The 71,586-nt window shown below is 45.6% G+C and overlaps 3 protein-coding genes across 3 annotated transcripts; 1 reads left to right on the forward strand and 2 right to left on the reverse strand.

Moving 5' to 3' along the window:
* Window positions 1–19,408: 19,408 nt before the first annotated feature.
* Window positions 19,409–24,344, forward strand: LOC144095246 (uncharacterized). The gene is made up of 3 exons (XM_077629027.1): window positions 19,409–19,528; window positions 22,477–22,645; window positions 24,208–24,344. Exons 1-3 carry the CDS (start codon window positions 19,409–19,411, stop codon window positions 24,342–24,344), a joined length of 426 nt encoding a protein of 141 aa, XP_077485153.1.
* Window positions 24,345–31,492: 7,148 nt separating this feature from the next.
* On the reverse strand, window positions 31,493–48,990 carry LOC144094698 (acetylcholinesterase-1-like). Its single transcript, XM_077628615.1, has 4 exons — window positions 48,629–48,990; window positions 35,316–35,652; window positions 32,893–33,962; window positions 31,493–31,823 (listed from the first exon to the last, which is right to left on the reverse strand). Exons 1-4 carry the CDS (start codon window positions 48,964–48,966, stop codon window positions 31,685–31,687), a joined length of 1,884 nt encoding a protein of 627 aa, XP_077484741.1. The 5' UTR covers window positions 48,967–48,990; the 3' UTR covers window positions 31,493–31,684.
* Window positions 42,502–46,955, reverse strand: LOC144094696 (uncharacterized). Its single transcript, XM_077628614.1, has 3 exons — window positions 46,715–46,955; window positions 45,343–45,969; window positions 42,502–44,545 (listed from the first exon to the last, which is right to left on the reverse strand). The coding sequence occupies exons 1-3, from the start codon at window positions 46,809–46,811 to the stop codon at window positions 43,926–43,928; spliced, it is 1,344 nt and encodes a 447-aa protein (XP_077484740.1). The 5' UTR covers window positions 46,812–46,955; the 3' UTR covers window positions 42,502–43,925.
* Window positions 48,991–71,586: the final 22,596 nt, after the last annotated feature.

A 71,586-nucleotide genomic window follows, 5' to 3' on the forward strand; every position in this document is an offset into this window, starting at 1 on the left:
CTCGCCGGCCGCTAAAAGCACAAAGAGCATTCGCAGAAGTATGCCCATTCACTGACCGCATAACACAATGGCGGCAAAGTGTCCACAGTTACCTCATTTCGCCTCTACCTAAACGCTTGAATATAACTGCGTAGGGTGTCCTGAGCCGAAAAGCAAAACAGATTTCACGGGAGCAGAAATAAACACAGGCGTTCTTGCCTCGGCACTGTTGTTCAAGATCTATCAACCCAAAGGGATGCCCTTTTCCTCTAAACTACTGCCAGGGATGTTTTTGTGGTGTTCATTTTCCTTTTCTCTGTTCGCTTAAATGCGCCGAGTGCCGAAGTATCAGCTGCATGCCTTAATTATCACAAATCGGCCTCCTTATATCATGTTTTCAACCTTTCATAATGGCGTCGGAACGAATTCAGCGTATTCTGCTTCGTTAGTTGCACTGTAGTACTGTATTTATATTTCTCAGTCCTCTAATAAATAAAGTAGCAGATATCTATATGCACTCACTGCAGTCTACGACTGCCGCTAGGGGGCCCGAGTGAGCGGACGCGTCTCGTATCGACTCCGCCAATTTCTGGCTCCTGTGCCCAATTAAATCTTCCCGAGGACCCATCAAGACCCTCAACGGATCCTAACCGTTACCACCTTTTGGATTTGCCCGATTATTCACAAGAACTGACCAGTGAAAACTTCTGCGTCAGCTGCGCCGCTGCGCTAAGCCTCGCCTCATCGAGGCGAGCCTCGCCGGCGCGCTGCGTTCTGCTCTCACCGGCAGCGCACCTACCACCAACAGCCATGGAGGTGCAAGCGCAGGACGAAGACCTCCGACCCAGTGAGTGGACCCCGATACTCCGCGCGCACAAGGGTGGAATCTCAAGCGCGGAAACGCTGGCCATATCCGATCAAGCAGCGTCGGTTCCATCTAAGCCCACGGCGTCCACGTCCGCCTCCGCTACCCCTCCGACTTTCAAGCCTACATATAGGCCTCAACAGGGTCGCCGCGGTGGCTGAGTGGTTATGGTGCTCGGCTGCTGGCCTGAAAGACGCGGGCTCGATCCCGGCCGCGGCGGTAGAATTTCGATGGAGGCGAAATTCTAGAGGCCCGTGTGCTGTGCGATATTAGTGCACGTTAAAGAACCCCATGTGGTCGAAATTTCCGGAGCCCTTCATTACGGCGTCTCTCATAGCCTGAGTCGCTTTGGGACGTTAAACCCCCATAAACCATGAACCATATAGGCCTCAACAAGAACAGCTGCGTGTGACGCACGCAGTCACACTCCGAAGCAAACAAATTGCTTCACTTCCTCTCGGCACTATACGGGTCGTTTACCGACCATGAGGAGGCCTCGCTTTGAAAGTCAGCGCCCTGCAAAACAGCCCCACTGGCCGTGACCTCGGGGATATTCACCTGAGGATCTACCCTTCACGGTCGCTACCCCGCACGAAACAACCGCTCTTCACCTCGTCCAGCTAAAGGAAGTGGTCCTCCAAGAGACCGCTTACCCTGTCGCTGCCTACATTGCACCACCAGGGGCTGCCGTGCACGGAGTAATCTCGCAAGCCTACTGGGAGGAGACGCCGGAGCAGATGCTACGGGCCCTCCAGACCCGTAACCCATGCGCTCATGTCATCGCAGCCCGCAGAATGGCTAGGACTCATTCCATACTGGTCACCTTTCCGCACAGAGCAGCCCCCATTCCATACGCAACATGAGTGTAGTGTACAGATGCACGCCGTACAAGGGAAGTCCAGACGCGTGCACTAACTATCGTAGGCGGGGCCATAGGTATGATGTGTGTCTGCAACCCAAGACTGGTCTCTGCTCGCGGTGCGGAGACAAGCATGAACCGCAAGATGTGCCCTCCTGCATCCCGACCTGCATTCTCTGTGGAGGCCAGCACCTCACGGGCACCGGCTCGTGCAAGGCAAGAAATCACACCTCAAAACCACGCAACGAATCGCCCCAGAAGGCAATGTCCCCTAAGAAGAGCGACTTTTTTCCACTGCAAACGACCCCCCCCCCCCCCCCTCTACTTCAACATGGGCCTCCAAGGCTGCCGGGACGAACACTAGGACCTCCCAAGACCCGGACGTGAAGGCTCTGCGGGAAGAGGTAAAGCAGTTGGAAACGAGGCTGCCGATAAATTGGCCCTAGGTTTGATTTGCCCGGCTCAGGACAGTCTTGATCTAAGATTCTCGAGGGAGCAGGCGGACACCTTCGCGGAGCGCACGCAAATACCCCGTTTGGAACGTAGGACTTACCCCTCCCCACCCCTCTCTTACGCACTCCCAATAGATCCTCTTCAGACACCTCCAGACACGCTCTCTGATAACCCCTCAGCAGTTATCCCACTATTGTGGCACATCCCCTGCATGCTCTCTATGCGGTGACCCTCATGCTACACTCTCCCACATCATTTTCGGCTGCCCTGCTGACTCTGCCCCGCAGGGACAGCTCGCCATCTCCAGCTGGGAGGACTGGGAGGTCCTGCTCACGTCTGCAGACCCGACATTGCAGCTTGCTGCGGTGACTCGGGCTGCCGACGTCATGTCCCGACATGACCTACTTGATGCAGTGCGGGACCGAGCAGTGGCCCAGGGACTCAGCAGGGCCTAAAACTGACTCGCGAAATAAATTTTTTTCTACCCGCCGGCCCGCCCGCCCGCCCGCCCGCCCGTTTGTCCGTCCGCCCGCCCGTCTGTCTGTCTGTCTGTCTGTCTGTCTGTCTGTCTGTCTGTCTGTCTGTCTGTCTGTCTGTCTGTCTGTCTGTCTGTCTGTCCGTCTGTCCGTCTGTCCGTCCGTCCGTCCGTCCGTCCGTCCGTCCGTCCGTCCGTCCGTCTGTCTGTCTGTCTGTCTGTCTGTCTGTCTGTCTGTCTGTCTGTCTGTCTGTCTGTCTGTCTGTCTGTCTGTCCGTCCGTCCGTCCGTCCGTCCGTCCGTCCGTCCGTCCGTCCGTCCGTCCGTCTGTCTGTCTGTCTGTCTGTCTGTCTGTCTGTCTGTCTGTCTGTCTGTCTGTCTGTCTGTCTGTCTGTCTGTCTGTCCGTCCGTCCGTCCGTCCGTCCGTCCGTCCGTCCGTCCGTCCGTCCGTCCGTCCGTCCGTCCGTCCGTCCGTCCGTCTGTCTGTCTGTCTGTCTGTCTGTCTGTCTGTCTGTCTGTCTGTCTGTCTGTCTGTCTGTCTGTCTGTCTGTCCGTCCGTCCGTCCGTCCGTCCGTCCGTCCGTCCGTCCGTCCGTCCGCCCGCCCGCCCGTCCGTCCGTCCGTCCGTCCGTCCGTCCGTCTGTCTGTCTGTCTGTCTGTCTGTCTGTCTGTCCGTCCGTCCGTCCATCCTTCCGTCCGTCCATCCGTCCGTCCGTCCGTCTGCCTGTCTGTCTGTCTGTCCGTCCGTCCGTCCGTCCGTCCGTCCGTCCGTCCGTCCGTCCGTCTGTCTGTCTGTCTGTCTGTCCGTCCGTCCGTCCGTCCGTCTGTCTGTCTGTCTGTAGTTGCATTCGTTTCACCAGGGCACCTGCCCTGGGGCTGTCACAAGCATTACCAAGTTGGCCCCTCGAAAAATAATGCACAAAAAAATAGGAAAGTGGTCTTCGCGCCCGATAGAACACATATGTCATATAATGATTGTTACCGACAGTATGCGTGGGACTGATGGCCGATTTTGCATATCTTCGTCTATCTGTACGAAACTACGTCTAAGTATCGTATGTGGCTCTTGGAATCAAATGAGATGCTGTGTCTGCAGCACTGCCATTTTTTCAACGCCGACTTCTTTATATGCAGAATATCTCTATTGTTACATCGTTTTATAGCGTACAGTATAAACAGGCAAGATAATTGGCAAAAGGAAAATTTTCGGCGATTATAAATCGCTTGCGTTAACCATCTTAGTCCGCCGTTGAAAAACTAAAACTTTCACTTGGAGGAAAAGGAAGCAGGACTGCGGTGAAAAGTCCTATCTTTCATCGCTGACGAGCAGTGCTTCCTAAGTCAACGGAAGTTTGCCGGGCCTATGAGCTCAGTGGCGGCAGCAAAGTGCGCGGTGACTCCTTTGTCTTCACGGTCGAGAAGCTGAGAATAATGAGCTCTCGGAGAATTGATGGGAACTTCGCCACCCGACATGCTTCAAAGGAGGTTGTAAGCCTGGTGAATGAAAAGTAGCATGAAAAACGAGTGCAGGCTAAGAAACTTTTGAGGTGACGTTTCTGTGTTTCCTTTTTTGCGGGAACTCAGTGAGCTTGATTTATTTACAGAAAATCTTTCATCCAAACTCTCACTCGTGGCGGCGTTTTTGTCTCTATTGCGGACCAATAAAAGTTCTTGTTCTCGCAAAAATACCTGTTTTTTATCTCATCAACATCACCGTGCTTAAAAGCTACTTTGTAGTTCTTGTTTGATGCTTTAAATTTATAGGGTCAAAATGACGAGAGTATAAGGGAGAAAACGCACAGTTGCTAAACGTGAAGCTGAGAAAAATCACGCTGAATGATTTTGTTCGATATCCGTTTCACTGTGATTATGTTGGTATTGCTGAGTTTGATATCGTCGAATGGCTCACATTTTTCTGGACGATCTGCGTTGAGCAGGTTTGCTCACCTAGCTGCCTGTAGGATCATTGTTGCCCGATGAAGTTGGTAACATATTATCCGCTAGCATGTGTGCCTTTTTAACTGAGGCCCAAATGTAGTAGTCCCCAACTTCGGCTCTGATTTTGGAGAGAGTCTCCTCTTAGAACTTTTTCACATATCACCGCGGAGCTTTGATTCATGTGGAATATGTTGCTTTGCGTACTTGTCCAGGAAGTTCTGTATGTGAGTTTTCACAACGAGACTTATGCGCCCAGAAATGCTCGACAAAATTTCATGGCAAATGACGATTCGTTTGCTGACGAGCAGCGGTCGAAAGCCTCTACCAGGAGAAACTACAATTGCCCGTTCTTCCTAATCTTCAGGTTTGAAATAGGCTTTGTTGGTAGCGACCTGTTATGCTGCATGGCACCCGTCTTCACTTTATTCAGAAATTTCGCATGCTTCGCAGAAAAGCCCAGTTCCATCAGTTAAAAAGGTTACCTCTCATCTAAAAACTCCTCACGTAACACTTCAACATGCTGCATTAGAGGTTTCAATAAATAAATAAAAAAATTTAAATTCAGATCATGAGATAAGTAAGCATAGACTTAGCTCACAATTGCGCTACCACGGTTCAAAAGAAAAGGGGCGGCGGTTTCATAACATTTCAGTTATGCAACAAATTTTCAATCTTTAGTGACTATAACTTCAACTCTCGGTTTCGTGAATTATTTTAAATGCTGTGAAGCCCTCGCATTTCTGAGGCAAAGTCCAACACAGATTAGGATGCTGCGGCAAAAACCGATGTGCATCCCTGTCACTTCTGGCATTAGGTAACGCCCACCAAACGCATGAAAAAGAAAAAAGTTGCTAATATAATATTGCGGCTACCCCTTCGACATCGATTCGAAACCACAACATAACGAAAAAGGAACTAAAATTGTAAGGTTCGTTAAGAAATAACATTACAACTGTTTATTTCTTATTGTTCATGGAAATGGATAAGATAGCCCCGGAACAGAAATTGAGATTCTGACTTCCTTTAAAAGTCAATGTTTCCCACGGCTTGGAAGCGTAACTTTCGTATGAGGCAACCCAGACCTACCGCCGTCTTTTTACAAAACAGAGGAGAAAAAATTTATATCCGATAGCTCTGTCCTTACGTGTTTGAACGTTTAATTATAGGGCTGATATATTCCAAGCATTATCAGGCGCATAATTATGGCGTGTTCAATTTTGATATGGTGTGTAGTTTGTTGGTCTTTTTCTATGCAACTCCATCTAGTACTTTAACCAACCCTTGGGACATGAAGGAAGAAATCCGGTTATACATTTAACTATTGGCATCACTTGTAGACGGACTCGAGACATGTACATACGTTGAAGTGCTTTCAATACTTTTTTAGTTTTGAACATTTCATTAAAACATGGTTCACCATAATCAAACCCAGAGGTGATCACTTCAATAAGTTACAAAAACATTGTATTAAGAACATTTTCATTTCGGATTCTAGTTCATGTCTAATTAGAATGTTTGCATATTTTTCTTTCTTCACCCAAGTTGAAAGTAATTCTTGTTCGTCGCAAAGAACAGAATAAGTTAAGTTGAAGGTAATAAAAGTAAGTGTAACCCAGATCAAAAGTCGACAGACGAAAAATGAAGTGAGGCAATGTGAAAATATGAGCGGAATATGTTTGAAGAGGTAAGATAGAGAGGAATACGTTGAGATAAAGTCGGTTCTTTAACCGAAACTGCCTTCAAACCTTCCTCGTCTTCTGTTTTCACACATATATTTTTCCATTCGTGTTTTGCCTTTTACGACGGCGACTGATCTTTTTGCCCCCCCCCCCCCCCCTCCTCCCCCTCCACGGAATGCGCCACACGGCATTTGAGTGGGAAATTGTTTTCAAGCAGTTTCTGGGCAGGCAGCTGTCCGCACTTGAGCAACCATTAGCGAAAAGTTTAAGAAAGTAAAGTGTTTCTGTTGGATGTTGTTCTCTTCGTAATTCGTAATGAGTTTTACGCGAATGCGTGGTGAAACCTCACTTCCAGTGATGTTTGCTACCAAGAAACTTTATCTCACTCTGACATTTGTAGAAACAACAGTGCTGTAAGCCGCAGTTGCATGAAAGGTCCTAATTGATGCCGTGGCTTGTGTCAACTTTCGTAATCGCAGCTGCTGTGCATGAACCGAACTTTTTCCGGAGCCCCTGTTTTCACAAGCGTGCTTCTACGTTCGATTAGTCGGAAGGATGAAGAAACAGGGTGTGCCTTGAAGAGCTTCTGAGAGCAAGTGTTTACCTCCGCACGCCGTCCTTAATTACGGCCACGTGGCGTACGCGGCGCAGTGTAGTTTTCTCCTTTCTAATTTAGGTAATAAAAAAATACTGTCCTTGAGTCCTCGTCAATAGGACGGCGAAGGTTGCATTGATTAGAGTACGCCTTTTTGATTACCAAGACTCCTTTTCGGATATATCACAGCCACTTAGAAATTAAAGCCTATACTTCTTTAGGCTCATGTCATGGATGCTGCTTTTCGCGTAATGTTTGGAAAAGCTGAAGAATCTGGGTCGACCAAAGAGCGCTTGCTTGCTAATGTGGTCTGTCTGGCCATCTGATATAGGTGGGCCTAAAATCTCGGTTGCCTCACGTCAAGGACGCCAACGGTGTGGCACATAATTTCCTACATTATCTTTAACGCACAAGGGGCCACCATTAGGCGGCACCTCCCGTCTGAGGTTTTGTTAACCTTTCAGCTTCTTGTGTACTTTCGCCTGTCTATTACCGTGTACAACGAACTGACTGAAATTTGTATTTTGAATTAGAATTTGAACAATTTTGAACCATTTTCATTACTTTAGCCGAAAGAGGCGGAAAAGTTTGGAAACTTTTTTCTACCTATCCAAAAAAAAAAGCGAAAAGTAGTTTAGTGAGTGTTAAGACTGATAACATCTACCAGCTATGAGTTTCCTCTTGCCTGAACGATCCTAGCTCAATATCACAAAATGTGAGCGCGACCAGTAATTGATTAGCGCTGTTTCTGCGGTGAAGCAGTGACGCAAGTTTACCATACTTACTACTCCAGGGGTATCCCATGCCAGTACAGTTTTGGTGTGGTAATATTGGACCGCGAATCATAATCCCGAAGTCTGAACGCCAAAAGACAAGCCCAAAACCGAGCTGCTAACTTTGCCATCATGGAACGGTGCGATGTCTTTCAGAAGCTCAAGGGCTCCATTGACGATGGAGTTGCTTATCCTCACGTAGGGAAGGTCATCAGCGCTCCACCAACCGACGACAGAAGAAAAGAGATCGACCATCGACCACTCAAAAGCAAGAGTGAAAAAGAATCACACCCCTCACCGTCTTTAACTGAGAAGTACTGGAGCTATACGCGGATTGCTGTTTTCTTCGCCTATCGCTCGACACCGATCAATCGCGGCCACGGTGTTCTCCGTTATTGGCGACTTTCTATCTGCCTTTCAGTCACTGCGTATGGTGACACTACCTTGTTCGATTTTTTGCGCTTTGATTTGTGAATGAAATGAACTACGGTGGAGATAAGGAAGAAAATAGCAAAGAGTTAAATGGAAAAACGCTCGGCAGCTTCGAAATGCCGAATGGACGTTGGGAACGCGCCTAAAGGCGGGGGCGGGTTCTCCTTTGCTTCAAGGCCTCTTATCTTCCTTGAGCCTGCGTAGTTGTTGCAACTGGGCGAGTGGGCGTTTCGTGGAGAGATCGAACGAGAATAGAGTCTTTCATTGCTGTACGCGTCGTATAGATTTCGTTCAATAACAGCTCACGGGAACGTCTTGAATAGAGCGCTGCTCGAGCGACAATTAAGGTTGGTTGCGGTACGGAACCAACTAAGGATCTTCGGTATTCTTAGCATCTTCTTTTTCTTGATTATTTCGCGGCCTCTCGAAACAAAAATGCATTTTATGCACGGCACACGTTGGTCTCCATTGTGCTGTGCAATTTGTCATCCGAATCTTATGCAATTACTCTCGCACTGGTTGCAACGTCCTGCCAATTTTTCTCGCATTTTATCTCCTCCTTGCCTACCTCATTTATTATTCTCGCTGCAGAGCTACATGGACGAAAATGTGGCTTTGTGTGTGCAAGTATATTCTTCCGGATCATTTGGCATTCGGAATGAACGTAGAATTCAATCCTTGTGCTTCGTAGCCTTGTGGTTTCAATGCTACGAACAGCCGGTCTGTCAATAAGAAAACGGTAAATAAAGAAGAGCGAAGTTTGTGCAACCACTTGACCCGTAAAAAATAGCAAGTGATAACTTCATATAATCACTCGCTCTTCCTGGGATACAGAAGAAGAAATAAGGAGGAAATCTACTTCCAGCTGCTTTTTACTTAATCCTTTAAAAACAAAATGGAGCCCTATAATTTGTCTATAGACAATAAGTAGAGAAGCCGCACTAGCTATCTTTAGACCCAAACAATTCACATAGATTCTGCAAGGCAAAATGAACAGAAAGTAAATACACTTATAAACACAACCTACCTGAAAAAAAAAAGCTTAAAAGAATAGTTGGTGGCTATTGTTATATCTAATTCCGTTTCGGTGAGGGCCTATGTTCCATCATTGAAAAACACGATTGTGAAATTTTTCTCCGCCATTCTGCGTATCACTTTCTTCTGGAACAAATGAGAGCCAGTATTAAAACAAACAAATAAAATGACGCTTTTGCTGTTTAGCTCCGCAGTTGTGAAAGCGCTGCTTGAAATGAAGAAACGCTGCTTAAACGATGCTCTGGGAAGGAGTTTCCTCTAAATGTTCTCTTACACTGCACATAAATATCGCCGAAAGGAGAAGACTGGACCGCCGTTGCCGTAGCTCAGTTGATAGAGCACCGGAGGCAGAATTCGGATTTCGCGGGTTCGGATCCCCACTAGCGACAGGCGGTTTTTTTCTGCTTTTATTAATCTCCCATTAATAAAACTACAAATACAAAAAGACATCCCCTATGCTCCTTGGTTTCGGTGGCTGTTGGCTTCCGTCATTTCTTTTAAAAAGTTAGACAATGGATGGGAGAAATCGGGAGGCCCCCGCTTGCCGCATTTACATGAGCGTGATTTTTGTCGCTAGAATTGTTATCCGGCAGTTCTCACTATTTTATGAGTGCACCTGCCTTACAGCCTTTTGCTAGGGTGACTACGATCACTTCCTTAATAAGTACCGGAGAGTTGTACAACTGCACTCGCACGGTGTGCATAACGTACTAATAAAATGAGAAACGCTCAGACTTAACATTCAAGATTTTCGACAAGGATGTAGTGCGTGTCCGCCAAACTTATTGAAGGCCGTGACTTCAAGAATTTGTACGAGGTACGGCGTGGACGTAAGTAATGGAGGTAAAAAAAATAATTCTATTTCTACTACGACATTTTAGGCAAGCCGTAAACCTTTATTTGCAACCGTACACCTGCGCTTCGGCGGATTTCAATACGTAATCACTCCCCAACCACAAATCTTTTACCATTTGGAGGTACCCTCCACGCTTCGCACTAATACTGTTTCCGCTCATAGGTTTGGAGCAATTAGCCCTCACAGTCTGATCTGCGACCCGTCCTTTTTAGCTAAGTTGGCAGAGCGACTGCCACGGATGGCAGCTGTACTGGGTTCGATCCCTGGACGACGACGAATTCAACTATGAAGCTTTTGTGAAAATTGCGTAGTTTTTCTTCGTAGGCATATGGCTGCGTTTCGGATTGCTAATAAGTAATTACTCTCTTATTCACAGCTGAGATTTGCACATCTTTATCATACTTTGCACGCAGGGCTTTGGAGGCCTAAAAGAAATTCATTGTTTTTCTTTCTAAATAAACCTCTATAATCTCTCTTAGAACGTCAGCAACGTGAGATTCACTAATGTAAAATTTCCGGGGCCCTGCTTCGTCGTCCTTGCGCTGTATTTTGTGAATCTTAGTTAAGGTTAACCACGGGAACCGCTAATAAAAAAGTAGCTCTACCTTGGTGATTCATTGCGAAACGAAGTAAAAATTTCAAGACTTAAATTTCTATTACGAAATTTGCTATTAGGAACATGACCATCAAAGCTTATTTAAATTACAAATTTGGTTTCAACAACTTGTTAAAGAACTTCAAACTTTTATGCGATTAAAAATTTGCTTTGTTATTGTTTATTTTATTTCTGAATAATCCTCCGTAAAACTGCAGTAATCGCTTTAGCTACTCATTGTAAAGTTAGCTTATATCGCAGGTGATACAACGCGATTTTAATGTACATTTTTTTTAAAATAACCATTAGCAGTGAACCATCCATGGTTATAGACGCTCCTTGCTCCCATTCCTGTCGTTTTCGTGCAATATTCCTATGCTCTAACAAAGCGAACTGCGGTCACCGTATTCAGACCCAGGCATTGCGTTTGTGCCCCGGAGCAAAGGGTTTACTTTAGTAGTGCTGCACGGACGTGAGAACGAGACTGAGGTTAAAACCTTTTCGCCGGAAAGCCTGACATCTATCCTCGAACTGGGTCCGCCTCCTTCTGAAAGCAAGCAAGGTCGCGCGTTTCGCTTCTACTTCTGCCAAGTATTCCGATGGGATTCTCTCAACACAGGGCCACCGGCCTCGTGTTGGCAGGAGACAGCATCGCGTGAGACCATAAATTCCTCCGCTTTCAGTATAAACAACGGCTCTTAGTTGCGCCACGTTTTATGGCAGCAAGGGCAAGAGCCCAGACGGGTTGCACAAACACCGGCAGGGTACGGCACGAAGCGTGTGTGATCCCGTTTGATCCCTCAATTTATTGCGTAGTGTTTCGCGTCACTGTAGCGAACAAAACTGAAAAACAAACATGAACAAAATAGAAAATGTCAAACATTTTGCACATAAAGCCAAGCAAGAACCAAGGAAGAAAATTTTTAGCACACGAAATCATAAATGATGTGGCAGTATCGTCTCGCCTACATTGCGATGCTGCTGCCTTGACGTTTTGCCATTCTTTAAAACTTACCTCAGATAAGCCGCGCCGTCGTTATTTTTGTGCAGAGGCAAGTGGCAGTAAACAGCTGCTCTCGGCGAGGCATTGACAAGAGGCATTATTCTTGTCCGGTATGAAAGCATTAACAACAATGATTTTATCAGTGCACTTGCGCAATGACAACGCTTAGACGTTTGTTTAGCGTAATGCAATAAATTATTACCCAAGATAATTCTTATAGTGTAGAAGGAGTGCTCCAGTTTTAGCGTTATAATAATAAATTAGGAACGTCTAAAGAAGCCAGAGGTTATGAATGGCTCTAGCCAAGTTGCGACGTTATATATGTCCATTTTGTGTACCCTTCATGTATACTTTCGCTGGGTGTAAAGTGTCTTTTTCATCCTAATGCTATGAAAATAAATGGGCGCACTTTTATCCCACATTCAGAATAAGTGATGGACGAAACAGCGGCCCAAGAGTATTGATATCTGATCGCAGAGAAGAAATATTGAATATTTTTTTCTGTAAGGAGACAAGGAAAAAAAAACTGAGAAAAATATCAGCCACTCACTCTCAGGGTATGACGACTGATCAGCGCAAGCTGGTTCATTGAAATGATTGCAACGGTGATGACGTCCTGCATGGATGCCACTGCCACAGGGCTGCCAGTCAACAAATACAAACAGCCGCAGTAGCCTATGAATTAATCGGTGGGCTCGCGGCTGAGAGAAGCATACTTTGCATCATGGTCCGCATAAATATAGCTGTTACTGCCTTGTCATGCCCTACCCCCCCCCCCCCTCCGAGGTAGCAAAACAAGTGAACAAAAGCGCTCTCCCTCCCTCGTGCTAACGTTACAAAAAAGCTAAGAGAATCATTAGGCAACTTTCAAAAATATATTTATTTCACCTACCACTTACCTGTCTTCACTGTGTTGTTATTGATAAATTGTGTTGTTCAGCATTCAAATACCAATGAAACCCTGTCGCAGATAGAACACGCAAAGTTTAAGATGCAACCGCCTACTTGACGCTCGTACTCCCCGGGTGGAACAACAGTTTTTCGCTTCTCTCCCGCGTCTCCAATCTGCGGCTTTGAGGCAGCGCAATTCCTTCCCAATTCTGGCGTCGCTATCACAACTTCTCGGAGGCGCAAGTTGCCACTTCGAGACATCCTCGCAGTTGACGCTACGGATCCGTTTGATATGTGCGCGACGTTGGGGGACAAGCACTTTTCTGTCCAATAATGACAACTTGCGTACATATGTTTTTGTTTGTTGCGCAATTAAACTACTTGCATGTCACTACATTTCAGCGCAGCATGCCCCCGGATGTACTATCGATGAAAGGGGACGCTTGGGCAAGATGATCTGAAGTTACCAAAACGGCTCGAGAAAAAGGAGGAGCGCCCTGCCTTTGTACTCTTTATTTTCTTGCCCTGCGCTTGTCCCTGCACTTTTACGTCGCTGATAATATCACACCGTGTGCTCTAAGAGCTATGCTTCTCTTGAAACTGAAAGCCATTATGATTATTATATTCAGTGGAAAACGGCGGGAAAACCCAGAGCAGAAAAAGACCGCAAGAGCAGCACGAAGGCGGAAGCAAATAACGGGAGCCAACAATCAGCCAATAGTGCTGATGAAGCAGCAACAAAATGAATTGATTATAGCTGATAGATTCTTGGAGTTTCGCATGTAAACTTCAAAATGATGAACTGGGTTCTACACGAGTTGAAACGTGTAATCTCAAAAGTGCCGAGAAAAAATTTAGAAGCAGTCAATTGGATCGATGTGGAGGATATTCGATAGCACTCTTGTTTCACTCGCTCTTCTATTCCAGTTCTGTTTTTGAAATTCTGATTTTTTTCGAATTTTCAGCCCATTGTATTTAACTTTCTAATCTATTCCAATTCTGATCCTGTTCCAGTTCCGACTACGCGACTATTTAAAATGTGTCACGTTGACAGATTGCGATGATTTTCAGGTGCGCCAGGCACTCTAATGGGAGACTGATAAGGCTCGTGAGGCCTAGTTTGCTCTTCCCGAGAAGTTCGAAAATAAATGGCGCCCACAAGCCTTATTTTTGCCATTGAGGTGATCCCAAGGGCGTCAATCTTTCGAGCAGGACTTGCCTTGCTCGAGTCAATTTCTTCTCAGTTATATTCATTTTTGCTCAGTTATTGCTCACGCGACGTCTCCCCTCCAAGTTCCTACAAATGGAGAGGGGAGGAAAGAGGAGCGGAGAGAGGGAAATGGTCGACAGGTAGCAGGTGAAGGGAGGGAAATTTTCTTAAACATCACCTCACAAGCGGAGGGTTCACACAGGCGCCCATGCATCTTCTGTAGCACAGAAGCCAGTGAAAACTTCTTCATGCGCTGTCATTATAATATAACGAGTACTCGCATGAAGAATTTTGTTAACACCGCCGCTAACGCGAGTGGTAGCGAAGACTACGTGACATCCAAAATAGCACTTAACTGGCTCAAGAAAAAACGAAATCTTTAACAGTGAGAGGGAGCTGACGAGCGAGTTTGTTATGCCGAGATGAGACGACAGCGCCACGGTGCAGAAGTGGGTGCCTGCGAAGGCGAAACCTCCGGGCACATGAGAGGAAGGGTGACCACGATGGTGTCATATGGGCAGTTGGGCGTCAGTACAGCGTCAAGCCGTTCGTCTTTACGCTTTCGAAGAGCAACAGGTCCTCAAAGATTCTGCGAATTTCTGCTGTAGCTCTAGAGGTACCCACAAATGATTTCGGAACACGGAAGTTATAGAAAACCTTAACTGCGTGGCAGGCTAAGCAAGTAGCCTTACATTAAAGGGTGTGTTTTGAGCTTCCTGACGCAACCTGCGCAATGCACCCTTTGAAGTGGCCTGGCGACTATGCAAGCAGCAAGGAATTCAGCTTTTTTGTGGTTTTGGCGTTCCGGTAACTTAAGGGAGCACGTGTACACTTAACCGTGTCATTCATTAGGGGCGCCATAGAGAAACGGGGCTAAGTGCATAGTTAGCCGTGAAAGTTGCTCCATATTGCTGCATCGCAATGTGCAGCGATGTATGTTTGTACCACTCCTGCCATGGCTATTATCAGGTGGCTGACCGTATAGGAAATGAAAACAAAAAAATTTTCTGGCGGCCGCGGAGTAAATTTTTGGTTTCTCCATTTTCTCATGTTGTATTAAGATTTGCGTGTGATCCTTCCTGGCAACGCCGGGTTTATTGCAAATTTCATCAGTGAATATTTTCTATTAAAAACGTTGCACAAGTTGTGCCTTTAGTCGCGTATTAAGTTCTTTTGCCAAGAACCCAGTGATATAACGTAGTCAATAGTTTGTCTTCTGTGGCGCTACGGATGCGTTCAGTAACTATAAGCAACCGATGTCTGTTTAGTTGAAGCTTAAGATTCTTATGCGCCTTTCAGTCAACTAATTAATGTGCCTGTTTTTGTTTTCAATGCAATGCGCAGTATTGAGTGTTTCCTGGAACATTCTGCAATCTTTTGTCGTGCTGTCCGGATCGACGTTTTTTTAACAATCTGCCTTAAACAATGAAGAAATATTTACTACAGTTCTGTGGCGCCAATTCACTTGCTTTTAATGCATGCTATCCTTCTAAGAAATAGCGTCCCTCATAGCCTGAGGTCGCTTTGGGACGTTAAACCCCCATAAATCATAAACCATAAAACCTTCTACGAAATAGACGCCCTACACAAATTCTTATAGATGGCAGCTCTCAGAAAGGGAAGAATGTAATAGTTACAGCACAGAGTGGTTCACAGTGAAGCAACCCTTTAAGTTTTATGAGTGCCTCTATGCAGTAACCCGTGCCAATAAAGGTATGTAATGGAGATAAGTGGCTTATTTAAAATGAAAAATTCTTTTCTTGGAGCACAAGCTTTTCAGGACTCCAATACCAATTTTCGCTCAACGTGTAATATAATGGTTGGCAGATGACCCAAATACAAAACCAGGCGAAATATGAAACCAGATCAACTTGCGAAGCTCTAAGTGCATATGTGTTTATGAGAACGTCATTGGCTATTTGCTAGGCCAGACACGTGTCCAATCCGTTACACACGTTTAGATGCAGCCAGTACTGCCTAACTTCAGAGGAAACGGCCCAAGCGATAAGGTATCCTTACTCGTTATCTGTCTATATGAGAATCTACTTCTGCTAGTAACGAAAAATACAAATAAGTAGTGCCTGCCACATACATTAAAATTCGGTTTCCTCTATTTTCTGGAACTTTGCGGGAGAAATATACATTCACTTGTTTTGTTAAAAGAAAAACTTCCTAAAGAAATTAATTTCGCATTTATTTCTCTTTGCAAAGCGCCGAATGGGGCCTTTAATTAAGCCATGTAAGCTTCTTCGCCCTCCAGCTGAGAAAGGCATATCCACGAATACAGGAACAGAGGTGACAGCAAGTCAAGCCACAGCCCATCGGAGAGCCGTGGCATATATCGAACATGTTCAGAAATTTTCACTGTTTCTTAATTATTTCAGTTGGTTAATCACTTCGGGCATGTAACAACGTGCCCACGTGGGTATAAAAACGATGAGTGAAAAGCACGCAAAAGTTTGATAGAACCTATACATTGGCGCATACACGGCAGTATAAATACCTGCCCTGGAATAGAACGCCATTTTCCTTATTTTTAGATACACACATACAAATAGTCACAACGCGCAGATAATATCGCAATGTTAGTGGGTACCATCCTAAGCTTTCGTTTCAGTCTCACGGCAGTTTATAAGCTGGCAGGACGGGCGATCAGGTTTTAGATTGTCCCCTTGTAACTAGGAAATTACTCTATCAATGTTGCATCAATCATTGCTCTTTAGGCTTCTGCCTGCCCCTCACGCTTCACTTGCACTCTCCCTGCTCGGCCATCACACAAGCTGCGACCCAAAGAGAATACTGGTGTTCTGTCTCATTTCTGGCAAATCATTTGAAATTAATTTCTTCAGATATTCTCTACTGCCGTACGAAGTGGGGGAGAGGCGATAGATATAATTATTCCTTGAAGGTTTCAAGCATAGGCCGCAAAATGCTCGTCATAACTAAGAGAGCTGGTCCGACCAACATAAAAAGTTTAATTTTCTTGCTTCCGTTTTCAATAACGTTACGAAAAGTTTACTTATTCACTCATTCAGCAAACACAACGCACTACTGTCTGGTCATCATATGTCTTGCGTAAGAAGCCTTTAAGCTCCGGTCATCCAATTTCTGGAATACCAGAAATTAATTTTATTTCATCAACCTTCTTTCGCATACATCATAGTCTTCAAATCACTAGAGTCGTTTTCACAAATCACCGCTAATCAGAAAATGGTTTCTCAACAATGCACAGCAAATTTTATGCAAACGCTGCTTCGCAAGCACAATACTCCGAAGAAATGGTGCGTTACGCGGAACTGTCTGGCAGAAGGTGAGGTTGATAGCTGGGAACGGTTACATTCATCGCTGTTTGCTCAACGTAAGACGAACAAAGTGGTGTGTCTTGAATCTTGACAGGTTTTCTTTTGTATTACTCCAATTTTTTTTTTGATACTGTAAGTCCCATCAAGGACTGTAACAGGAAGGGCTCTGAATGATACAGTTGTAGTGCACATGTTGGTAAGTAAACAATTTGAACAATAACATAGGCAAAAATAGTTACAAAATCGGTTAGAGAATTCAAGTTGAGGTACAAATAATAGGCGGCAAACATGATGACAAGCATACCAAAAAAGGAAGTCGGCTGCAGTTAGTGTTGTATTTTCAATCTAGGCACAAACAAAACGGTAAAAATAAACAGGGCAGAAAAGTGTGGAAAATGAGAATAACTACTGGGAAACAAACAGGTGATCTATAACCAGGGCACTGAACGCATCTAATGATGAGCTGTTAGCAATATCTATGTCTAGATTGTTCCATTCTCGTGTAGCTCGAGGAAAAAATGAGTATTTGAATATGTCAGTACGGAATGGAAACTCGTTTAATTTGTGTGTGAGGTTGTGGCGGGTCCATCTAGTTTTTGTGGTCGTTCTGTATTTTGTAGCGAGAACTTGTAGTTGGTTGTGTATTAGCTGATATTAGTTGTTGCTACCGCGGAGGAACTGCTAGCAGCAATTGCAACATTATTCCATCTAGCAGCCAGAACCAACCCTCAACAACAATTGCGGCAAATGAAATAGACTGAATCCGATGCACGAAAAAACTTCAGAAAGTGTTTATGGAAGGCTCTAAGTATTAATTGTGTCATTTTGTGGACACTGGCACAACAGCACAACAGTGGTGATGCAGTGCGAAGTTGCTCGTTCTATCTAAAGTGGCGGTTCTTCCAGAAACATCGCGCTAGTGCTCGTTACTCAATAGTCACCACTTACAAATTGGCTCACGCTTGCCTCTCGGATATAGAAAGATAGCGTGACCGCAAACTAGAAACGTTACTGAGTTATTTTTTATGAGAGAAATGACCACATACTGCGCATATTTGGTCACAAAGTCATATAAGCGGCAAATCCTAAACAATAAATCCAACACATTAGTTTGTGCTTAAGCAAACACCCACAGTGATGACGGTAGACTAATCCAGAAACTTCTTAAAATTCAAACTCAACAAGAAAGGAGCACGCAACGAATAAGGTCCTAGACCACTAGTCTGAAAAAAAAATCATGCAAGAGAGGAGGTTTCAAGTGAAAGATCATCTATTTATTCACCTAATCTAGTGTTCATGTCGACACACGAACTAACGTAACCATCTGTTTTGTAGCCGCAAATATAAAGAGCTGCCAGATTTTTCATGTGTCACATACGAGGAATCTTTGTGGCCGTAGCCAATTACAGCTTCACAATGTACCAAAATTGTGCCGTTCTTTCGCTCTGTAGTCGCTTTTTGCGAACTCCATTTTTAAGCTCAGCTAAATGTCCATCTCCCTTGCGTCACGACGCTGACACTCTCCGTCACTCTCCAAGGTTGTCACCGGGCACAACATGATATGACACCCTAACGTTTGTAACTGTGAGGGAAAAAAACATTTTGCAGAAGAGATATAAAAAATAAAGAAGCGAACTTTTTCAGTCCTACACCCGACAGGTCCTGGCAGTTTTTAATTTCTCATGACCAGTTGGTTCAAAGCTTAGGCGCTTTTTGCGGTATTGTATCAAGATGTAAGGATACTGTGTCTAAAAGAAGAGAAAATGTGGCCAAAAATCACCAAAAGTACGGATTCGGCATGTATGGATAAACCTTGACCTATAGGAAGCTTACAGTTTCGATGCAGAGATTCATGAGCTTTTGTAATGCTTAAGCATTGCTAATGCAACAAAGTTGCAAAATTACGAAGTACCGGGTCAAAACTAAGACCGTTTATGTACCTCCAAGAGCTTGAAGAGTAGTTTTTGAATGGCTGTTAGCATGTGCCCCATTCCCGTGCCACATCAAAACAGTTCAATCATTTAGGCCCATCTACGTTCCATGCCATCATTCGCGACCTGACCTCCTTGTTTTTTTCTGTTTTTTTTTAATTGTAGCGAAGATTCCCACACCATGCTATCGCGGCGGAAGCTTAAAAAAAAAACTGGATGATAGAATTTCGTGCCTTGTCTTTTTCAGTGCATCTCAGAGCTATTTTGACGATACAAATGAATAAAAAACTGATTACACGTCAACTCTGCGGATGTCACTGTGCGGGAGAGAGATATTAGCTTGCAGTTACAAATACACGAAACCTTCATCTAGCCCAGGCCTCAGTGTGATTGAAAAGTGCTTATGTAAAATAAATTGCGAAAAAAATTCCACAATCTCCAGAATTTCTCAGCCCCCATAAAGCCTCCCTATCAGAGTATAAAAGCAGTGCCATTCTATGAGCTCTTTCGCCGTCTGTCTACCATAGCACAGCTGCACTATGTACAGTCCTATCGCACTCAGTCTGCTAGTGGTCTGCACGAGTACGATCGTCCTGGCCAAGCTCGGTTCACCGGGAGGGCCACAGAAACTGCACCGCGACGTTGCAGACAGCTTCAAGGTACACTGTGCGCCACTTCCTCGCGGCTCGGGCTGAGAGGGTGCTTTTCTTGTACCGACCATCTCGAGAGCAACGCTAGGTGCTCTGTGCCCATGTGTCGCTGAACGTAAATGCGGACGTTTGCAATACTCGTATTACAAGGAACATCCTTCAACACGGTAATATATGTCCTTGCGATAAGCGGCAATTCTCTTTGCCGATGGTGTCAACAGACTCTCAAGGAGGTCACTGCGTAGTGCTATGAGACCCGGATTCTTGCAGTAATGGCATGTCAGCTTTAAAACATTTGTTTGTTACGAACTGTTACCTTAATTTATCAATGTAACTGAAGCTTACAATTAATGACGAAAAAATTGCACCTTCTCCAGTATTTCTCAGCGCTCATAAGGCGTTGAACCAAAATGCCCAGAAGACTGCCTCGCTCGCATAGTTTCTAGACGTTATATATATTTCGTTAAGTGCGAAGAGCAGTACCTTTTTGCTACAGTCATAGCTTAAATCAGTGCTTGTTTTCACTAAACAATTCCCCACTTGTGAAGGACTGCTACTTTTGAAATCCTTCCCACGGGTTCGAATTGCACTCACATGAGGCAGCTGTTAAAACAAAGTTGAACCAATTCCTTAAGAATTGCTTCGTCAAGACTTTGATTTCAGCTAGTTCGTTGTAGCATCACATGGTTTACGCAAAAGGCGTACAGGCGCTAAAAGACTGAGACAGCACACCAGTCGCCAGGCGCCGGTCCTGTCTTGTGTGTGCTGTCTCCGTCTTTTAGTGCCTGCACGCTTTTTGCGTAAACCATATAACGCTTCGTCAACGGTGCATCTCACCCACGGCTTTGATGATTCGTTCTCAACTGCGTAATGAGTGAAACACACCGAATTTCGTGTGCCTGTCTCGGATTACAAGCTTTGAATCCCCCCTGCTTTAATCAGTCAGGTAAGCACTGCGAACTCCTCGCCTTTCAAGCTTAACACCTCACGAGTTAGCGTGGTAATACTGTGTGGTCGCCAGTTTAAAAGAAAATATAGGGATGGCGTCAGCAGTAGTGGCCGCTCACACACGAAGCCGACTGAGAGATTAAACGGCCAGGCAACCCACGAAGTGGCATCCCAGGACCCTACCGACCGGCGACGCTTCTTGTGATCAACGTGCCTTCATTCCACCGAAGCTGGTGATGATACACTTTTTAGTGCGGCATAGCCCATTGCTTCACACGCGCTGCCGGCGATGTTTATCAGCGTTAGCATCAGCAAGTTCCCGTTCTGGCATGCCGTACAATTTAGGCTAGTACTTAAGAGATAGCACTGCTGGTACTACAGCTGCTAGTCCGCGCTCGGATCGATTTTGCACTGCAGGAGAGCTTAAGTTAGAAGAGCCCGACAAAAAATACTCGCACTTGCTGGCAATGTGTTCGGCGGTCAACATGGTAACTAATCTCAGGGAAGCTCTAGCGGCACCTGAGGCGAGGTCGAGGTGATTAGCACTGATATTTAGGCAGAAGGTAACTGCATACCGCACTTGTGAACATCAGTGTTTGGCATCTTCCTGAGAGGGTGGTCACTTGAAGTGTTCCTCACCCTTTAGAGCCGTGGAAAACGCAAGCACAAGTGACTGCCGGGCTAGGCTCACGATGGTTTGTAGGTCCGCGTGTTGTTAGGTTTATAGATACATTACGACGACCTAGAATTGTCGGCAAAATCTGAACCTGTCTCCAGAGAGGCCGGCTGGTTTGTCCTTTGAACAGGACTATTTAACGACCGCCACTGCCGCCCAAACATTCCCACAGACGTTGAGGTCCGAGTCGTCCCGCTAGAAGAGCTCTGTCCTTAGGAACATTCATGACGTCAGCTGCGCCTTTGCACCTATTATCGAGGTTCGATAGTTACCGCTCAAAAATAGTGTTTTCTATTTGTGAGCTAGTTTCTCAGAAGATTGTCCCTGGAGTTCATGGCCATGGCTGTTACGTCTATCAATCTCAGGGACGGATTAATCGGTCATCATTAGCGGGTAATGGGAGGAACGGCGGTCTCATTTGAACCATACATTTCCAACTTTTTTCGCCTACAAAAGGCCCATCCTCCTCCATAAACCGATGCCTGCATATTTATTGCCTTTTCGAATTTCTTTCCTAATGCCTTTATGGAGGTTCACACAATGTGAGACGTTGCAACGTCTGATTAAAGCAAGACACCTCTACAAAAGAAAGAAAACATGTTCAGCTCCCGTGTGAAGAATTGTGCGTGTCGCCACTTACCTTGCTGTGTTGCAAGCTCGTGATGCTTAATTTACAAGTTCCAAATTAGTGATATTTTGGAAGCTCAGTGAACCAATTTTTAACTCTAAATTCTCTGGTTCCTCAGAAACCTTGCATCGTGCAGATCATTATTACAGACTGACAATGCACAGCTAATCATCCGCTCTGATGCGAAAAATTCGTGTTAGCAAGATTTATAGTTCGCTTTTATATTGATCGCCTTCCTATTATGTGTTTAAAGTTGTCTCCACAGTCGCTTTTTTCGCGGTGCTTGTATGCGCTCCTCGTAGGGGGCGGCTTCTGAATGGCGGCGTGGGTGGAGTCTTCTGGAGGACTGCGGTCATTGGAGGCTCGTATGTGAGAGATACATTTACGGCAAGCCTCCGCCATCGAGAGGGTGATGACTCCAAACCTATCTGCCCAAACACACACATACGCGCACCACACATGAAGAGGAGTTTTACCCAAAGAGACGAAAGAGAAAAAAAAGGTTGAAGGATGTACACTGAAGTTTACAGAAGGGTGTGTTACACATTGACAGCATACATAAAGGGGACATTTTCTTTCTCGTCACCCCATCCATGTCCCCAATTGAGGACTGGACGCATTTGAGACCGTCCTCCCCCCCTACAAAGGAAAATAAACTTGGGGATTTTGCTCTGTTTGCTCTCATGTGCATAAATTTTACCGCAGGTTATCTCAAGTTATCCTTACTCCGTGGCGATTTCGGACTCCGACAACGATGGCACATTAGAATGCCTTGCAGCGAACCGCACGGCCATCGACGAAGAAGCACAAACAGCGACTATGACCTGGATTCTTCCGGAGACGGAGTTCTCGCCTAAGTATGAATCATCGTTTAGTAACCATTTAAAGCGACAGCTGTTAAAGGCGTGTTACCGGGTTCTGTGGCGTTAGCGTAACATCGCGCTACGCTGATTAGTCAGCATGCAGTGACGTCACGCATGATTTCATTGCAACGCAACATGACAACAGAAGTGTACCGAACAGTAACGTCACGCGCACTCTACGTGAGAAGAGCAGAAATAATAATGAGTAATCTCGCGTTGAAGAACGCTAAGTAACCAGTGAGAGCTTTACCAGAAATTCGCGACAAACGCTTCTAATTTCCCTGGCGGCTACCACGTGTTGCATGGTTTTAAACATTTAAAAATAGCGCGTTGACCTCATCCTTGACGTTAGGAAGAAATCGGATAACCTAGCGCCTCTCATTGAAGCGCTATAGGTCGCAAGGCTTAGCGGCACTGGCTGAGTGCTGCCGGGAATTCCTGGAAAAGTGGAGTTTCTTTTTCTGTCACTTTCTGTGTATAATAAGCTTGCGTTTCACTTTACGAAAAGGACAGCTCTCTGTCGACTCAACGATGCTGCTCCTGCCGTGGTACTACCTGCTCTTTTTTTCCCAAAACCTCTGCAAACAAGGCATTTATTTCAGAATCGTGTGAAATTTGTGAATTGGTAGTACATCTTTCTCTGATAGCCTCAATATAACTCGGCCGGGGCATGTGACGGGAAAAAGTTAAATACTACAGAAAAGTCGGGAAATGCCAATGCGAAGCTATGTTTTTACTGGCATTAATTCCAGCATCCATGACAAACAGTCCGAGAGAAACGCAATCTGAGGCGAGTGTATCTGCGGCATATTGAAGTCGTTTGAACGTCGAAGGTCTGAGGGAAATTCTTCACCCCATCAAATACATAGCGTGGCAATACATCGGAACCGCATGTGATATTGTGATAATAATAATAATTGGTTTTGGGGGAAAGGAAATGGCGCAGTGTCTGTCTCATATATCGTTGGACACCTGAACCGCGCCGTAAGGGAAGGGTAAAGGAGGGAGTGAAAGAAGAAAGGAAGAGAGAGGTGCCGTAGTGAAGGGCTCCGGAATAATTTCGACCACTTGGGGATCTTTAACGTGCACTGACATCGCACAGCACATGGGGGCCTTCCCTTTTTTCCTCCATTAAAACGCAGCCTCCGCGGTCGGGTTCGAACCCGGGAACTCCGGATCAGTAGTCGAGCGCCCTAACCACTGAAGAACGGAGTGCTAAAACACAATTTTTGTACTGGCTCGGTTCAAATGTTTTTTATAGTCATGAAATGCTTCGTTGCGGTAAACCGATAAACGGCTATTTCCTATGTAACCGATACAAGCATCGGGCCGATAAAAATGTCCTGTAGTAAAAGAACCTATAACCACCATCGTTGTAGAGGGACATTCAAGAGGTATAGATTTAAAGTTCTACCACACACGCCCGAAAGAATACATTTCGTTGAGCTACTCAAAAACCATTGAAAGATGAATAGGGGCGTTGTCATGATAAACACGTAGGTGCTGCTTTTCTTGTGAATATGAGTCAATTCCGGCATTTTTTAAATTTCGCGCTCATGCTTTAAACTTTCAGAGTGCATTCTATGGACTCGTCGTGAAGTGAAGGACTCGGTCCCTCAGGTCTGCATCGACCACTTCGTGGACACATGTGGTGTCGCCGTACCCGAACACAGCAGAGATCTCTGCATCGATGGCGAGGGGGATTATTAGTTCTACGGACCTTATCTAAAAGAAACAGAGGTGCGTCATTCCTGGAGGGATAGAAACTTAAGGGATGAATATTAAAATGTATAACTATTTGAGTCCTGTCAGTGTTGTGTTCATTGTACAAAAAATACGGTAGACATTTTTATTCGATGCATACCCGGAATGCGCGTGCAAGTATTAAGAGGAATATAGTTTTATGCCTAAAAATTCTTAAAACTTTCTTTATTATAGTAACGTTATCATTCCACCCCTCTATACACCTCCCTTCGTCCAATTTAAGCGAGACTGCACCATTTAGTGAGCTGTCACAAAAAAAAATTAACGATTTTTAAGATAGCCTTCTTGACGCCTCGTCTCGTGCACAGCACCTATCGCCATTCTTCACTCCTTGCATTTTCCCGAAGTGTAGTTTCATCTTATTAACGGCAGAGTACCTCAATTTTCAGTCCTGTTTCCTGGCTTGCCTGTTTTGAAAGTCATTTTTTAGAGATTTTTAAACAGCGATATTGGCTGAAAAGCTAAAAATACCTAGAAAACGGTAACACGCACTCAGGGTAGGCGCTAAAGGATGTGTGACTGTTAGCGTGTAAAAAAAAAACGAGAAAAGCTTGTTTTGCGGAAGGGCATGCTAACTGCTGCCGTACTTGTTCCAAAACGTAGCACTAATTCATATTGAGACAGAAGCAACAGAAATGGCCGCTCTTCATTGCGCTCGAAAGCGCTTTCATGAGATTTCTGCTATTTGCTGCCAGGTGGCGCTTCTTAACCGGAAGTGGATAAATAACAGTGTTGAGTATCTGACAGAGCATGAAAAATATGTAATGAATAAAGCTAGTAGGAATGCAGCTGTCATGAAAAATAGGGCACTGTGGAATTACAATAGGTATGAGGTGGTAAGAGGGATCTGGAAAGGGGTGATGGTCCCTAGCCTGACCTTCGGGAATGCGGTCCTGTGTATGAGGCCAGATGTTCAAGCAAGGCTGGAAATTAGGCAACGGGGAGTAGGGAGGTTAGCTTTGGGAGCACATGGCAATACACCAAATCAGGGGGTACAGGGTGATATGGGATGGGCGTCTTTCGAGAGCAGAGAGGCTAGCAGTAAGATAGCATTTGAGGAACGATTGAGAAGGATGGAGGAAAAGCGGTGGGCTAGGAAAGTTTTCAGATACCTGTATATAAAGAATGTTGACACGAAATGGAGAAAGCGAACAAGAAAATTGACAAGCAAATATCTGGACAGCAGTAAGGGGGCAAATCAGCAATTATCGGTTAAGAAAAAGGTTAAAGGAACAGAGAGAGCTTTGTGGAAAACAGGGATGCTGACGAAATCGGCACTAGAAACATACCGGACCTTTAAACAGGAAATTGTCAAAGAAAATATCTATGATAATTGTAGGGGAAGGTCTTTGTTGTTTGAGGCCAGGACTGGAGTTTTGCGGACTAAGAAGTATAGAGTCAGGTACCAGGAGATAGACACTTTGTGCATTGCGTGCGGAGAGGAGGAGGAAACGGCTGAACACTTGATACTTTTCTGTAAAGGGCTTCACCCTACAGTGGAAGGCAGCGGGGCTGACTTACCCAAGGCATTGGGGTTTAGGGATAGTGAAGGGAAAGTGGATTTTAAGAGGTTAGAAGTAACCAAGCGAAGGTTATCTGATTGGTGGCTAAAAGCAAGACAGGAGTAAAATTTCACAAGACATGGCTAGGTGGCTTGAGCCACCGCCCGATGTAAAGGGTTCAGCCGTATCCATCCATGCATCCATCCATTTTAAAGCAGTAGGGGGGCAAATCAGCAATTATCGGTTAAGAAAAAAGTTAAAGAAACAGAGAGAGCTCTGTGGAAAACAGGGATGCTGACGAAATCAGCACTGGGAACATACAGGATTTTTAAGCATTAAATTGCCAAAAAAATATCTATGATAATTGTAGGGGAAGCTCTTTGTTGTTTGAGGCCAGGACGGGAATTTTGCGGACTAAGACATATAGAGTTAGGTACCACGAAATAGACACGTTGTGCGTTGCGTGAGGAGAGGAGGAGGAAACGGTTGAACACTTGATACTTTTCTGTAGAGGGCTTCACCCTACAGTGGAAAGCAGCGGGACAGATTTATCCAAGGCATTGGGGTTTAAGGACAGTGAAGGAAAAGTAGATTTTAAGCGGGTAGAAGTAACCAAGCGAAGGTTATCTGATTGGTGGCTAAAATCAAGAGAATAGTAAAATTTCATAAGTCATGGTTAGGTGGCTTGAGCCACCGCCCGATTTAAAGGATCCATCCATCCATCCATCCATCCATCCATCCATCCATCCATCCATCCATCCATCCATCCATCCATCCATCCATCCATCCGTCCGTCCGTCCGTCCGTCCGTCCGTCCGTCCATCCATCCATCCATCCATCCATCCATCCATCCATCCATCCGTCCGTCCGTCCGTCCGTCCGTCCGTCCGTCCGTCCGTCCGTCCATCCATCCATCCATCCATCCATCCATCCATCCATCCATTTATCCATCCGTCCGTCCGTCCGTCCGTCCGTCCGTCCGTCCGTCCGTCCGTCCGTCCGTCCGTCCGTCCGTCCGTCCGTCCGTCCGTCCGTCCATCCATCCATCCATCCATCCATCCATCCATCCATCCATCCCATCCCATCCCATCCCATCCCATCCATCCATTATAGTGGGATGCCTCCTTGGTTACCCCTCTCGAAGTTACTTCTCAGCTAGTCCACGGTGGCTACTCTCTCTTGGAAACAAGCGGCCGTCACGCGGGCATTCTCACTTTTCAATCACTAAGGCCTCGTTCGGCATCCGACCACATCGTGTAACCTTCTATGGTTTACGGTTTATGGCGGTTTAACGTCCCAAAGCGACTCAGGCTATGACAGACGCCGTAGTGAAGGGCACCGGGAATTTCGACCACAAGGGGTTCTTTAACGTGCACTGATATTGCACAGTACACGGGCCTCTAGAATTTCGCCTTCATCGAAATTCGTCCGCCGCAGCCGGGAACGAACCCGCGTCTTTCGGGCCAGCAGCAGAGCGCCATGACCACTGAGCCACAGCGGAGGCTCCTCGTGTAACCTTTTAAAGCGACAGCTCTACTCAACGCAGAACTGAAGATTCAGTCGATATAGCGATTTGACATTCAAGTGACCATCGGAGTTAGCGACTTCGGACGAACAGCCGTAAGTGAGACGCCGAAACAAATTTTGAATATGGCCAATGGGACGGTGTCCTCAAATTTGACCCAGGTCTGGTCACTATCAACATTGGCCCGCACCCATGCCCGAAATTGTAACTTTTCTGATTTAAACCAAAATCCATATCCAACATAACTGGACTTTGCCCAACACGATGGTGGCCTCCAAATTTGTCCTTGGCCCTATCCAAATCTCGACCACCCCCCGAAAATTGACCTCGGATTTAAACAAATTCGATATCCAGGCTAATTTGAATGTTATGAAAACGACGGTCACCCCCAATTTGACGCGGGCCACTCCCAGGATTTGATCCGCCCCACTGCCGAAATTTACCACCTCGAATGAAACAAGTCAAGCCGAGAGATCAGAAAGAACAAAATTATAGTAGGAGCAAGAATAGCTGCCGCTCGCTTATTCGGTGTAACATAGTTAAACCATTGTTGTTTACTTTATTTAGGAGGAGGGGGGGGGGCAAGGAGGGTGTACGGTGTGCTTTTCTGCGCCCGACCTTCGGCTGTTCCTGTTTCCCTGCTACCAGCTAGTTCGTCGCCGTAAATGCTTACAATTAAGCGGCACGTGACATACTCTACTGCTGGGACTGCGCACATACGCGCACAAACACACCACTTGTTAAATCCCTGAGTGGAGGCGGCCCTATAGCGCATACGGCCTCACCCCTGGAATTTAGATAATGCGTGTCAAAAATTGCCTGTGCCGATAGGAACATCTCAAATTACATGTTCATATCGGGCGCATAACTACCTAAAATAGCGAGAACTCAAGTCCTCCTACCTTTATTCCGGTTCCTGTGCCTTTATCCTAGGGCCTTTCTCTCTCTCTTCTCACCACATCGTCACCTATCAGGAACCCCTTCTCCTCCCTTCCCACAATCCTGAGTAGCAGGCCAGATATAAATCTTCCTGGCCAACCTCTTTGACTTCGTGTCATTAAATTTATCTATCTATTGGGCCTTTTCACAGGCTAAGTACTGCTTGCATTGCATTCGCCTCGCGTTTATAAAGACATAGCTATAAGGGAGCGTCTCTTGAAAGACATCGTCGCACAGATTCCAAGGAGTTTCTCATGTCACCGAAAGGGCGACTGATGGCCAGCTGAGAGCATATTAGAAATGAATTTGAACACAACACGGAGTGGTACTCGGAGTGCCTAACAATGGACATCAGTGCAGGCTAGTGTGGGTGAATTTCCGAGGTTTCACTTAACTACACTTCGTTTTAAAAGCCTAAAGAGTGTCGTCATAAAGTATTACACAGGGATGGGTCATAGAGAAATGAAAAAATACAATAAGTGGGAAATAATTTTGAGGCGCCCTATACATCAAAAATATAATTATTAAAGCGCGCGTGTTATGCAGACAATGAACATTGATGGGCAGGTGATGGCAGCAGGTTCTGGGGGAAAGCCCTTCAATCAGTTGCGCTTCGGAGAGAGAATGGCTGCTGATACTGCACTCATTGAGAGAAAAGCGTGGAATAGATCCCTGCGAAAGCTTTGTGTGGGAGAACTGCCAGTAGGTTCGAGCACGCCCAAAACTGGCTCATAGAAATGAACTGCCGCCGACATTAGCTCCCTTTGAAACTCGAGGAGAATGGAGGATACAATAAGTGCTGAAGGAAAGGAACTTGGTCATTGCTGGCTAAATTTTCGCCCGGGGAGCCGCGGTGCTACATTTCCCTTTCCTTCTGTATATATCCCTCGACTGAACGACACGCATAATAGCAACTGGAACAAGAGCTAGGACAAAGCTTGGAACAAGAGTGTCATGAGCACTTACAGTGTATGATGTTGCAAGAGGTGATGCGTAATCCAAGCCGGGAAAATGTGAGGGGTGCGAAGCTTAACGTTCTCATGGATGCGGCCACGATAGTATACGAAGGCTGATTAACCGTAGTGTCTCTAATGTTCATGTCTTAAACGGATTGTATGTCATGGCAAGTTCACATCCCCACGGCGAGGTATGAAAACATCACTATGTTAGGAAGAAACAAACTACCAGCAGCGTCATTATAACTTCACAAGGATATCATTTTTCTCCTTAATATAGTGACTTCTTTGCTTTTTTGCTGCGCAACAACCACGAAAGAACAAAAAAAGATGACAATGCACGGACCATGGACATGACTGCATCTCGAATCGTGCCAGCTGCCGGTAGTGGCAAGACTGTCGTTTTTTTTGGCATTTTCTTGCCGAGTTCAGTCAAGTATCGCTGTAATAAACGGTGAATTTTATCCATGCTCTGAATACTATTTCTCACGCATTACGTGGCTTGGCGAGGCAGGTCTGCAAAATCATTCCCTGTAGTGAGAAATGGTCAGTCCTCACGAGGTACTTAGGTCTGCTACTATTTACTATTCTCACAAACCTGCTTCTACCGGAGTGGGGGCGTTAGATGACCTTCATAAAAACTCACCTCAGATTGGAATAGATACTCATTTATATCCTCAACTGCTAGCGATTTTCGGCATGCTGTGGGAGGAGGTCGGCACAGCACACTTTTTATTCGATATGACGCCTATTTAGAAATTTCAAAAACATTCAAAAAAAACATGAAATCCACCAACACAACTTGAGAAGTGTGCGTGCATTATGACAGTTCGTAATAAAGACTTTTTCTGGGCTGGTTGGTTCAACTGACGGAAACCACAGCTCGAAACGAACGAAGAATACACAAGATAGAATGGGCGCTCAGCGCCCGTCCCGTCATGGATATTTGTTTTTGTCTTTCTTTTTTCAAGCTGTGGTTACCGACGATTTACATTAGACACTGCAGTCTGTAAAAAAAAAAAGAAAAGAAATCTGTTCCGAGAACAACGCTTCATAAGTAGGTCCGTAGATTGCACTAGCCTTCCTTTGTTCTTTCTCGTTTTTTTTAACATCCGCAAAAACAAAACAAACATTACGCCATAAAGCAAACCGGGTGGTTCTCTTGCAAAAGTTAGATTTTTGTGTTAATAACTGTTACAGATACGTCGGCGCGGTCCTTGCAGGTGGATTGTAGAAGGCAGAGCCAAGGACAAAAGACGATGAACAAAAATTAACTTATCGCATTTAGGGGGGAAAATGATATTGCGGAATTGAAGGCCATCAATATCGAATGTGAGTAATGTGGTTCAAATACTTGAACGTCAAAAATATGAATTTGAAAGCTCGCTGACTTGACGTTACCGTGTTGCACAATTATAAAATGCTCTTGCTTGCATTTTTTTTTTCAGCAGGATTTACAGATGCCCTGCATATATTTTATGACGTAGCAGTTAACGTGATGTCGACGATGATGCTATGCGCAGCGGTATCATTTGTAAATGTTTAACGCCGGGAAGCAACTCAACGACCACTAAAATGCATATTTTTGAAGTGTGAAAATCTGAACCACATTGCAAAAGAATAAAACTAAAAACTTGGCTGACCTTTGATGTTGACGAGTTTCAACTGCACAAACTAATCTTTAGCCCTAAAATCAAAAGTAAAAAGTTGATTAGTTGATTTTAGTAATTGTCCATTAAACTGTATCACGTAGCTAGTTTCCACCTTGCTGTGCAATACACCAGCAGAGACCGCCCCGACGTTTCTCTCTCATAGGTTTAAAAACCAAAATTTGTAGCCCTTCAAAGAAATCGTCCTGTGGGATAAACAATTGAGTTCGTGCACCAGAAAATTTTCTTTCTGTTCATCCCAAAAACTTTGAATGCTTGCGCGCACAGCATATATTCAGAACTATCATATAAAAATAAAACCTCATGAGTATCACTAGAAAAGAGAGATGTTTTTGAAAAAATAAAGAAAAACCTAGAGTACGATCCAAACACCTGCCTTACTAAGAGCACATTCAGCAAGCACTTTATTAAAAAATATAAGCCACACAGTACATTCCCAACATTTCCTTATTGACGCTAATAACGAACATCAGTACAGCTATGAAGTAAAAGAACTAAATTTTTTCCTTTGACACAGGTTAGTTATGACATATTCAATGCAATAGAACATCAGCGCAGAACAAATCAAACTAGCAGAACATGAATAATAGCCCGTAGCATTCATACTTTCCATCATATGCCGAGTGTAGCGCAGCGCGCACTCGGAGTATCCTCGGACTATATAGGCAGACTACGACACTCCTAAGGAACTGTTCTATAGCCGTCGAAATATGGCTCGGGATACCTGAATGGGCAACATGCAGTCCTTATCGTCCCATTTCGCAATTCGTTTTGAAGAAGTATTTGAGAACAGGATGCTGCGTCCGTTGGAGAACGGCCTCCAGTTCACATCCCTGCAAAGAAACAAACACATGAGCACTATTCAGTAGAACGGAATCAGCACTCACCAAAATGTCAAGCTACAATTATTAGCCAAGATAAGGCTTACGTTGGTGCATACTGCATCGTGAATGACAAATTCGGAAATGGCCCTCTCTGGCGAACAAAATAAGCCGGCACAAAATCGATTTTTTTCCCTGCCTTCTTGCCCAAGCATGCTATAAAAGCAACGTGATCTTACTCTAACACATTCACTTCTCAGTACAAGAGCACAGTAAAGTAAAAAATAATAATGATTGGTTTTGGGAGAAAGGAAATGGCGCTGTATCTGTCTCATATATCGTTGGACGCCTGAACCGCGTTGTAAGGGAAGGGATGAAGGAGGGAGTGAAAGAAGAAAGGAAGAAAGAGGTGCCGCAGTGGAGGGCTCCGGAATAATTTCGACCACATGGGGATCTTTAACGTGCACTGACATAGCACAGCATACGGGCGCCTTAGTTGGCGTCGGACGGTACAGTGTAAAGTAAAAATCACCAACTTTGTTTTTGCGTCGCATTATGGATGTGCAAGAGTTTATATAAGTCTTCTCTAAGATACTAAATCCTTCTCAACGCGGAAGCAGTCAGGGACTAGCTTCATTAGAATAAACCAATAATCAGCATTATTTGGGTCAGGTAGCTGTTTGCGCGAGTGTTGCGGATGAGGAAACACTTAGCGCGTGCGACAGAGAATCGCCTCGTGTTTCGTGTGCCACAAGAATTGTAGTGACCATTTTCTTCCTTGTGAGGAGTTCGTTAGATTTCTACGGGCCACACAAAGTGAATAGCCGCTACTTTTGGTACACGTATCATCCGCGCAGGAAGTTGCATTGCGTTACCCTACGAACTACATCTTTTCGTTGTCACACCGTTAAGTTTTTGAAGAAGGATTAATACCCAAACTGAAGGTGACCCCATTACTGAGACGAAAATACATGAATATGGCAAGCCGGCTATTGCACATCAGGCTTCAGAAAGGCGTACGTGAGCTCAGGTTCTCTAGATAATGACTACCGCGACCAGAATAGTGGCAAACAAACCTCACCCTGTTTTCACAAAAGCGATGATGTCGGCCATCATAACTGCTGGGTCCAGAAGCTTGTGGTCACCGTACGAGTTGTAGACGTGGACGACCGCTCCCTTTGCAGATGTCTCGTGAGCCAGTTCCATCATCGGGCACCGTAGGACCATGTCTGAAAGTAGTTGTTTGAATTTATCTACGTTGCTTCCTCTTCCTTGTTCCAGGTATTGTTGTAATTCCGGTGGCACCTTCTGAGCTGTGCGATTTCCGGTGAAAAACTTTTGAGCATAGTTGAATAATAATTCTGGGTTGTCTGGGATGACGGACTGTCTGGGCATCATACTGAGTATGTACTGGAACAGAACATCTCCATCGTACGTATTGTGACCGCATAGAATACTGATGCCGGTTAGAGTGGACGTCAGTTTCGCGAAAACGTTGTCGCATCCACCGAAGGGTGGTCGATCACAGCCGGGTGTGAAGAGTAGCCAAGGGAATTTCGAAGTTGTTTCAGAAATACTCTTCAGGCTTGCGTCCTTAAGGCAATCAATGTGCGAGAAGGCGCCAGCAGTCTCCTTGCATTGCATCGACGTCGCAATCATGGCTAAGGAGCTCCGTTCAGTACGAGGAAGTAGCGATGTTGGTGAGAGGCCATGAAGGACAAGGCGTTTAAAGAAGCTCTTCTTGCCTAGTTTCTCCGCGAAGAGGTCCATGGAGGTTAGGTAAGAGCCGGAGCCGAATCCGAATCCAACAAGAGATTTGGGGTCTCCTTCAAAGGATTCAATGTGCTCGCGTATCCACGCCAGACTGAGGAAGACGTCTTCAATGCCGGCGGCTGCAGAGGTCCCATTCGAAGTTGAATCTATGAATCCCAGGACACCGAGTCTGTGGTTGACGGTGACTATGATTATGTCTCCTCCCAGGGCAAGCGTCTCCCATACTACGTCTAATTGGTCATTGTAGTCATATTGAAACCACGCGGATGCCAAGACAACCATAACGGTTTTGAGGGAGGTGTTTGCAGGGCACGCGACTGGGACCCAGATAGACAGGGATAAACACTCCTCAGATGGCTTCCGTTCGGTCAGGTTTCCCTGCGGGTACAACAATTGCTGCTGGTGAGTACTATACCTTTATGCTGAATTTATACAGTAAAATTTGGGAAATAAGAGACGCGTTACATGTGCCTTGAGCAGAAAAAGCTGTGACCAAGAATTGAGCTGGTGCAGCTATTAATATGATTTTGTGTAACTACATGCTGACCAAAAATATGGTTGTCTCTACAATAGAATCTTTCAAAGTACCGGTACAGAATGCGATAGGCGAAAGGGCGGAAGGAGCGGGGGAGAGGGTAGTCCTAAAATAGAGTTTTCTGGTATTTTCATAATAGTTTCAAATTTACTGCCCACGGCAACCGGAGAAGCCGGTTAAAGAAGCCGCAACCTCTACGGCAGTGACAGCTCAGGTATCGTAGACGTATGTTCTGTGTTTGTTATGAGTTACTGCTGTCGTGTGAGTTGCGCATTTCGCGCATTACCCGCGGTCGTCCGCAAAATAAATGGCCACCCTAAACATACCCTCATAGATGTTTCCTCATGTGGACCAGGTACTGCACCAGGCTGTGCCACGCTCCGCAGCGTCGCTCTAGTGACCACTCTATAAGCGATTATGTGAATGCGATGGTCGTACTGGCGATAACATCAGCAACTTGTGCGAACTGGAGTTTCACGTGATACCGGAGCTAGTCTCGTGGAAAGTGTCACTGAGGTCAGTCGCTACAGAAGTCAGTTCGAGAGTATGATTCGACGGGTGCCGTATCAGGCCAAGAAGAGAGTACTAACTCAATGAGCAGCAGCACCGTAGCTTCGCACGCATGTTCTCCTCGTCTTTTGCACTGATTCAAGATAAATGCAAACTATTTTGGTTCGGTCTAAACAAACTGACAAAAAGAGAACTTTACGGTTCATATTAGTCTTCAAGAACAAACTACCACTGCCCCTCAATTTTTTTTTACCAGCAAACGACGAGACTAGCACATCAAGCTGGCTCAGTTATTTCGGTTTCTACATGATACCGTCCATGTCATGCTAAAATCTAACAAATGCTTTCAAGCCTCGTACCTTTTTACAGGTGTCGCTATCAAAATGTACGGTAGGGTGGTTTGTGGTGCTTAATTTCGAAACTATGTACATGGGCTATGAGAGGAACCGCTCTAAAGGGATCGGGATTAGTTTCTATTACCTTGGATTCTTTACGAGTAATGTCACCGCTCAGAACATGGTCATGTTTTTTTTTCGCCTGCACCCCAACGCAGCTGTTAATGCCGGGATACGATCCCGGATGATTAGGCTCAGGAGAGTAACGAACGACATAACTTCCAAGCTATCGTGGCGGGTGTGGCAAAAAAAAAAGCATGGTCGCGTTTACGGCATCTTACAAATGAATACCTGCGGACAGCGTGGACCATGTCGATCGGCGTAGAAGATCCCGCCTTCTCCGATGCTCGTCACGGGAAGCGCACGCTCGAATCGTTGGGCACCGCTGACGCCGGTTCCGTACGGAATGCCGAAGAACTTGCGCAGCCTACCATTTCTCTCTATGTTCCCGTGCACGGTGGCGCCGAGGGAATGGAGGCGGACTTGTGGGTCTCCGAGGGGCAATCTGCAGTACCCGGTCGACATGGACGTGGTGACGTTGGCTGCTGCCGTCACCCGTTGACGCAGAACCATCCACACGGTCAGGACTGAAGCGGCGGCGAAAACAACGCCGAGAAGTATTAAGAAACTGCGAAAAGAGTGAAAGAATGCCAAGCTTACTTCACAAAGCAGTACGTGCACTAATTATACTACTGCGCTAAGCATTTTCTGCACTTGCGCAGAGGTAAACTTATGAGCAAGACTGTTAGGGCGACGTTTGCCCTTGCAAGCACAGGTATGTGCACGGCCAGTCTTAATGCAATGAAAACCCAACTTTCTCCGACAAAAATTTTGAAAATAAGAAAATTGTAAGGTACTTTTATGAAAACATTGAAGGTAATGATCCATTCTTTTGATTGGTAGCAAAATCTTTCTTGCAAAGTGTTTCCATCGATTGCATCGCACAGTTAAGACCTCCATAGAAAACGAATGGGGAGCGCTTTTGACGATGACAAAAAAACCCATTAATTTAAAAGAAAATGTAAGACTACCGTCGGGTGATCTGCGGGCATATTGATTGTTACATTGAGATCTTACATTATATGAAATACATTGCGTTCATAAACGTTGCTTTCATTGCGTTCACATAAGTGCTTTTGTCCGGACTTTCTGGGTACGCGTGAATGTCAGTTTATTTTCAGTACTTATAGATCAATTGCAAAAAATAATTTCTATTGTATTATGATACTTCCGGCATTCATGATGAAGCTACGTTCACAACTCCTTTCAGAAGAAAGGAATGACCAAGGTAATAAGCTACTTGCTAAAATGTTTATGCTAAGTAGCGTGCTGCCCCCAAACAGTGGGAACAGCACCGAAGGACCTCGGAACTGAAAACTAATCGATAATCGCAGGCAAACCCACCTTATATATATATATATAGTTTCTCTAAAGAATGTTCTCCCTTAGCCCGGAAGCCGAGGTGCTTTTTTTTACGTGTTAAGGGTTAAGTGTTTAGTCACAGTTGTCCTCCTGGCATTTTGGTAGGTTTGCAGCTAGAGCATCATGCAACAGGGAAATATTTCTTATTCAGTTGAATAACATATCGTGAGCACTGTATGCACCTTCGTCCTTCTCGCCTACCGTTATACAGTTTTATACTTCTCACCACTATGTACTCTAACTTCGCGTTGCAATACTGTATCTCCTGTAATGCCTTACACGATGTTTACCTTAAATATAATAAAAGAAGTCTATCATCATTAGAGAGCTTTGTCTATTCATTTCTCTACCGTACCAGAATACTACATGGCTCATCTGCGTGTCTTATCTTTCAGGCACATTTAGGTGTCCTTCACCGAGTGCTGCAATTATTAGTATTTCCAGTAGTTGAATTTTTTTGTCGGATTTCAAATACAAAGAAGCAGCGCTTAGCAGTTTAAAACGTGAGGTCGCTTTGAACACAACGCAAGACGTTGTCTATTGAATGCCGTAAGACTGCGCATAACATAGGGAAATTCTCGGATTCTTAATAACTTTTTAGTATTCAGCAGTGCGACCAGAAGGCCGCATGAATGAAATAATGAGGTTGAACTCAATCTTGAAGAAATAAAAGGCGTAGTAACTGTTTCATTTCTAAGTCGACACCTCAGTCGCATCGTGAATGAAGGGAGAAACGTGATAGCAGAAGAAGAAAGAGAATGAGCTGCCGTAGTGAAGGATTCCAAAATAATTTCGGCCGCCTGCAGGGATCTCTAGAGAAAAATGCAACTCCTACATACTTGTTTGTACCGTCTTTTTGTCTCACGTCAGTGTCGCTTATTCTGCTTTACTCGCGGACAACTTTCTTTAGAGTTGCCACCAGCTTATGGGGAAAGAGCCACGAATGTCATTTCACCCGCGAACATATACCTAAAAGGTACGAAAATAAGGACGTCCAATTTTACTTAAAAATTGTAACCTTCAATCGCGCTTAACAACTAACGAAGGTTCTTGGTACCGCTCACATTTCGACTCCTCCTAAATGCGACGTACGACTCTGTGTTCGGCATCGCACTAGATATATGCGCCTTTTAAGAGCGTTAGCTCTTGCTCATCACGTTTCGAGATACCGGGGGTCTGCTACCACCCATCATCACAGCGCCATCTGTGGCAGCAACTACTCCTTACGTTTCAAGATTTCGTGAGGTCTCCTACCACCCTGAGATCAAAGCGCCATCGTGGCTGCAACTACAAAAAACAGCGCATCTCGCATTGAGACTTGTAGCTCATCTACAATAGGCTTGTAGAAACAACCAGCTACCGCGTGCCAGTGAAGATGTCACGGTGCAATATGGTGGAAAGAGGTGGAACCACGTGAGTATGACGTCAGGGGACGAAATGGCGGCATGGTTTCGGTTTCTTGAATCTAAGATAGCGGCCAATAAAATTGATTGTGCCCTTTCATCCCTTCCCCCTCACCAAAAATATCCTAAACAAAGATAAGTTTACTACTCTCTAACATACAAAACAGCATCGGGTAGGAAAACTGTTCCGTTGCGGGACCGCTACAGATGTGCACATTCGTTCCGCTATATATACTCCGAACACAACGGGCACCCATCCGGGGACAGTTGTATAGACCTTTTCACGAGGGCGCTCCCGATGGTCTGGTGTTGAGGGTATGTGTCAGTGTTGCCTGTTTCGTCTGGACTGTGAGCTCATGTTGCGCTAGCGCTGTGCTGTGTTCGGTGCCCTTCGATGTTTCCGTTTATTCGTGTCGCGAATGTCTTACGCTCGTAAATAATGGCATATGACCATCAAAAATCCACAGGCCAGCACTGTGCAGTTTATGGGTGCACGAACAACCAGCGGAAAAGAGTATTATGGGTACGATGTTGTGTCCACAACACAGCCCTCGACGAGAGGATTGCCGATGTGATATATTCACGCTGCACAGGTTTCCTGCATCATCTGACCTGCGAAGGCAGTCGGTAGCTGCTGTCAACAGGAAAGATTTTACAATTGCGCCCTGGTCGCGCGTTTGCTCGCTACATTTCGTCGGCGGAAAAAAGGCTGATCAGAACGCTGTGCCCGCGCTGCACTCGGGCTACCAGAGAAGAGTGAGTTCCCGTTCTGTTTGTGAAAGCCGCGCAAGGTCATTTTCCTTAGCCTTCGCATTCTCTGTAGGTGGTTTTGGGACGGCGTCGTCTGGTGAGGCCCGACCACATCCCCCCTTGCTAAGGTACTCAAGTGCAATATTCCATTGGTCGTTGTAGTGAGTTTTTCGGATTGTCTTTCAGATGAAGCGCAAGCCCCGCGACGAGAACGCAGGCGCTTCTGATGGTGGGCCATTAGATTCTGGCACTGATGTTTTGGCACACAAGGTCAGTCTGGGGCTTACGTTTCGGCACTTGAAAACTTTTGGACGCGAAAAAGTTTGTCAGGTGCAGATTGCGCGGACATTCATTAACAGCGCAAGAGAAAGGACGCTGGCAAGTCCTGTTCAGCGGCTTTTGCGTCAGTAGTCTCAAAGGAGCGACGCTCTGTCTCCCGTCGGCATAAACAGGAACTAGATTTTTGTACAGTGGGAGTACCTGAGAAAATAAATGCATGCCAGCTTTCATAAATGACTGTAGTACTCGGGGAGAATAGCAGATTAGATAACTTTCTCCCCTTAGCAAATAAATGACAATTACTATATCGAACTCCAAGGGGGTACACTCAGGAGAAGCATTTCACATTAAAATTTCTAAATATTTTCAGCCACTATGTGACAGAAGCAGGTACCCATGCAGGGCACTAACAGAGTGAGCACTGGCAGATAACGTGACTCTAGGAGCAAGTTCTGTGCACTAAAACTGTGAGGAAAGACGTTCCTCAAAACGTTAATGTTTGTGAAAATTGGCTGTTGTTATTGTCACTTATATGCCAGCAGTAATCTATATTACTAAACGCTAAAAAATATTGGTACGCATGTGTATACATTGTTTCAAAATATGTTGTGACGTGGCAACAGGCAATTTCGACTTTCTCAGAAGAGTGATAATCTAATTCCTGATCATTAGGTGGGTGTGCATGGGAGCCAGCAGCGTAAGAATACAGGGCAACTAAAAAAACAGACATACAGTGTAGTTTCCTAGAACTAGGGTCCACAAGTGGAGGCAATCGGGCTTGTTCATTTTATTCCATAGAAATAAGAGCTCGAGAACACAGAGAGGACTGCCACTGCACAGTGCTCTGTGGCGTCTGGCTTTTTTTTGTTGAGTCGTATGCATTTATGCTGCTTGCGTGGTGCACACACTCGTTTCTGTTGTCTTGCGATGTGTCAAAGTATTCGTGTCGTTCTCGTACGCCGAGCTGATTGACTATGTGGCATTTTTCATGCAGGCAGCACACGAGAGGAAACAAGCAGACAACCAAAACATTCAGGACACAAACACTTCCACCGTGAGTTTACTGCAAAGCATTTTTTTGGTCTTTCAATGCTAGAGGAGTCACACCGGTGGATACCATATCTGCTAGCTGACAAGAGCATGCTATAGCTTTTTTTGTTCTCAGTAATAATGTTGTCTCTGATGAAAGTGGTGCCTACCATAGTGTGGGGAGCATTTTTAAAACACACCTCACAGTTAATAAAACTGTAGTACGCCGGGAGGATTGACCACGTGATATGCTTTATTCAGGACCCACCTGAGACAGCACAAGCGGACAGCCAACACCTTCAAGACTCGGACACTTCTGCCGTGAGTTACCGCAAAGCTTTTTTCAATGCTACAGGGGCCTGTACCGCTGGTATATGACATATCTGCTAGCTGCCGAGAGACGAGATTATGCTATGGCTTTTTTTATTCTCATTGGACAATGCAGTGATCTATGGAAAAGGAAAATGAAGGCAGAGTGGATCAGGGATCAAATGCGGGTTAATTACGTGCTAGTCGAAATGCATTTGGCCAGGGCATATAATGCGAAGGCAAGATAATCGATGGTCTTCATCAAGTCTAATCGAATGAATTCCAAGAGAAGGCAAGCGTAGCAGGGGCGGCAGAAAGTTAAGGGGATGAGGTTAAAAAGTTTGCTGGGATAAGGTGTCTGCAGCTGGCACAGGAACGAGTTAATGGGAGAGATATGAAAATGTGGGAGAGGCCTTTGCCCTGCAGTGGATGTAGTCAGTCTGATGATGATGAACACTACTTTTGTCTTTGATAGAAGTCGAGCTTACCATAAAATGTGGAGCGTTTTTTAAACACAGCTTACAGTTAATGAAACTGTAGTACACTGAGATGACTGCATATGTGGAATTTTTCATGCAGGAACCACCTGGAGCAGCATACGCAGATAGCCAAAAGTTTCAAGACACATACACTGCCACCGTGAGTAACCTCAAATCTTTTTATTGTATTTTGATGGTACAGGGGCCTGTAATACTTGTGCATACCATATCGGGTATCTGATGAGAGACGAGCGCAAGTTTTTATGCTCAGTAATAGTAGTTTTGCCTCTCATAAAGGTGACGCCTTCCTCACAGCGTGGAACAATTTGAAATCACCTTACAATTAATAAAACTGTATAGTATGCAGAGCTGATTATGTGGCATTTTTCATGCAGAAACCACCTGAAGATGCACAAGCAGATAGCCAACGCTTTCAGGACACAGACACTTCCACTGTAACCACAAATCTTTGTGTTCTCTTGAAATGCTACAGATATCGGTACCATTTGTTGACATCATGCGCGCTAGCTGCCAATGTGACAAAGATGAGAGCATGCTATGGCTTTTAAGGTTTTATTCTCAGTAACAGTAGTTTTGCCTCGTAAAACTGGCGCCTACCTCACAGTGGGGGATAATTTGAAACACATTACAATTAATGAAAATGTTGTATTCAGATCTGAGAAAATATGTGACAGTTTTCATGCTGGAACTACCTGAGGAAACGCAAACAGATAGCCAATTACTTCAGGACAATTTCATTGTGAGTAACCACAAATCTTTGCGTTCTCTTTAAGTGCTCCAGATGTCTGTACCATTGGCGGACATCATGTGTGCTAGCTGCCACTATGCCAAAGTCGAGAGCAGGGTAGGAATTTTTTATTCTCAGTGACAGTAGTATTTTCTGTGATAAAAGAGATGCTTACCAGACACTTCAAAGAACTTTTTAAACACATAATACGCGAATAAAAGAAGGCTTCTAGCTGAACTTGTTGGCTATGTGGCAATTTCTAAATAAGTACTTCCAAAGGAACCAGAGAAAATTGTCAACAGTTACGAGATGCAGACACTTCCCCAACAGTATTTGTTGACTCTTCATTGCAGCTGCAATATATCTCGTGTGTTCTCCTACCCAGTGTACTCTCTTTTTGTCTGTTAATGCTGTGCTTTTTTTCATTCCATAGCTCACTGCTCCCTCTTCAGTTTCTGCGATACTGCCCCTTACTTTAGGTGAGTATTGGTGTGATGGAATTATTAAATACTTTCCTCATAAAGTATATTTGAAGCCTAGTAGAGATTCCTGCATTAACTTTACAGTACAGTAATACAGGTAGTTGCCTTACTTGTTAGGGTAACTAAGGGCATGACATGTTTTGATCACAATCATGTCATTAGGCAGCAAGCTCACAAGAGGGAGGACTACAAGGCATGCTCCCTGTACTAGTGTAGCCTGGAATGTGTGCAATTATCACTGGTTTAAATAATTCTGTGCTGCAATGGCTAAGTGGATGACGTGCAGCATTTACTAAAAGTATGCAGAGTCCACTAGTGTGCACTCTGATTTCATGGCGGTAGGACATTTTGAGGACTGTTGCATTGTACAGTGAGTAACCTTTTTTGGCAGAAGTTCCTTGTATTACGTGCTCATGCGTGGTCTCAGGACATCTGCTTCCGAGCAATATAGACAGCAGCCCTAACGTTAATACCCTAAGTACTAAGGGTGCATTAATTGCAGAGCATCCTCAGCCTGCAAAAATTTGTTTCGCTCATCTGGACACCTTTGTGTTCGAATCTGCTTTTTTCTGTGACCTCTAAACTTAGCTGTATTCGTTCAACAGGTCTCAAGAAGAGACAAGTCAACAGAGTGGGAAGAAATTAGCCACAATGACCATACCTATTCTAAATGTGGGCTGCAATACATTTTTGGAAAGCAGCAAGGCTTGTCGTCAAACTTGACAGAAGAGGACTGTTAATTTTATACATGACAATCTAAGCCAGTCTTTGACATCTCAGTCAAAGCTGTAGCAACAAGACCTTCTTAAACTTTAAGTCGAGGACCAGCTGCGTCTGAGCCTAATGAGAATGCGTCTTGGTCTGCTTTACGAACACTTGGCAAAAATATTTGGCATATCCATTTCATAAGTGTACAAGCTATTCGTACACCTTGTCTATGTTGCAGAAGGTTATGAAAAACAGTTGTGGTGTCCCTGCCACGATGACTAATCAGAAACAGCATGCCAGAATATTTTACTCTGAACGGTTATGAGAAAACAACTTGTATCATAGACTGCTCGGAGGTCTTCCTACAGCGGCCAAAGAAGCTGCTGGCTAGAGCTCAGACGTACAGCAGCTATAAGGCGCATAACACTGTTAAGTTTCTCATTGTCATTGCGCCAAATGCCTATATAATGTTTGTGTCACGTGAATATGGTGGGAGAGCTTCGAACAAATTTATAATGAGTGACTGTGGCGTGGAAGATCTTATAGGCCCACGTGATGAAGTAATGGCCGACCGAGGTTTTGTGCTGAGCAGAAATCTTAGCATTCAAGGCGTCAAACTCAATGTGCCTTCTTTCACAAGAGGTGAGCGACAAACCTAATTTTGTGGGCAAAACATGACTAACCTGCTGTTTCTTTACAGGAAAGTCTCAGCTCAGTGAGAGTGAAGTAACTCAAACGAGGGAAATCGCGTCTGTACGCAACACGTCGAAAGGGCCATCAATAGAATGAAGACACTAAAAATATTCAAGCAAGCCCTGCCAATACGATCAAAGAAAACCATAAGTGACATGATTTTGGTCTGTGGTGGCCTCTGCAATTTAAAAGGTACTCTAATTGCCAGGAGTGTCGAAGGAAGGGATGAATTACTGGCCTTTCAAGATTGCAGTTTATCAGAGTATCATTCTGGCAATAAAATTTATTTCACTGTCATGTGACTAAATTCTTTACACAAAGTGGGCTTGCACGGTCACTTTTCGAACTCTGGAAAATTCAACACTGCTAGCATCACAGATGACACAGTTTCATGTACTCCTTACACAATTGGAGTTCGCCCTCTGCATGCTGCTTTTCCATTTCTGGCAACCGCTCGCAAAAGTAGAACTTCTGTAATCTTAGTACTTGACCATCTACAAAAGCACTTACAAAAGGCACCGTTAGAAGTGCATCACTTTTTACAGACCAAATGTAAAAGTAGCTCAACTGTGTTCAGTACAATACATTTGAAATGGCACTTAGCCATAATACCCGTTAGGGCCATTCTCTGCCAGTATATATTTGTCTCCGACCTCCTTCAGATCATACTTCCCTTTCCTTATTAGGTCAACTGCATCCATTACATACGGGCATTTCACTTCTAAGAGTGCATCAGCTGCCTGCAAAACACCATCAGGTGAAGCAGACAACCAAGGCACTGCCGCGTGTAATACAGTGCCACTATGTGTCACACTCAGCCCAGCTCTTTTAGGAAACTGCTCACAGGCAACAGGCTCATATTTATGACCGTGCTTTGTCGCAGAATTCCCAAAAAATCTGGGCAACAACATGGCTTGCACTGCAGTTTTGCATGGTGTTGTGCTCTTTTTGGGCACTCTTTTTACACCTGATGCCGTTAGTCCCAATAAGCCAGCATCTTTCCAAAGCTGGCTGTTGTGCTGTCGCGTATTTTCCTCGAGGGATGCCGCAGCTCTTGGAGAAAGAACTATGAACTTTGAGTAGAAATTGCTGCACCGGCCACAGCTCTCGGGCAGTGCATTGATGTCGTCGTGGGCGCAGTGCTGCAAGCTATCTTGGTCTTCGGATATTGGTGCAGCCTGGCGGAGTGCAGCCGTAAATGTTGCCTGCAGCACCATTCCTGAAAGTGAATGTAAAAAAAAATCTGTAGAGTAAATGTAGAACTTATTATGCATAGCGCAAGAGCCTCATTGGAGCAGAAAGCAGTGTCTGGTGACAGATGTCACACCTTGTCTACACGTGTCTTGCTCTATCTGTGCTAGCGATCATGATGTACGTGGTTTTGTTAAACTACTCTTAGAATACATGTATCATAAATCATGAATAATTAATTAGTGGGTGGTGTTTGCTTTCAGGGGAAATGTGATGTGTGTGGCAACTGCGTGAGTGAGTCATAAGTACAGTCATGACGACAAAAGTCGTTAGTGTAGTCATGCTTGGCTCATAAATATTAACTAATTAATTAGTCATAATGCATGATATTATGTCAAGTTACGTCATGTAGTGTAGCGATTGCTTGACATGTGACGTCTCATGAGGCGTTTTGTGTGGTGCTTACAGCGACGTTCTTGCATCGCATTGTCACAGCTAATGGAAATTAGGTGTCATCCATGTTTATAGCTTTGTTCATGGTGAGCACTGGTGCTCACCGTTTCAAAGCAAATGTGACCTTCAGGAACTAAGAAGCCAATCTAGGCATCCAGTGTCATCACCACTGTAACGCTGTTACTTGCAGAAAACGGCCATTGATTACTCACAGCAAAACAGGCTTCGTAAAATCACAGTGGTGTTATTAGTCAGTTAATTAACTTGTTTCAATAATCTGCCTATCCTTGCGCACTGCACAGCACCTTTTTTTAACTTTTAGTTACGGTTGTGTAATCACTGGTGGAGTTTCGTAGATTCCACGAAACATACCTGGTATGTTGAACAGCTCTGGGTAACGAGAGTCCTCATGCAGCCTCTTGATTTCAGCTTGCGAAAGCGGCACTTGCACATTTCGTGCTGGGCGCTGTATGGTGGGGTCAACAGTCCTTCTTTGAAGCCTGAAGTTAATTCCCTCAATTTCAGATGGCTGGACATTTCGCGTCGTGTCTTTGTTCCATTTTTCAATTTCATCGGTACAAGTCTTTCCACTCAGGCCACGTGAAACAGCGCAATCTACTTTCCAGAGTACAGCACTTACATGGCTACAAACTCTGGCTTGCCCAGCCATGCAGGTGCAGCCTGCATTCAAAGCTTCACCTTCCTTCTTTGCAGAAACCCACACACGATGAGGCTTGTTCTTTAGGGCTTGTGAAGGCGTGACATCTTCCTTCAAAAGCACAATATCTTCGTTCACTTTATGCAAGAGAACTTCGCCAACCCAGCCTGACTGTAGATAGTTGTACGATTCCAGAGACTTGTAGCATCGTACTTCTTGATGGTCGCAGGCCTTTGAGTGCACTAAATAATAGACTATATCTTGTCCCTTAAGTTCAGGCCAGTCCAGCATACCCTCAGTCCAATCTTTAATCTCATCCGGATGAGCATAAACAAGGTTCCCTGCAAAGAAAAAATTGGGTCAGTCACCCTCCATGTTTGCATCACATGAGATGCAAGCAAAACACCATTTTTTCACATGCCCGTTTATGCTACTGAAGATTTCCCTGCAATTATTTTTTGATAAGCACCTCTGCCTCAAATGAGCTCCTGAAATACATGTATACAGAACTTAAGTCCGCCAAACATTGTCTCGGCGATCACACACGCCATGCGCGGTCCAGTAAATAAAACTCATTCCTAAATCAAGCACCTGGGCTATATCAGTTTAGACGACATATGTGATCGCTGCGCACGTCGGAACACTGCAGGTACCGCGCTGCACCGGCGTCACGCTCTTGTTTTTGCTACACTTCGTTATGAGCACCCTGCGCTGCCCCAGATGCAATAAACTTTGCATAACTGGGCTGCTGAGTTGCATCGGAAGCGTATGGAGGAATCACCACATATCTGCCAGCCGCTGTCTCACGTCGGCTGGCCGAAAGCGCTTAGCTCTATGCAGCAGAAGGTTGTTTTGGGCTAGTTCGTTCGAAGTGATAGCGCTAATTGGACGACGACGACACGGGATACACAGCCCAGGCGCCGTGTCATCTTCGTCCGTCTAGCGAACTAGTTCTGCTAGCCTGACAGCTACATAAGCGCCTGCTTTCGCTAAATCAGGCAACCCTCAACCGCAGAACTTACAGATGACAGACGCAATCTATGACTACCGTCATTATGCGCAGCAATGGCAATGAAAAGCACTTACCGCTGATTAGCACGCCAGGTTTCGACGAAGGAGTCGCGGCTGCCACCGCTACCGATGAAGAAACGCTGTGCCCACTGGCTGGGCTTGCTTCTGCCATTGCACCTCTCACAGATCGCTAACGAGAGCATGTCAAGCGGCACAAAAGTCAAGTGGCACAAGACAAGTGAAGCGGAAGAAAACAATCGAAATAGAGCTCCGCGAATATCGCACTACCGAAGTGCAGCCGATCAGATCGCGCATTGGCTCACAGCCCAAAATGGCGTCATATCCGGTTCTGGCGATAGACGTCGCCTGTGTCGGGCGATGGCGCTGCTCAAACGTCGTTTTGTTAAAAGGTCCATACCGAATTTGGTAGGCAAATAAAACGTCAGCGGTTTTGGTATAGAAATAAAACCATAATTAAATAACAGGTAAACATTGTATACATGCAATTACTAGTTGAAGCGTTCCATATCGCACTGCAAACCGAATTCTAGGCCCACCATGACCCCCCAAACGAAGCAAATTCCGTTTGGGACGTATCTTGAGGGGGTGTAACTAGACAATGGGTAGACGTGCATCGTAATTTCTCTGATAGATGGCGCTAAGCGGCGATCTTTCCGGTAGGCGGCGTACGTGCAAGCCTAGCCGAGCATGCTGGCAATACATCCCGTTTAAAGGGTATTACACTCCGTTTCTCGACACGAGCGGCGCGTTCTTCGCTTTCTTCATCTAGTGACAGAGTATACTGAGGGTCCAGTTGGTCAGACATGTTATAAACAAAAACGTAGCATATGGACGGGACGAAGAAGGGCGAAGACAGGACGGTCGCTACTGTCCTGTCTTCTAGTAAACCAAACAGCTAACGCTCGTTACCTCAACGTCTTCAGACGGTGGCGGCCTTTTTGCGTTACAAATCGAGTACAAATCGACCCTACTCGCGAAACAATGACCAGGGCTAATCGACAGGCGCCAAAATCTCGCAAAACTGCATCGGCGCTGTATCAGACGGTGCACTTTGGTTTCGACATCTTGCTGTGTGCGTGTGCATCCTTTCGTACTCGGAGCCGTGTCTTTTTCCTGGATTCTCATATGCAGCGCTTAGCATGAGAGGTCGCTGTTTTTTTTTCAACGACAGTGTCGCGCACAAAATTCGGCAGTGCACTAAGGGATACGAGGCATGCATTGTCCACTTTGTCGTGGCCATCTGCTGCGCGTTTCAGAACGTCACCTGTCAATTTCACTTTATTCCAGCTTCACAGCGCTGGTCGTCCGCAAGTAAACCGAGCCACGCCCGGAGGAACCCCACGCTTCGCGGCAGCAGCTGTCTCCTTATACGTCGAGAATTCTCGACATCAGGATAATTAGTGAAAGGCACCGAACATACTAGCCATCTAGCTACCCAATCACCCAACGCCCACCCTCTCGTCGCACATCACCCCCGGAATGGGCAGTTTTCTGACGCTCCTCCTTCCTTCCACACCAGCTGAAACTGAACAGTTTCATTGTGGACTTTAAACCATCCTGTGAGCTTTTTTTTTCTCAGCAATCTTGCATTTAGCGTGCCTTCCACACGGTCATATCATTTTTTTTTCTTTATGAGGTGGGACGCGTCGTAAATGTTAACGCTCGACGGACGCGGCCGGATTGCTTGGAGGAATCGCGATTTCGGACTACATCCTTGACAGTGTATGGGAGCATTCGCAAAAAAAAAACAGGATATGTTCGCCTCAGTGCATCGTTACGGCGCAGTCGCTCTCATTTGTAGATAAAGGGCTCTCGTTAAGCTTACGAAAGCCGCAAATAAGTGAGGTTATAAAGCATGCTGAGCCGATGGTAGTCTCGTCCATAAACTCATCGAGGGGTCTCTAGGCGCCCCTGTATGTTGTCGGCTTCGAACACTGAAAGTGAAAAGGAGGAAGCTGGCACACTTACGGAACGGACTTCTTGACCCAGCTTCTGCGCTGTATGCTGTAGAGCGATAAAGTTGAGACGAGCTCTCGCAGAGAGCCGCTTCTTCGCAGCCGTGCATATGAAGAGGATGCCGTGAGTGGGCGGGCGTCTTCTTTCGGAGGGCTCTCACATATCGATGGGCTGTGTGGCATGGAGATGTCAGGCCTAGGGACGGAGGCATCCGGGGACGCGCCCACTTTGGGAGTGCTCCGCTTGCTTGACTGAGTTAAAGGGCTGTGCGCTCCGGATGAAGGGGATGCCGGAGAGGTCGGAGAGGTCGGAGAGGTCGGCAGGCTACCCTTGGGAGTTTTCTTGGCCATGTCGTTCAGTTCGTGGAACGTTGTAATGGCGCCGATTCGACACAAACCAACTTCTTCTTTGTTGTCGTCTTCGCATGTGGACTGGGCAGAGCTTAAGTTCTTTGAGCTAAATCTGAGTGGTTGATGAGTAAATTCTTCAGACTATTCATTGCACAAAGAATGTATAACGGTGAAGAACAATTGTTATGGACGATTACACAAAGGCCTGACAGATTGCTCTGGCATATGAGAGGCCTGGAACGCGGATGAACGTCGGTTGGTGCAGCCCAGAAGACGGAGCGAAGGGCCGGTTGGGAAGTGGCCTCAGTATCCAACTTAAGAAGAGCATGGGGAGAAAGGACATAAGGTAAATGGAAGTTTGGTGAGGTATAGCGAGTTTTGTGTTGTCATAACTGAAGATGTCTGCAGTGTGTTCGAAGAAAGCGCATTCGTTAACTCCATCTACGTAGTTTCATTTCGTACACAGCAAAGGACGACTTGTTTTTAAAGCTAATCTTTCAAAATGTTCCCACCAGCATGAAGCAAGAAATAAATATATGCAAGCTCATTATAAAACTTGTAAGGGAACAAAAAATGACATAAATTCGGTATGAACAATGAAGCTATTTTTGTTTATTCGCAATGCACGATCAAGCGGGCGTCACAACAAGTACATTGGCGAATTGACGGAATGATAAGAAATAAAAAAATGCCATAAAGATCACAAATGCAGGGAGTAATATACAGTAAGAAACAAAACTTCGCAACTCTTAGCGTTGGCTTAAACAGCGCAACTGAAGGAATCGTATTTCGGCTGTAAGAAGCGAAACAAGCACGCAGCTGGTGATTTTCCTGGCTTTTATTGATAAAATAGACTTCCGGGAATATTGTGGCACATGCTATCGATCGAATTCGAGTATATTCTGACGTGCTTAAAACTACGGATACATTCTGGGAAAACGGCTGTGGGCAGGCAAGTGCAGTCTCCGTATTTTTAAAGAAAACTAGCACTCTTTGGCGCACACAATACAAAGACACGGAAGAAAAATAGAAGTTGACATTTGTATACAGGGTTCCAATTTCTAATCGCAAAAATTAAACTATCAGAGAAAGCGAACGTCTTGTTACCTAGAAAAAAATTTAAAAAGGAACCATGTCTTTGTTTCATTTCAAAAGTAAAATGCCTACGTCGACAACATTTTTTGGAGCGGATCGCAAAGGCTACTCTATATACGTCGCCATACCCTTGCAAACAGTGATATAGCCGTTATTCCAGCAGATAGCATACAGTTTAAACCGCGTGCCACCACACTGTAAACAAATATTTCCACAAATGAAAGGATTGATGAAATGTCTTAAGCTCTAGCTCTAAATTCACATCCGAATGATCAAATGTATCTTTCCCTACTTTAGTCAGTGCTCACGCTCTACTATTATAAATTTGGTTCTTGTGATTACCTTCACGTATTTCGGTAAAATAGGGCAGTCTTTCGCACCGACGTGTGGGAATTTTTATGGGGTGTTTAGCGTCTAAAATTCTGAATTCTTTCTTAGGAAAACCGTTCATATACCCGCGTTGCGTAGATGACAATTTTATTATACGCAAACGTGTAGCCGAGGTAATAAAAGCGTTTGTATCTCACCCTAATTCATTTCACTCTTAACATTAAATTTACTTTCCACAAAAAAAGAAGGCGTAAATTTTGTTTCCGCTACTGTTAGTTTAGAAAATCGCCAGCTTAATACCACGCTCTACAGGAGTTTCACACAGGCATTAATATACTTGGATTCCATTAGCTTTCCCCCGCGACATTGTAAGCGAGGCATATTCGTAAGACTGGCAACCTGCCTTAATATATACAACGGTGACGGCCCGTGTTCCAAACATCTCCACTAAATATAAAACATCCTCTCTGATAGGAGCATGTGTACTCCCAGAACTGCCTTAGCAAGGCTTCAACCATTCTAAAATGGGACGATGTACTTAGATGATCAAAATATCACACTGAACATTTCACCCCCCCCCCCCCCCGCGTTTGCAACATAACACTCGAACTCTCTTGCTAAAATAAACTATGCTACCGGAATGTTGCTTTATTTAAGTATTGGTTGACGAAAATATTTCCTGATAAGAAACCCAGCCGACAATAAGCTCATGCTCTCGACGAAGATTTAACAACATGGAAGCATTTACCAAGTGACCGTACAATATGAAGCACGGCAAACGGTTTCACGTTCGATACAAAGACCTGCATTAACTCTGCGTCGTTCAATCCCATATGCTGCTTCAAGGTGCCTCCTACGAGAAACGATACATCGGAGAAGTCGGACAGCCAGTCAACGCGAGGTCCAATGGCTACTCTGCGGACACAGTAAAGAGCACCTAAAAGCCATTTCCGGAGAATTTTAATCAACATGGCGATATCTTTAACGAACTAAAACCATTCATTCATATCTTCAAGGGTCAAACACATACAGACATAATTAATCCACATATTTAGTACAATACAACCAGGACAGATCAGCAGAGACTTCGGTTGGAAAACGCTTTTAATCCGCATTCTCTTTTTTTTTTGGCTATTCTGCTCTCAGACATAAAATCGCGAAGGACGAACGCCGCGAGCTAGCCACTCTAGTATCTCAGGCATACTTTTTCACAGATGCACATGGCATGGCGCCAATGCGTGCGCTAAATTCGACAGATTCCATTGTGCAGAGACAGACGGATTGAGCACCACCTCACAAAAGCTGGAAAACGAGGACGAGTGAAAGCCTTTCTGCAGATGCGCATTGGGATTTCTGCTAAGCTTGCTTTTCAGAAGTGCCCAGCTTACAGGATGCCAGAAGAAGCAAGCAGGCTTTGGGAGGGTGTGTGCGATCCTCTTTTCATAGAACGGGGAAAACCATGCAGACCACCACAGGCCTTTTATCAGTGCAGTGCCCCTTCGACCCTTCACAGGAGCGCCATGAAATCTTCGCCTTAAAGAGAGTTCGCGAGCCATGACAGCTATCTGCAACAAATGAAGCCAGCCGGGGCACTTCGCATATGTTCGTTACAATAGAAGAAAGCAACCCCCTCAAAAATTACAAAGGCGTGTGGAGCTCATATTCTGCTATTAACTCTAATCACTAGGTCAAAAGGTAGAAATGCCTAATGAAATGGTAGATCCCTGCTAAAGTTACTATTAGTGTTGGGTATAAAATACCATAAAAGCTTGCGTCCATATTTTGTAATCTTTTTGTGCTGATCTTCCGAACGTCAGTTTTCTTTCCCTGTTCAATTTTCTTCGGATGCCCGAATTCAGCGTCTGTTATAATAAAAGAAGCAGGAGGAAATTCTTTGTTGCGTGGTTTACGCAAGCAGTAACGTATCTATTTAAAGTGATTTACCTTCGCGTTAATAGACTTACCTGTTAACGCGACAGCGTTAAAGGCCTCGTTCACCAGGAAATCCAGTGTTCACCGAAAAATCACAGGCATGGCACTAGCAGGTGGTCACCAGAGAGCAACATAGGAGACAAAAAGTATGGTGGGGCAGCCAGAAAAAGAATGTAAACCAATATGCCCCTGCCTGTGCCAAACATAGGAGACAAAGGGACAAAGAGTATGGTGGAGCTGCCATAAAAAAACGTAAACCAATGAGCTCCTGCCTGTACCACTAAAGTATCACAGGCTTAACCCAATCGTAATATAAATGAAAAGGCCCGAAGGCAATGTTGTGCTTTTGCCACCCGAAGGTGGGAAAATAAAAAAATGGGGTAATGCTACTAAGCGACCCACAGCCGGGGGAGCGGGCCCGGGGAGACTCCCCTGATCTCCCCTGGGACGTAGCGGAGGGGGTGGGACATAGGTTGTGGGAATGGGACTGAGGGAAGGGTTATGGGTAATGTGATGGGAATGGGGACAGCGAGATATTGACCCTCATTTTATCATCGCTCGACTCCTGTCTGGCCAGGACAGGGAGGGCGTCGATGTTCTCCAATGGTGCGGCTCCACTCACGGGATGCCCGACCACCCAACGACGCAATAGCTCCGACTCGGAGACAGGGAATCCTAACCCGGGGCAGCTGCCTCGGGCTCCTCCACGACTTTCAGGGGTCCGGTTCGGACTTGCATTACGCTCCCAGCTACTAACCGTCGAGTGTTTTTCGCGGCTTTTCAGACTCCGGAAGTATGTGTGGTGGATCCAGGGACCCACCTGTGGTTCCAACCAACCAACCTTGCACTTATTTCCTCCCCTGGCTTGCTCCACACCTACTGAGGAGGGAGTGTTCAGGGCCGGGCTGACCGGGCCACAAACCAAGAACCTGGCCGAGGGTGAGATAACCCGGGCCTACTCCACCGGTACTCCGCAACATCGACGGTTTTTGCATCGGTCCTACTAAGGTCCTCCTTACCTCGGCGTCCCGCGCTCTAGCCTCACGGCCCCGCGGTCAGCCATCCCTGGCTGCTTCCCCGAGGACATCGCTCCCAAGGAGCTCTTCTGCTGGAAACCCCCGCGCGGACCTGGCCTCTCCGTGGCCAGAAACCGACGCGCCAGCCGGTAGCCACGCACGCCCCCGCGTGCAGAGGCTTTTTGATTTTCGAGCAGTTTTTGAGTCCAATTCCGTGAGTCCAACCTGATTGTGAAACCAGGCCTGCCTCCGCACAGGCATCGGACCTCACGTGCGCGACTGGCCCACTCAGTCGCTTGGGAGTCGCTGCCACTCCCATGGGGTTTTGCATCCCCAGAGGACGGGCCCCGGCCAGCCCATCCCCACCGCTGTGCGTTGCACCGGAACAAAGCCTAGTAGCCGAAACTACACCGGCCCGTATCCGGTGGCAGGGGGGGCCACGGGCAGGCCGCACAGTCGGATTTCCCCCCCAAACATAGGAGACAGGTGGACCACGTAGGTTACGTGACCTTGCGACGTCATCAGAACCTGCCCACCGTGTAGTGAGCAAATTGCCCACCGTGGCAGGTGGCAGTTGAATTAATGATTGGTCGCTCGGCAAGAGCAACTTGGGTCGCACAGGGCCCACCGCTGGGAGCACCTGCAATCGAAAGCCAGTGGAGCACCGCTTAACCGCTGCACCACTCTGCCAAGAGCGGCATGAGGACTCCCAGGGATCTAAAATGTAAAGTAAAAAAATGACGTTCTGCATATGTGAGAATTAACCCATCATGCTATCGCATCATACTCTTATGCCGGAGCTAAATGTACCCTCCAAAGATTTTTTTCTTCCGACGTTTCTGTTGAGCGCTTTGTGAACGCCCTGTAATGGCATCATTGTTCGGTTCTCGCTTTTGCAGCGCTCGCTCCATAAACACCAGCCATGAATACCTATTTGCAATAAGCTGTAACTCAGGTGACTTTTATGATCGTTCATTTAGGTGAAGGATATTATGTGATTTTCTTACAATTTACTCCTGTATGCCAGCTCCGAACACTCAAATGAGCACATGCTACTTCCTGCCCCAGTGAAAGCTAATCCATGCAGAAGATTCTGCTTTGGGTAATTACGCCACTCACATGCCAAAACAGCTCGCTAAAAGCAATGATCTTAAATTGAGTGCTGGCCCTTTAAAGTGACGTTGAGACGCTGTTCCACGTTGTGTATATCCACTGTTTGCCTCATTTCAACCAGAAAAAAGCTACTCTGATCCCAAACAAAATCATTTAAAGGCATTAAAAGTCAAGCAATAAATTGCAGGCATCGCAGCCACAAGCCAGTTACTGAAGCAACCTCTGATGTAAAATTTTCTTTTGTTCCCGCTCGTATGAGACTATACCAGGCTGTGATGCGCTTTCAGGCAACAAAAACTCAATCGCCAACTTTCTCGGCGTCATATCGGCGTCTCATCATCAACGTGCCGAGTTTGACTCGAAAACAGAGAAGGAATATTTGATTTGCAACTTCATGTTTGTCAGCCGCAAGTACCAAAAAAAAACGCAAAACACCTATAAAACGTAAATCCAAGGAATGAAATTTTGCTACGAACAAAAACTGAGTGCAAGCTTCCTTACTGTCCGTTTAAAAAAATTTCGACACCGCATGCGGAAGATGTTGGGAATGTTCCGCACCGCACGCGGAATTCGCTGGTTTTAAATGCTGACGTGATATGTACAATCTCACCCCACTATAGCAATCCTAGAGACAAGTGTTTAGGAAAATGAGGAGCTCGGTTTAACATTCATATCATAGCGACCAGAAGTCATCCAAAGCAAAGGAAAGCAGAGGGAAATGTTTTCTGTCATTTTTCATTAAGTTCTTTGTTGATCAGTGACAAATTAGTGCTGCAGTAATTTTATTGCTGAACGACAATACATTAGGTAGCAGGAAGAAAAACAACCACATGCCGCCATTCGGATCCGAAGCCACTACCTTCGTGGTGGCTGTCCAATATTGTGCTTTCCGGGGAACTTATGATGCGCGTAGCCTAACATTGAGAGCATTCTCCAGCGCCTTTCCTGTACTACGTCCTGTACTACACGTCCTGTAACGTTCTGTACTACAGACAGTGCCCCAAAGATCGTGATTGAACAGTGAGGGAGGCAGCTGTGCGAGAACCATCCTATGTTACCTATACTGCATCGAGACAGCCAGAACCGAGGCTTTCGTCCAGCTATTCTGCTGACAACAGAAGAGAAATGGGGGGCTCGTTATGACAGATATATTAAAGAATTTAATATTCACCAAAGCCAAGGAATCAAAGGGGGGTAGTTTCTATTGTTACTTTTTTTATTAACGCGACAGCGTTAGGGCTCCCGATCTGCAAAAAACTCGCCGTTGTCATCGTCGTCGGCGTTGTGAACAAAAAATTGCTGGAGAAGCAACCTAAGTGGGCCAACTAGGTCAAGTGACATTGTGACGTCATTACAGCCTACCCAACGGTTTGTGAACTATCTGCCACACTGGCATATGGCGGTTAAATTATTGACTGGTCGCGTAAGGTTGCTCAGGAAGAGCAACCTGGGTGGGAAAAGCACCACCGGTGGCAGCACGTTCCATCGCAGGGCAGTGGCGCATCGCTTAACCACTGCACCACTCCTCCAGGATTGGTATGAGGACTCCCAGGGATCAAGGGATGTGAAGTAGAGAATGACCAATTCTGCATATATTGGAGGGAATTAACCCATTAACGCTATCACGACAAACCCATAAGCCGGCTCTTAAGTGTCCCCTTGAACGCTTGTTGTTGGTACCGAAAATGTCAAATACCTAATGTCCAGTAGAAATTTGGATTGCTTCCACATCGAGAACAATTTAAAGAGTTATTCGTTTTCAGCAAAAACCTTTTATGCCAGCGATACACCTAGTCCATCAAAGCTGTTCTGTCAAGCAATTCCATCTACACCGAACGCAAACACACGCGTCATTTTTTTTTCAGAAGGCATCGTGCGCAAGCAGTCACATGAGATGATATGCCTGCGCATGCCTGGCATGCGTCATCTGAGCAGGAAGTCAAAACGTCAACGTCATCCATCCAATACGAGTGTAAGCGCACAAACGCTCTCATTTTGTCAAGTCTGAAACATGAACAGTCGATTACTTGTCATATCCGCGGTTTCCTATCAGCGGAAGAGACATAGATTGGCTTGAAAAGATAAACACGCCCGGAGGATATAATGTCGAGGATCCAATAAGATATAAAAACCGCCTTGAAAAAATCAGGGCAAAAACTACAGTGACATTGTCCCCCCCCCCCCCCCCCCCCCCACCTCCCTCGTTTGGCCCTCAAACGGTAAAGCGCGAGAATAAAAACGCACAAAAGTGCACTGATCACCATGGGGGCGTCTGCCTCTATTCAACCAGATGCACAGTGTGCAGTCGGCCCACACTCGCGCTATTCGTGCTTTATTGGAACAACAGAGTCCCGGGAAAGCTAGGTACACCGGGGTGACCTCAGCAGCTACGTACACAACGACGTGTTAGCCGTCCACCGGACAATGTGCATGCTCCTCGCTTGAGGTTCTGGCTCAGGACATAGTTCTACTTTGGTGACCATTTTGCGTATGAAACCAAAGCCTTGTGCCCACACCAGCGGAACGTCGAAAAGAGTGCTAATTTTACACGGCATGCCTAGAGCTTTCACCAGAGCCTTCAGAGGCCCCCGCAACGCTCACGACTTTTCTGTGCTAATCACGCAAAGCGACCGTTAGCGAGGTTATTTCTTACATTTACCCGCGCCCGGTGTTGGCTATCAACCACACAAAGTTCTCAGGAAAGAGCTTTCGCGATAATGATAGTCGGCAACTCGGGCAACCCCCTTGCAGCGGCCACTGTTAAGGTGAACCGCGCGGAGGAGGTCGAGGAGGCGGCTATCGCCCTGGCCATTGCCTCAACGGTAGCTGAATATATTCTCAGCGATTCCAAGACAGCCGTGCGAAATTTTGCGAAAGGCAGAGTCCGCGCTGCCACCATGTCTATTCTTGAGAGACAGTCCAATCTAGCACCTAGCCGCCCGATTCAAATTATCTGGGTGACTGCGCACTCGTCCCATCTGGGGAAGGAAGCAGCCCACGATTTTGCCCGAGGATTCGTCAACCGGGCTGTGGCCTGCCCAAACCTGAGGTCGGCCAAGGAGCACATGGTCACGTATCATGACGTAACTATGCGCCATCGTAATAATACTCTTAAATACCCAAACCGATAAGTCTTTGACCAAACCCCAGCAGGTGGCCTGGAGACAACTCCAGACAAACACTTTCCCCAACCCTTAAAAAACTCCATTATGTAGCCGGGAGTATTCTCGCCCCAGTGTAAGCTATGCGGTCAAGATAGGGCCGACTAAGCTCATATGCTGCATTAATCTCCACAGGACACACCGCCGATGGACCTGCAGCTTTCGAACCGCGAAGTGTGGGAGGTTGCGGTGCTCAGCTCCGATCCGAGGACCCAATTTCGGGACGTGAGCCCAGCTTTGGAAGTCGCCGAGCGCCAAGGGCTCCTGGCCACATCACGCGACCAGCAGTGAAGCAGGGAAATAAGAAAAGCGCAATGGAGACCCCACTCGGTCTACGAAAGAGCACCTTTGAATGAATTTTGACGAAAATAAAGTTTTTACTCCCACCACCTTATTTTAACGCGTTAGCGTTAGTGAATGAATAAAACTTTATTTTCGTTTCTTTGGGTTCAGCTGATTCCGGACGTCTTCACCTTCCGAGTTCCAATGGTCGGTGCCCTCATTCCAGGGCCCCGCTGAGCTTTGCCACCTCGCTTGCGTGCCGCACGAGTCCTCTCTGGACCGCCAGCTCGCTGCTGGTGAGCAGGCCCTCCCACTGTTCCGCACTGGGCTTTTCTAGTTTATGGAACGCATAGTTGTGTCTACATTCCCATGTAATATGATATAGCGTGGGGGTTGCCCCGCACCATGTGCATTTGTCATTGTATTGTTCTGGATACATCTTATGTAGTGTGTGTAGGTTTGTAAAGGTGCCTGTTTGTAATCATCGCCATCCCACTGCCTCGTGCTGTGTCAGCAACGGGTGTGGGGGAGGATACGTCAGTCTCCTTCCTCTGTGGTAATTTAGTATTTCTGCATATGTGTGTTCTACCGTTGTGGTATGTTCCTGTGACTCCGTTGTGTCTGCTCGGTGGGTCATCTCGCGAGCTAGACTGTCTTCCCTCAGGTTCCCTTCCATTCTGGCGTGTCCCGGTATCCAGAAAATTTTGTGTTGCAATGATGTATTGGGAGGCCCTGCCTGGAGGATGATTTGCAGTGCTCCCTTGTATATTCTTCCCGCCGTGTAGCTTGTACACGCGGCTTTCGAGTCCGTCAGAATCGTGAGTGATTTATTTAGTCGGTTCCCTTCAGCTACTGCCCGAGCTACGGCAACTTCTTCCCCCTCGGTTACCGAACACTTTTTGGTTGTTACACACGTGACTGCCTCTAGGCTCTGGTTGACGACCACTGATGTAACTGCATGTTCTTTGATGCCCCTGTTCCACGGATACAGGCCTGCATCCGTGTATACCGTGTTTTCTTTGGTAGCTAAGTGTTTTTCTACGTACTCTGCCCTAGCGGCTCGTCTAGCCCCGTGCAGGTTTAGGTTCATGTTTCTCGGTAAGGGGCAGACTCTGATGGTTTGTCTGACTTCGTCTGGTATGTTTGCTACTCTGCCTTATGTTTCTTTACTGCTATACCTAACCTGCGGAGCAGCACACGGCCAGTGGTCGACTGCTGGAGTCTGGTTAGTGAGCTCGTGTCGCAGAAAATTTCAGTTTAGTCAGTGGCGCATTTCGGGTAAGCGTCGCTAGTGACTTCTGCGCATGTGCCACTATTTGCACCTAGCCACAGATGATCCGCCGCTGCGCCACGCCTTTTTTCAAAATCCAATTTTCATAATAATAATTGGTTTTTGGGGAAAGGAAATGGCGCAGTATCTCTCTCATATATCGTTGGACACGTGAACCGCGCCGTAAGGGAAGGGATAAAGGCGGGAGTGAAAGAAGAAACGAAGAAAGGGGTGCCGTAGTGGAGGCTCCGAAATAATTTCGACCACGTGGCGATCTTTAACGTGCACTCACATCGCAAAGCACACGGGCGCCTTATCGTTTTGCCTCCATATAAACGCAGACACCACGGTTTTTAATTACTCCCTTTTTCCTCCTTTTCCTCTCTCCTCTTTGACTTAGGGCGTAGTTCGGGTGTCCACCGAGATATGTGAGACAATTACTGAGCAATTTCCTTTCCTCAGAAACCAGACAAAACAAGTGAGCCGCCGGCGTCAATTAGGCTCATTGGCATTGACTATGTAGAGGCCTTTCATTTTCGCGAAAGGAAAGACCCACAACTGGCTCCCTGGGTCAGTGTGCATCCCAATTTCTTTTTCATGTACGTGGTACGTACGCCGAAACAAAATCACAAATTTTTGAACACACGTTGCCCTTCAGTGGTTCTGAAATAAAAATTGGTACGTCTGCTGTAACCAAGATTTAGCTAATCTTTTACGAGAGGCCATCTCTGAGGATTTTATGGCATGCATCGTTTGCGCTCCATATAAAAAGAGGTCAATAGGCTCAGCAGATTTCTAAAACCCTTGACGTTTTTGTTTCACGCCGCATCCTACTTTGAAGTAGCCTGTGTAGCTTGTGTCAGTTTCGACGCAACCTCGCTACATGTGGCGTAGGTGTCACTATCTTGTGACTGGATGGTAGCAAGAGCTGCGCTGTGCCTCACCAGACATCGCCACTCTATCGTGCATATACATATAGCCGTAACGCTGGTGTGAAAAAAAAAATTGGCAGTAGCTTAACTTGGCTAACCCTGGCATTCAGCGAAAAGCAAGCACGCTTGCTAAGTGTCTGAGGCTCGTCCATGGCAGCTCCGCTACACGCTGGCGACAGCCGTTCTATATATACCCACATGGCCACGTGGCTATGACGCGCTATCACATGGTCTTACGACAACCCCATCGGATGTTATCACGTGGCTTCACATCACCCCATCGGATGTTCTTAAGGTCGAAATTCTACCCAAAGGTCACCCAATGTCAAAGGCCAACTAAAGGTCATGAGTCAAGGTCAGGGGTCATGGGTTCGACACCATAACTGTAGCAAATATGGTCATACACTGCTAACGTGTGAAGGTCGTTTAAAGTCCTCCTCCGGCCTAGGCGACGACTGCTTTACCTAGCGTAGTGAAGCTTTTCACTTCAAAAGGCGTTCTTTCAACGGCACGTAGAATATTTCACATTTGGCGGTTTGTGAAACTCCTGGAACCGCAATTATTTTTTATGATAAAATTATACGCCTGTTTACAACAGCTCCTTTCTTACCTTAGGCATTATTCCAGCCCCTGAACTCCGAGCCAAATTGTACTGGTGTCACCTCAATTCTAACTCGGCTCACGTCTGGTTTTCATTGCCTGGTTTTCTCTACGGCATTCCGTGGGAATTGCGGGTCGCCGGCGTTTATTATTTCTGTTTTGCTTCACGACTTGTTTTCTACCACGACGTGGTGCGCCCCACAGCCGCAACGCGACATCATCAAACGAACAAGTTCCTCAATCCGGTCCAACAAACTTGTTTTTCCATCTGATCGAAGCACACACAACGATCTCTTTTTTTACTGCTTTTACCTCCCCGATTCCAGCCTCACTGTCTTGCAGTTACAAGTCATTTCATTCTAGTCAGTTCTAGATTCACCTAGTCCATTCACATTTTTCTAGTTGCTTTTTCGGTGATACGAACACTGTTATAGCATGTCTCAGCGTCTTTCTTTTTGGTTGTACATTTCTTTGGTTGAGGCGTACACGAAAGAGCGAAAACGCGCCAGCGTGGCCGTGACCTTTTAGAATTAGGCTCTCCTTGAGAAAATGCATGTTTTAGGCTTTTTGACGCCTGTTTCCACACTTCATTGACTTGAACTTCTCACGTAGATCGAAAGTTCATCTTCCTCCAATAGCACAGGTGCCTTTAAGGCACTGACAGCCAATAGGTGTCATCTCTTTATATGAGGCGGTGTTATCAAATTTAGAAACGTTTTTTTGGTGTTATCGTTATCCCCAGCGTACAGTTTAAGGAATACGATGAAAAGGAATTAATTATTGGTTTTTGGGGAAAGGAAATGGCGCAGTATCTGTCTCATATATAGATGGACACCTGAACCGCGCCGCAAGGGAAGGGATAAAGGAGGGAGTGAAAGAAGAAAGGAAGAAAGAGGTGCCGTAGTGGAGGGCTCCGGAATAATTTCGACCACCTGGGGATCTTTAACGTGCACTGACATTGCACAGCACACGGGCGCCTTAGCGTTTTTCCTCCATAAAAACGCAGCCGCCGCGTGCAAGAACCGTTTCTTCGTCATCGCAGGTTGCCCTCGCATGCGTCTCCCGCTTAAATTTTCCTCACCCGTGGGTGGTTTGTGCCCGATCAGTCTTCGCTGTTCTACGTGCTTGTGGTCTCTTCACCAGCACTAAGCTCCTCTTCGAAAAGAATAATCTTCTCAGAGATTTAGCTCTTCGCACCTGGTTCCTCCGTTCTAGCACCGTAAGCCTCACAAACCTGGGCATCGCACCAGGATGCACTAATGTTTGGTCAATCACCCTCGGCGCTGTGGCCCAGCAAATTTTTGTCATTTCGACAAGTTACATGTACTGGATGAGTCGCTTTGCCTGCAAGTATCTCGAAAGCGCATGTATTTTCGCGAGATGTAGCTAAAATTTTGTTTGTTAGGTCACAGCACCGAGGGCAACTACAAATTCGAAATTCTTAAAATTGATATGCACATTACTTAAGGAGGGCTACACGCCTCTCAACCGATTAGGAAATTAACAGCAATAGTTTAAAAGTTACGTAGCCAGTATTAGTTAACCAGACTACTAGTTATCACGTTCTATCTGCATCGTGATGCGGTACAGCGCTCGCAATGCTATGGTGAAAAAAGTGCTCTTCTAACTCAAAAAAGCCTAGGATAAACACTGGGTATATTAAGAGATCCGGCCAGTCTGTGCGATAGGAGCACGGTGCACAAGGCGATGCGTGTTGCAGTACATGCGATCAAGCAGTGCAAAGGAGCCTAGCACTTTAAGCTAGAAAACTATAAAAATTATTTCTGTTCGAACCACAGCTAGCACTGGAACATTTACGTTACACACGTGACCATCCGTGTGATTTTTTAAATATATAGTACAGTCTCAACTGACTATAAAAAACGGTTTATAATGAAATGATGAATGTATCGATGAAATTTCCATTCCCCATCGAAGCTCGCTTAGAAATACCTTTCTTCTGACATCCATTTTTTTAAGAAGCAAAATTTTCCATAGCGAGGTATACCAAATCTCAAAAGACCTTCACTGACCATTTTGCGCAGAGTATGTCGATTTGCAACGGCGCCCAAAAATTCCATACCGACTCCGTACAACAAAGTGAAATCACCGCGCATAACCTGCTCTCGCGAGCACCGTACAAAAGACTAGAGCATCCTACGCCGCCTCAAGCGGGTCCTGCGTGGAGAGTTGGTCTGGACAATTCGTCAGCGTCGCTGCACGCTTGCACTGCCTTTTTCACTGAAAATTCACTACGAGGCGCGCTGAAAGATGCCATGCCGCGCGGTGCGCACGGGCGCTGCACCATGCTGCATCTCAACCATGTTCCCAAGGCCGTTGGAATTTCCCCTTTCTACAACATGTGCTCCCGGCCTAGTGCGAGGGCGTCCTCCTTTTCTGCTTCCATGGGCAGTTTGTTACCCGGTTTCGCAGCATGATGACATTGTTAAAACCGTTTGGCATCGTGCTCGGCGTGCCTGACAGTATCGACGTCTCGCTATCTTCACAGATAAAACAGGCCAACCAATAAAAAACCGAAAACAATTTCCTTTCACTAAAAGGTGGCTTTCACCAAAAACTACGCTCTAGCGTACGCATTTGATATAAGAAAGTCCTGTCAGAAAGTTCACTGGCGTGCCCACGGGCTCACGAGATGTGCAGTAAAGGCAGCCAATAGGGATACTCGTGAAGAAATCGTCACTGCACGCCCTTTTTTGCACCGGCTAGTATCTCTTTTACCACCTAGAAAACGGAGCTAAGTATTCTGAATAGGTCTCTTTATGACTTCTACGACATTATTCTTTTAAGACTCGTTTTCTCTGCGCTCAAGCTCAAGCGGGCCGCGAAAGAAACGGATTCTCGTTGGCAAGGGTGGCATATCCGGTTGGTGAACGTGCCGTTAAGTACGTGTACGGTGTGCTGAGGACTTAAAAGCAGAGGGCACTGGTTGCAAGTGTTGAAGGCTTGCAACGTAAGTAAATCGGCAGCATACTGTGCCAGGAACGCTTGTTGGCTTGCGACAGTTCCAACACATAGGACGCACACCGTTATGTCGAAACAACGGAAGTTCAACTTTATTTTGTTTTGCCTCACGCTTACCACAAACAGCAAGGGAGGTCCTTAGCCCAACTATCGCTTAAAAAAAGTGAGCGCTGGTTATATCTTTTATGCATAGTTTGTGTTCGGTAGAGTTTGGTTTAACACTGAAGTAATTGCAGGCGCTGTGTAGTTTTGCAAGAAAAGATGAGAAGTCAGGAATGACGTTTCACACGTTTAAGCGATTGTACGCTTAACCGTGTGGAACGCCATTCCAGAGTTCGCTTCTTTTCTTGTAAAACTTCACAGCGCCTGCAATATACTCCGCTGATATATCTGAGCTCTGTATCTCTCGTTGTGTTTTCGACACCACATTGAAATTTAAAACGCTTTTAGGTGTCACTTGATTTCACCGCACTCATCATTCCGTGCTTTGAAGCACGCGGTCTGGCACGCAAGTTGAAAGCTGTTTCTGTTTTCCGTCTGTCCTGTGTTCTTTTCAGCCAGCTAGTCGCGTGAGAATAACACTTTATCCTCCGACACCAAATAAGCATTTGCATGTTCACTTCGAGAAAAGATTCCACCGTTCTGAAGAACCTCTGAGTAGTTCCTAATGCCTTCCCTCTAGCATGCGTCTTTAGGGTTCGCTTCTCTTCTTTCATTTCCGACTTAGTTCTGTCAGCAGTCATGCTTTTTAGTCTTCGCACTGAGAAAGTAATGCAAATTCGATATTGCATGCATCAGTAAGAGGGAACAAAGACGCCCGAAATGCAGATTCCAGAAGGTTGAGGTCTCTAGATTGGGTGCAAGAATATCGGGTGCACTCCTGCACCGCATATTGCATGCATGAAAAGCCACCTTCGCGAAGGCTTAATCTCATAGGCGTTTTTGTTTTTTTTTAAACCTGAAATGGGGAGAATTCAGCTCTCTGTACCTCCTGAATTGAATTACAGTATAACGATACCCTTTTTTTCTGCTGTGTAGGCAGAGCTATAAAGCAGAACTAAACGGTAAAGGTCAAACACTTACGTAGAGTACTCTATGACTCGAAAAAAGGACGATATATACCGCACATGGAACTTCAACGTATCACGTACAGGACTAAAACACATTCCCTTCCAGCGGGTGCATTTAGGCAATACGCTTTGATCTTAGCGCAAGTTTCCTTTTCGGTCTATATACGCAACTTCATTGCGCATGCGAGACACGCTCAATCCGGTGCATAGCCAATGGACTGAATCCTTCACCAGGCACTTAGCGTTTTTTTTTCAGCACATACTGAGCGGATTCAGTTGAAGAGCAGCCAGATTGCATTCAAAGAGAAGTTCTCCGCTTCAGGAAGGATTTCTTTTGAGCCCTCCGCTACCTGGAGACCGATAGTATAAGTTAGTGATACCAGCGCTGCTTGAAATGCGTGCATTCTCTTGAATACAAGGAAGTAGTGCCGGAGCTGTCACTCAAAGAAAATAGGTAGGTAATATCGCACGCTTACCTTGCGGCTTAGATAACAAGTTGATATTATGCATATCACATGATACTATCAAACATTTCTCGTCAAATATTGCTATATGAAAACAAATGATCCTTATCCAGGAAACTGGAGAAAGAAATAAGCAAATTTGTTTACATGTTTAGGCTTACTCATGGCGGAATAAATTTCGCATTCCTTACCCGATGTCCCAAATGCGACGTGAGAGTGATCTATTCTTGGAAATCTTGATTTATCGGATAGCATAATGTGCTAGAAATGATACAAGGTGAGCAAAAAATCGTCCAGCTTGCATAATTAACATAAATTGTTATACGAGCTGTCACAAGTAATAAATGCAGAACAAATAACATGCTTATTTTGCATTCTATTCTTGTTCTCTTTAGGCAGTATTATGAAGAGAGCTGTATGAAAGGCTTGCTGTGGTCATTTCTCCCAGTGGGCGCGAGTAAGGTCAGCCATTTTGCTTTGAACCTCGAATTTCTGCTGATGGATGCGCATAGACATTGAAAATTATTGTGACATAATGTGCCGCACTCTCGATACGACTGAAATGAAATTTATCCTTTAATTTTTTTTCCCTCTCAGCATTAGCCTCTCTATACGACCAAATAAAGAGCTCAAGAGAAATTTTTAAAATATTTATGAGCGATACGCAATAGTTCACACGTATAAAAAGCATAACTTCAGTGGTTTCGCAGGTAGAAAGAAGGAGATTTTCTCAATCTTGGGTAAAAATCATTCTATTCACGACAGTAAAAAAGGTCGTGGAGAAAAATTCGCATTTCTCTATTACGTCCGAGTGCATTTCTGCAGTAAAACACGCACTTTAAGCTGGTTTATTCCAATGGACAGTTTGTAAATTGCCAGGCAAAGTGCGAACCACCGATCACGCTACTAGAATACAACATACAAAATTTTCTCAAGGAATGGCGTCAGTACTTATCGCTGACGGCAGCGACTACTCTTAACTACTCTGAAGTAAATGTAACTGCGGTGAAACATTAAAGAGGAAATAAAAACGGTTATTTTCTGAGCTTTTCATTTATTTCCGGTTGAGATGAAAGCCGCACCGTCACAGGAGTCACGCTGTTAAGTCACTTTTTCCGCGTTTTCAAAAGTATTCCTGCAATCAAAAGCATAAAAATCACGATCACTTCCTGAATATCTATTAAGCTAAAGCAGCAACAGAAAATATACAATCACTTCAGCGTACCCAAGTTTTCTCATAAGCTTTGACCTCGGACCATAACTTCCGCCAGACTGCCACTGTGACTCGTGACACCTGTGTCAGTTGCAGAGTCCAAGGTTGCGGACCAAATCCTCGGCATGGCGGTCGCACTTCGATAAAGGCAAAATGCACAAACTGAACTGTACTGTGTGATGTTAGTGCGGGTTAAAAGAATTCTTGCTGTTCAAAATTTTTCTCTAGCCATCCATGCACGGACAGCATCGGGACGTTAGAATCTGCTTGCTTTATCATACTATATCATTCCGTTTCATTTTGGCGCCAAACTGCAATTCAGATTGTCGGCATTCAGTTTTCAAGCCTTGAACTTTCTGGAGCCGGATTGATGGGAGATAGCGGCAGGAAAAGAAGCAAAAAAACGAATAGCCTTCTAGGCTCGCGAGGCATACGGTATAGAGACGAGGCATTAATAAATGTTCTTTTACAAATGTCTTGTTTGTGCCGCAAGTGCAAAGGCGAGAGTACAAGCGGTTGCTAATTGCTCGCACACTGCTGTTTTTACGCCAAAAGTTACGCTAATGCGACTGCGAATTTTAAACATCTCCGCTTCAGATATCCCAATTTCTACTTTGACGCAATGGCGAGACACTGCAGTGGAGGAGAAGCAACTGCAGTGCCCAGAGTTAACGTTTGCATACGATTAGGCTTAGTTTCCCTTCCAAAGCACGCGACGCTGCTACAATTTGAGAGCAAGTACCACGCTTTAAAAATCAGAGGCTGCATATTAGTTTATAGTTATGAGTCTTCATCGTGGACAGTTTGAATCGTGCATTATGATTAGAGAGTAAATGGAGGGGATAACACTGATGCTGCACTGGGCGTTTAAAATACTGACATGCTGACATTACGACCAATGAGTAGAAAGCACTTCATCATTCTCTTTGGCTTTCCATTCGTGAAATTTATACCACATCGACATAGAACTGATTCGCCTCGGACAGCATTCTTGGAGATTAAAACGTTTAGGAAACGCAAATGGGGCTTTTCACAAGCAGCACGAGTCCAAAAAGGCTGATTTTCTTCACTGCTGCTTTGTGAGTAAAATTTATTCTGGCGCCTCATGTGAAACTTGGGTAAGGAAAGACGCGCCGCTGGTGTTAACGGCGCTCTTATGAACCACTTGTTATACCGACATATTAGCATTTCCAGATTCAGAATCCGTTCAAAGGCACCTCTGTTTCCATTGCACTGGCGGCATGCCTGACTAACAATGCTGCTGAGAATATTGCTGTTGCAATCCTAAAACAACTTGTTCTTTCTTTTGGCGCAGAAAAGCCAATAGGAACACTTCCTAGAAAAATTCGCGGATAAGTATTCAGCTCACGAACCGTCACATAAACGCGGGGAAGGAATTGAATCTCTCAGCTCTAGGTGGCCAACCACAACGCTCCCCACTCCAGGCGTCTTCCTATTTCGCGCTTAGGGAGTTCCGGCGTCTTCTCCGACGTGAGCGGAATTGGATTAGGCTTAGCTCGAAAGCCTACAGGGAAAATGACTTACGCGGGAAACAGCGCGTGTGCGAAGAAAACAAGGCAAGTGCCGAAAGCTAAAAGGTGAAGTGGAGCACCACCTCGTGATGCGCGTGCTTCCGACAGATAGAAGGACTTCCGGATTTCCTGATGCCAAGCCAGGGATACTCTCTTTCCTGGAATGAATAAAGATGCTTCTGTCAAACGCCGTAACCGCGCTATCTCGTGCATGTTCACGTGACTAGAACGGTATGCCGCATCCAGGTGAACTACAAATATTAAAATTGTAGCGGGTCTCCTAACGCAATGCTGTAATTTATGTATGCCCTGGAAGTACGTGATCATTTATTTTACATACTGCAGCCCCTATTGGAGCTATTGCAGGAGTGCGGTTAACAATTCATGTAAAAACAGCAAGGAAAATTCATGTAAATAACGGCAAGGGAAATTCATGTAATATACGGCAAGGGAAATTCTAGAGGTTCCATGGCGTGAAACATTAAGCTAAGGTGCCTTAGGTCGTTCAGTTTCTTGTGCACAAGGCACTCATAAGCGTATTTTCGAGTTGAGAAAATTTTCGGGGCTATCCTGAACTTCAAAGATTATAAAATACGGTTGTTTTTTTCTATGCCACACAACTTGTGAAAAACATCTGTCCTCTGCCTCAGATGTGACAGTTCAGTAAAAAAAGAAACATTTATTATGTAAATGCCAGAAAGAAATTCGGCATCCGGATGGGAACGGCATATAGTGCCGGTCTCTCGGCCAACATAGCCTTTCTCTGCGAAACCTAAATACGAAACGCAACAAAAGGTATTGTGCGTGCGAAAATATCAGAATGTATTCACCTAATGTCTCATAAATGCGCGAGCACTATCCTCAACCCACAGTATACTTATGATTCAGTTCAACACATTGACATGCAAGTAAACGATACGTTCTTGATGCAAAAAAAAAAAAAGCCAACTCTCACCAACATTTCCCGGTTAATTTTACATACGTTCGCAAGCGAAAAAGCAAAGCTAAAGGCGAGGAGGATGCCGTCCAAAGCGCAATCATTAATCAAGCTGCTTTCTTCACAAGGCCACCTGTTTCTTCATTAATTCCTGTGGCTGAGGCGAGAAAAAAAATGCCTGTTCCATTTTCAAAATGATGTATGAGCGTCCGGTTAGAGATTTTCACATTTTGAGACTTGTTTGCTGCGCCGGCGGTGTTGATTAATTTCATTTCACCTGCAGCATCCTTCAGCCTGACCGCTTGAGCCGGAAGAGAAGCGGAGGCATAACAGGGAAAGATAGCAGAACAAACATCTTTTGTATTCTCAACCGTGGCCCTTTCGTGACTGCTGCTTTGAGCCAGCCTTTGTGTCAGAGATGAACGGCAGAAGAGGGAGACAGAGAGAAATAATGAAAGGATACTTTATTAAAACAACAGCAAGTGGATGGTGATCGGCATTTCCTGAACCCACATAGCGAAACTGAAGAGGCGGGCAGCTAAGCATTGAAGTTTTATTTAGAACAAAACTTTTGGTTTTGTACGTTTTAGCGAAAAGTTTTAGTCGTTGTTTTACTTTATCGCTCTCGTTTCTTACCCTGCCCCTAAACGTGAGTTTTATGAGCCGCGAAAGCGTCCTTTGACGGCGATTAAAACTTACTGTTCTCGCTATGTTCTTCCTTTTTCTCTCGCTGTTAACAGAATGGGGAAAACGTTGTAGCTGCTACAAAAATTATAAAGTCTGGCCAGTCCTTCACCGCATAATGTGAAGAATTCGCAACAAACTTTATGTGGAAATTACCTGCAGTGGTGGTGGTGGTGGTGGTGGTGGTGGTGGTGGTGGTGGTGGTGGTGGTGGTGGTGGTGGTGGTGGTGGTAAAATTTTGTTGGATGCACTGGGGCGGGTTTTAGAGGAGAGTGGAGGGTTAAATTACTCCCGTGCCTGGGTGGTAGTCCTCATTCAGGGACACTTTTGGTGGTAGCCGCTGCCCGCGATCTTTGGACCATAGCCCTCTCGGATTCCAGGTCCAAGCAGCTGGTCAAGGTCGCCTCCCAGCCCTCTCTCATTGGCTGATTTACTCTCTTTATTGTCGGATATCTCTGGCAGGCCCATACCATATGATACGCGTCTGCCCACACCTCACAAAATTTACAGTACCCCAAAAAAGTTGGGTCTATGTGTTTTAGAATCACAGGGCTTAAAAGCGACCCCGTTTGCAGCCTTCTGAGGCGTCGTTCCTCAGTTCTATCCCGGCCCTTGGTGGGCTCTGGGAACGTCTGCATATGCGGTAAGCGGATTTGGTACAGGAGTACCGACAGAGTCTGAGAATTCAGTGGAACTCCGGGGGAGAGACACTCGGGCGGCTATGTCAGCAGCCTCGTTCCCTTCTATTCCCTGGTGTCCGGTCACCCATACCAATTGTTTTGTATGGGTGACTGCTCTGAAGTGTGCAGTGTGCAGAGTTTTAAGCATATTTTGTTGTTGCATCCCAGTATCTATTTATTCGCACCACGAAGACGGCGTCGACAGAAATCCTGATACCTTATAATTTAGGGATACCGGGGAGAAAGTGAACGCATCCGCTGTAGACGACAGTGAAATGCTCTTGAAGGGTCAATGCTGGGAAAGAAAGAAAATGGCGAGAACGGAGGTAAGAAGTCAAATGCACTCCAGCCGAAATCCCATTGGAATTATTAATCGAAAGGAGGGTGTATTTTACAATAGTGATAGTTGGAGTTCGGAAAAAATAATAAACTCTTCAGAGAAAAATGACCCAGTCTTGCACCTGCCGCTACCGCCCAGATTCAAAGGGAGCGCACTCATCATCCATCAAGCCCAGCGACACAATGGCACAGCAGAGGGAAACGCAAACGTGTACGCACCCTGGGAGCTCGCTAGAGTTCCACAACTGATCGTTTCTCTCTCTTTGGAAATAGTTGCCGGAAGAATTTGATAAAATTAGCAGCAAAAACAGTTTCACTCCCAGCCCTTTCGATGAATGCCCGCCGTGCCTTACAAAACACACTTTTCAGTTCAATCGGCACTGACGCCATTCAGTCTGTTTTCATAAAAGTTGGCCCAGATTAATTGAAATCTAAACACTGATTTTTTTTTTCTCCTACAGATATGGAACACTACACGCGTTTACGCATCCAGTCGGTTGAATACACCTCTTTCAATGAAGAAAAGAATAGTAGAACCGGTTTATTGAATGCTATGGTAGCTAGCCGTGCGCGTTAAGAGTTCACAGAATACAGCTCGAGCAGTCATGAATGTGAAGACAGAATGCCACGGATGTTCCGGCTTACTTATATATATTGGAAAGGAGCTGAAAAATTCCTTTTACATTCTCCAGGGCGAAATCAATTTGTCTAGAAAAAAATACTGGTTAGAGAAAATTAAATCTTTAGTTTAGTAAGAACCAATGTTTTAAGAATATCTGATAAAATAAATACCCCATCACTGCGTTGGTTTTTACCACTCGTGTTAAATGCAGAAAAAGGAATAGAGGTCCCAGTCTCAGAAAAATGGGTGTAGGTCATTTCCAGATACACCGCTAGAGTAAAAAAATCCGAGAGATTTCTTTCCTGAAGATGAGAAAGAAGCGGGAATAGATTATTAAACGAGCAATACCAGTAAAAAACTTCTTCC

The sequence above is a fragment of the Amblyomma americanum genome, chromosome 6, assembly GCF_052857255.1.
Source record: "Amblyomma americanum isolate KBUSLIRL-KWMA chromosome 6, ASM5285725v1, whole genome shotgun sequence".
In the NCBI taxonomy this organism is placed as follows: Eukaryota; Metazoa; Arthropoda; class Arachnida; order Ixodida; family Ixodidae; genus Amblyomma; species Amblyomma americanum.

Bases quoted from the DNA above. Each gene is read 5' to 3' on its own strand.
- LOC144095246 (XM_077629027.1), top strand. From the start codon at position 19,409: ATGTACAGTCCTATCGCACTCAGTCTGCTAGTGGTCTGCACGAGTACG. The intron at 19,529-22,476 runs GTACACTGTGCG...ATTTTACCGCAG, and splicing joins ACGTTGCAGACAGCTTCAAG to GTTATCTCAAGTTATCCTTA. The intron at 22,646-24,207 runs GTAACCATTTAA...TTAAACTTTCAG, and splicing joins TAAGTATGAATCATCGTTTA to AGTGCATTCTATGGACTCGT.
- LOC144094696 (XM_077628614.1), bottom strand. From the start codon at position 46,811: ATGGCAGAAGCAAGCCCAGCCAGTGGGCACAGCGTTTCTTCATCGGTA. The intron at 45,970-46,714 runs GTAAGTGCTTTT...TTTTCTTTGCAG, and splicing joins ACCTGGCGTGCTAATCAGCG to GGAACCTTGTTTATGCTCAT. The intron at 44,546-45,342 runs GTATGTTTCGTG...ATTCACTTTCAG, and splicing joins AGAGCTGTTCAACATACCAG to GAATGGTGCTGCAGGCAACA.
- LOC144094698 (XM_077628615.1), bottom strand. From the start codon at position 48,966: ATGGCCAAGAAAACTCCCAAGGGTAGCCTGCCGACCTCTCCGACCTCT. The intron at 35,653-48,628 runs GTAAGTGTGCCA...CTCTTTTCGCAG, and splicing joins TGGGTCAAGAAGTCCGTTCC to TTTCTTAATACTTCTCGGCG. The intron at 33,963-35,315 runs GTATTCATTTGT...TTGTACCCGCAG, and splicing joins ATGGTCCACGCTGTCCGCAG to GGAAACCTGACCGAACGGAA.